The sequence below is a fragment of the Azolla caroliniana genome, unplaced genomic scaffold, assembly GCF_043228905.1.
Source record: "Azolla caroliniana isolate FFs.n. ecotype wild unplaced genomic scaffold, voAzoCaro1.0.p SCAF_1, whole genome shotgun sequence".
NCBI lineage: Eukaryota > Viridiplantae > Streptophyta > Polypodiopsida > Salviniales > Salviniaceae > Azolla > Azolla caroliniana.
Window position 1 is genome coordinate 19,477,630 of NW_028230436.1, and position 72,089 is coordinate 19,549,718.

Here is a 72,089-nt window from a genome sequence, read left to right on the forward strand (position 1 = left end):
CCTCATCATCAGATGTACCAATCAAAGCATTGTCTTCATCTAAAAGTGAATGGTGTGACTCCAAATCGTGTGTAGAAGATCTGTCTGCCTTCGATCTGAGAAGCCTTGTAGACTTGGTAATTTCTCTTTTATTATGTCTATTGTTGACTTCCTTAAACGTCCAACTTTTGTTAGTGTAAAGTCGTACACATTGATATCCACATCTTGCATGTCAAGGGTCGATGTGTTACGAATATTTCTTTTCAGCTTTCTATTTCCTCTTGACGTTGGGCATTCCATCATCTCCAATGTATACTTGCTTGTAAATACATTCTTGCTTTTAGTGTTGTACCAATGCACCTTTGTAGACTTTATCTAATTTTGGTTTTCATGCATCACCATGTCCAATACTTTACCAATCCAGAATTGGTGCCCCATGTCATTGTCATTGGCAGGTGTGGCAATTAACATCACAACCTTTATTTCTTGCGTGTTTCCTTTCCAATGGGCTTTTCCTACTTTTGTCATCCTCGGTCCCACATAGATGTCTCTCTGTTGTAGATGGAGCACGTTGTCAAGATCCACATTAGTTGTACAAGGTGAAGTTTAACACCGGGTCATTTGAAACATGTAATATGTCACATTCTCTTTTTCATAACTTAGTGAGATGTTAAAAAATGCCTTATTTAAGCAGAATTTCAAAAAGGCATGACGCATGCGTATGTGGTTTATGAAAAAATAGCGAAAAATAGAACTAACTAATATCACGTCAACAAAATCATCCGACATATATTCTATCTACCATGTTTTTGTCCAAATCTTAGACAGGGGTATATTTGTCAATGCAACTATAATAGTAACACGAGTCCTTGTGCATATTCTAAAAAGCATACCCCACTGAATAAGTGGCTTCTTCTAAATATGTGTGTATATTTTTATATAATATATCTTAAAGCAAATTGTGAACCTTGCAATTAAGAGATACTACTATGTCAAGAGAAGAAAATTTCCATTGACACGTGATACATGACACCGTCAATGTATAAATAAACTAGTCTACAATAACATTCCAATCATACGAGTAAATAATAGAGTATAATTTTATCTCCCATATACCCCAAACGATAAAGGAGACTTTAGACAACATGCACACATACAAATTATACTTAATCTCTAAGTTCAATGAGTGTTACACGAAAATTATAAATAAGCTCAACTTATATATTACATCAAAATTTAACAATTCATATTGTTCAAATTTTACAATAAGACATATCCATTCAATTGAATAATAAGTCTGGTAAAGCCGTCTTTTTAGGATTAGCTCTTTCATCATGATTGTCCTCATTGGCTTTGTCGGTACGCTAAGTTGAATCGTTAGTATGTTCAGACTCTAACATGTCTTCTAGTTCAACAAGGTTCCATGCTTCTTCATCTATAGGTTCCATAGGTTCTCTAGAAATCATTTAGAACATCTCAGTTTCATTGATATGCTTTGCCCCAACTTCTTGGTCTTGATTAGGACAGTCCCAGATGTCAAGATTCAAACTCTTGACATAACCATGTTGTAATCGAGTGTTATGTGTTAACCACACATCTAACATATAATCATGTATATACTTCCTCATTGTAGGTTTTAGCTAGCATCACATGCATGCGTACCTACTGCCTACATGCTCTATTGTATCACATGCGTGCAACAAGTATGCATGCCACTTAGTATAAATAGTTAGTTCACCTTGAAGGAATTCAAGGTGAACAACGCTAGTCATGGACATATCAATCTAGTATTCTCGTTTCGCCCATCTTCTCTCCTTAATCTTCGTCTCTATCTTTATGTTGTGGTGTCATTACGTCATCGCTCCGTCGTAGCCTCATCATCTATGCTCCGTCTTAGTCCGCGCTTGGTGTGTCCGTGACACCAGATACCTTGGATCCTCATTTTGATGAAAATAACCTGCTCAGGGTCCTTCTATAATGCAACAGAGTTCTTGAACTTCTCTTAAGGTGCATGTTGTAGTAGTACATGACAATTATAAAATTAAATTGCACATGTAACATCAAACTAAAGAATAGACTATAACGTTACTCTAAATTGATGTGACAAGTTTTATATACCTGTGTCGGAAAACAAATCTAAAACCCATTGAAATTTTGAAAAAATAATAAATCCTAGATTTTCAACTAGAATCCAATGCAATGCACTAGATTCCAATTGAAATCCAAGATTTTTTTTTATTTTGTAACTTTTAAAATTTTTCCCATAAAAAAATAAAAAAGGATTTTCAGCTAAAATACGATCCACTACATGTATTTTAGTTTATACAACTAGAATCCAATGCAATGCATTGGATTAAAGTCAAAAATCCATTTTTCTATTTCCTTTTTTCAATGTTATTTATTTATTTATTTATTATATTTTTTTCCCTATAAAAAATAATAATAAATGGCTTTTCAACTAAAATCTAATGCCATTCATCGGATTGTACTTTATACAACTACACATCGATGCCGTGCATCAGATTTTAGGTGGCAATCCTTTTTCTTTTCAATTGTTTTTCATTTTTTCGACAAATGAAAGAAAAATATTGGACTTTCAACGGAAATCCGATGCAGTGCATCGGATTTCCGTTGAAAATGATGGATTTTTCTTTCATTTTTTTCATTTATCATGTATTTTCAACTGAAATCCGATGCAGTGCATCCGATTTCCGTTGAAAATGCATTTTTTTTTCATTGTTTTATGAAAGAACTAAAAGAAATTTGGATTTTCAATTGAAATTCGATGCAATGCATAAGATTTCAGTTGGAAATCCATTTTTTAAAATATTTTTATTTATTTGTCGAAAAAATGAAAATCCATTTTTTCAATTTTTATTTATTTATTTATGGGAAAAATACAAAAATATAAAAAAACATTTAAAAAAAAAGAAAATTCGGAAACAAATAAGAGAAAATGGACTTTCAATGGAAATCTGATGTAGTGCATTGGATTTCTGTTGAAAATCCTTTTTTTCATTATTTATTTATTTATTTATTTATGGGAAAAATAAAAACATTTCAAAAACATACAAACAAAATTCAAAAATTACAAAAATTTGGAAACAAATAAGAAAAAGTGCACTTTCAACTGAAATACGATGCACTGCATCCGATTTCCATTGAAAATCCATTTTTTCAATTTTCATTTATTTATTTATGGAAAAATAAAAAAAAATTTAAAAATTGCGAAAAATAAGAAAATTCGGAAACAACTAAGAAAAAGTAGACTTTCAACTGAAATCCATTGCAGCGCATCAAAATTTGTTTTCAACTAAAATATAATGCAGTGTATCTCATTTTAGTCTATATATCTAGAATTCGATGCAATGCGTAATGTCTCAATTGAAAATGCAAGAGTATTTTTTTAATGGAAAATTTTTTTAAATTGAAAGACTTACAACAGGAATTTGATGCATTACATCCAATTCTAGATGTATAGAGTTAAATTCAATACAGTGCATCAGATCTAGATGGAATGAATCTCGTTTCTATTTGACATCAAAGGCTTACTATGAGAATCTACAAAAAACAAAAAACATCTTTACGACATTTTTTAGATTCTAATGATTTTAGTAGAAGGTTTCTCTCACATAATCAAATATCATAAATAGAAAGTACGTAATTAAATATCATAACCAAAAAGTGAAGAAGAAAGAATGCATCAAGCACATCTACTCATACATTGGAGAATGTTTATATACTAGTGTTGTTGGCATAAAATGCCGACTCCTTCCAAGTTGTATCCATCCTAGTGTGAACTCGTCAATAAGTTAGGGCTTAGTATATAAGCGAATACCTAACATTGTATAGTGTGACAAGTGATAGAGAGACGAACTGTCTGTGCATTGTATCTCAGAGAACGAAGCAATACAGCTTTCCATTAGAGCTTGCATTATGTAAGTCCACTCCGACTTTATTTTCTTCCTGTGTTGTTTGTTGTATAGAACCGACAACAGATCCATACATGTTTCCGCAAATCGCACTTGTTACCGACAGCTAGTATCAGAGTAGAATCTTTGTTGTTCGGCGGCAACAGACAATAGAAGAAGCTAATAGAAAAGACCAGGTCAGAAATCTCAAATTCACAAAAAGAATATGGCTTCAACATCCAGAACAAGAGTTGAAATCAGAAAATTGGACGGCAAAAACTTTGCCTTGTGGAAGGAGATGATGCAGGATGTGTTGATCATTCAAAGACAGGTCGAAGCCATTCGGCACAACGAAAAACCTGCTTCAATGACAAGCGAGGAGTGGAGGTCAACGGACGAAATCGCACGCTCCACCATCCGAATGCATCTGGCCAAAAACGTCTATTTCAGCATGGCGAAAGAGACGATAGCATTCTCATTGTGGGAGAAGCTACAGGTCGTTTATGAAAAGAAGTCGTCATCTTCGAAATTGATTTTGATCAAACAACTGTTCAACATGAAGATGAGAGAGACTGATCCGGCAACCTCCCACATCAACTCCTTCAGCCGAGTGTTGTCTGAGCTCTCGTCAAAAGGGATCAACTTCGAAGAAGAAGTGAAAGCCCTTGCCCTCCTATCGAGCTTGCCGGCGAGTTGGGAGGTATTCTACACAACATACACCAATAGCCGACCGATCCTAAACTTGGACGAAACAATCGGCCAAGTCCTCACAGAGGATATCAAGCGAAAATTGATGGGACTAACCATCGATGAGTCAACAAAAGCCCATCACTCAACCGAGTCGTTCGACCGACAGAGTCGAACCAAAGAACAAGCCGACAAAACCGGTCGACGCTACAACCGATCGAAAACAAGGGGAGACCAACATTGGTCGAAGTCGAAAATGGGTTGATCAAGCGAGTACTGCACATACTACAAAAAAGTTGGCCACAATGTTTCTGACTGTTGGTCATTAAAAATAAAAGAGAGTGGTCCGTGATCCAAGCGGAATCGGGGATGTTTCATCTCGGATCACTCTCCCGTTCTAGAGAAATCCTCTCCCTAGAGGACTCAATGATCGGAGAAGTCCTCTACAGTGCACAAGTTGCACACACTTGGCTACTAGACTCCGGCGCCACATTTCACGTGACCCTCAACATTGAACAGTTCTCAAACTATTCAGCCGACGCCAGCGGCACAGTCCAACTGGGAAACGGGTAGGAGTGCAAGATAGTCGAAACCAGGGAGGTTCCCATCAGATTGCCAAATGGCAACACAATAACCTTGCACTGAGTTCGGCATGTACCCAATCTAAAGAGGAGTCTGGTCTCTATCGACATGTTAGCCGAAGACGGGTATAGAATGACTCTACACGAGTCGACATGGGTGATCAGCCAAGGAAACCTCAAAATCGGTAGTGGGTACAAGTATAATAATCTATACCCATTGATGGTGATCAACCCTGAAGGAGCCGTGAACGTAGCCGAGAAAACCGACCTGAATTTATGGTATGGTCGACTTGGCCACATGTCTCAAGCCGGACTTGATCAGCTAATGTCGGTTGGCTAATCCCGAAACTCCAAGCAAAGACAAACTTCTTCCAGCATTGTCGATATGGGAAACAGACCCAAAGTCCGCACTCTCTCCACTACGAGATAGTACAACAGCCCCTAGAGCTCATGCACACAGACATATGTGGGCCCATGCTGGAGCGATCACTAGGAGGCTCCTGATACTTCATCACATTCCTAGATGACTGTACACGGAAAGTTTGGGCATACTCCATCAAATCCAAAGATGAAGTCCAAACAGTCAACCTACGATAGGCTCCGTATATTCGGATGCGAAGCCTACGCATTCATCCCCAGGGAAAAAAGGACGAAGTTGGCACCCCATGCAACAAAGTGCATATTTCTCAGTTATGGAACCGATGGGGACTTCGGCTACCAGTTATGGCACCCTGAGAACCGGAAATTGATCCGGAGTAGCGACGTATTCTTCAATGAAGAATCCATCTTCTCTCAGCGAAACCAACAGAAAACAGTTGGTAAGAAGGTATCCTTCGAAGATGACAACACTGTCGTAGAAGGACCAACCCATCGGGCCAAATCGGAGACTCGACAAACAGTCAAACTCCAACAAGCTGATAACTTCCCTGCCGACACCGAATCGGCAACAAGTCCTATCGTCGAACTCAAAGATAAAGTCATCAAAGACACAGACGAATCAACAAGGATTGATAAAGGCAAAGTCACCAAGAGACAAGTCAAGAAAGAGTCGACGACAACCACAGGGGAGGATAACCCGACACCGTCAAAATCCCAATCTAGGGACGGGACACCTAACAAGACTCCTAATACAGATGGTTCAACTAATATCGATCGACCAACAAAGCTGATAGAAGGTTCCGAACCAAACATCTCGGCACACAGGAGATCTAGACAAGCTCAAAGGCAAACAGAGTTCTACCAACCGGGCCTCGACTACGTCAACAACATCGATGCAGGTGAACCAAGCACCTATGAAGAAGCTATGGCTGCACTGGATGCCGAAACATGGCTACAAGCCATGAAATCCGAAATGGACTCAATTCATCAGAATCAGACATGGGAGTTGGTCGAACTACCAGCTAAAAGGAAGCCGCTACCCTGCAAATGGGTTTTCCGATACAAGTATGTATCTAACTCAGAGAAACCCAAGTACAAAGCTCAACTTGTCTCGAAAGGATTCAAACAGGAACATGGGGTCGACTACGACGACATATTCTCACCAGTAGTCAAGATGACCACCCTCCGACCCCTACTAGGAGTCAGGGCGACAAAAGATCTAGAGCTCGAGCAGATGGACGTAAAGACGACATTTCTACACAGAGATCTAGAAGAAGACATATACATGTCCCAACCGGTAGGCTTCACGGCGATGGGGGAGGACAATCACCTCGTATGTCGACTAAAGAAAAGTCTATATGGCCTAAAAGAAGCGTCGAGAATGTGGTACCAGAAGTTTGACTCCTACATACGGCAACTTGGATACAACAGATCAGATTCCGACCCATGCATCTATTTTTGGCAACTGGCCAATGGGTCCAAGATCTATTTGATCCTATACGTCGACGCCATGTTGATTGCAGGAAGCAATCAAGCAGAGATCAGTAAGCTGAAGCGAAGCCTTCATGCAAAGTTCGCGATGAAGGAACTGAAGAGAATATGCGGAATAATGCTCGCCCACAACCGAGTCTTCGATTACTTCGTTGAGAATTACAAACACAGAAATGGGAATGTGGAGATAGATGCACGTATACACAAAAAACACTGAAAGAGAGTACATTGTATGTTTACGTGGAAAACCCTAAACAGGAAAAACCATAGGAGCCCACAAGCTCCAAACTATCACTATGTCTAAGAGGAATACAACAGGGGAACACAGAGGCAACAACCGCGTGCTCACAATCTTCACCTAGTGGCGGTTACAACATAGACACACTCTGTCTCTCTCTCTCTCACTCACTCTCTCTCTCTCTCTCTCTCTCTCTCTCTCTCTCTCTCTCTCTCTCTTCGCTCTACTATGCTCTGTACAGCAGTTACACCAATAACTCTATACAAAATAATGACAACACCATGATACTCTCAAGTTTGCCCTAGGTCGTATTTATACTAATATGAATTTCGGGCTATTTACAAATATAGCCCCAGTGGGCTCTCTAGAACATATTTACATATATGTCCCTTCATCCGGTGAGAGGTTCTCACCGGGTCTACAACATCTGGTTCTCACCGGGTCTTCCTTGCCAAGTACTCATCATCCGGTTCTCACCGGGCCTCCATCATCCCATCCAGTTGTACCTCCGCGGGATGTGCTTCGTCCTGGAATGATACGTTGCGTTCTTCGCTAGGTGGATGGCACTTTGACTGTCGCAATAGAGCCAGTATTCCTCTTTCCGAATCACTAGCTCTTCGATGAAGTCCTTCATCCATAGTATTTCCTTGTTGACTTCCACAGCCGCCATGTACTCCGCCTCCGTGGTTGACAACGCAACCGTCTTCCCCCTGCATATGCCATAACATATCCCGATGTTGATCGGCTGGTATCTGCATCAGCCGACATATCTGAATCAATGAAACTGTCAAGTTGGGGTTTACCGGAGCCAAATCAGAGACACATAGTTGAGGTGCCTTTCAAGTACTAGAGTATCCATTTTACCGCATTCCAGTGCTCCTTGCCGGGATTGCTCATAAACCGGCTCACCACTCTGACTGCATATCCGATATCCGGTCGGGTACACACCATTGCGTACATTAAGCTCCTGATGACAGAGGCATATGGTATCTTCATCATATCCACCTTCTTTGCCTTTGTCTTCGGGCTTTGCTTACTAGATAACCTGCAGTTTGCCGGGAGTGTCGATCCGACCGGTTTCGCATCTGACATGTTGAACCGTTGAAGCACCTTGGTCACATACTTCTCCTGTGACAGCCACAATTGCTTCTTTGACCGGTCCCAGATGATATGCATCCCCAATATCTATCTTGTCGGACCCAAGTCTTTCATTGAGAAGGTCCGGTTCAGAGCCTTCTTCAGCGTCCGTATCTTGACTTGGTCTCGTCCGACAATCAACATGTCGTCCACGTACAGGTGGAGTATCAGGAAGTCTCCACCTTCGAATTTCTTCACAAATACGCAGTGATCGGCCTGCGTCTTGTGGTACCCTTGATCGGTCATGAAGGAGTCGAACTTCTGATACCATTGTTGGGTAGCCTGCTTCAAACCGTAGAGGCTCTCCTTCAACCGGCAAACCAGGTGCTCCTTCCCTTTCTTCACAAATCCCTTCGGTTGCTGCATGTAGATCTCCTCTTCGAGGTCGTCGTGGAGGAACGTCGTCTTCACGTCCAACTACTCTACCTCGAGGTCCATGCTTTCCGCTATGCTCAGCATCGTCCAGATGGAAGTCATCTTTACTACCAGGGCAAATATCTCGTCGAAGTCCATGCCCTTCTTCTGCTGGAACCCCTTCACCACGATCCTGGCTTTCCGGAGTGCCCCCACTTATTCCGGAGTGCCCGCTTTCCTTTTGGCAACTCCACCAATTCATATGTGTGGATCTCATGCAGGGAATCCATCTCGTCCTGCATGGCACTCAACCACTTGCGGCTATGGGTGTCATCCTTCGCTTCTTCGAAGCTTTTTGGCTCCCCCTCATCGGTCAGCAACATGCGTTTTGCATGCGGAAATCTCCGGGGGGCACTTCTTTCCCGGAGAGGATATCTCCGTCCTCAGTTTTCGGTAACCGGCTCCTGTGTCTGTTCTTCATCCGAATCCGATTCGAGGTCTTGTCCGGTTCCGGTTTCAGCTTCCTCTCCTTCTTCTGCCGGTTTAGTATCCTCACTGTAACCGGCCGATTCTTCAAGTGTCAACCGGCTCCTAGCCGGGTAGGTCCGAATCTCATCAAACCAATCCTTACCGGTCGACTCTGACTTCATTATCTTCTTCTCCGACTCCCAGTCGGCAAGGGCCTTGTCCTCCATGAAGATAATATCTCGACTACAGAAAACCTTCTTGTCGACTGGATCCCACACTCAGTAGTCAAACTCATCATCGTTGTATCCGAGGAATATGCAAGGCCAGGACTTTGGGTCCAGCTCTCCGGTCCTTTGCCACATGCACGTAAGCGAGACACCTGAACACCTTCAAATGCTGGTAAGACACATCCTTACCGGTTCATACTTTCTGTGGTGAGTCTCCGTCCAAGGGTATTGAGGGTGATCTGTTTATCACATACGTCATTGTCGACAACACCTCAGCCCAAAACGTCTTGAGTAACTTATCATGAGCAAGCATACTTCGGACCCTCTCCATTATGGTCCGATTCATCCTCTCGGCCAGCCCGCTTAGTTCTGGCATCTTTGGCACGGTAAATTCAAGCGGCAATACTCCTCAAATTTCCCCCAGTACTCTCCTCCGTTATCTGCTCGAACCGCCTTCAGTTTCTAGCCGATTTCTCTTTCCACTCTTGCGTAGAACTCCTTGTAGACGGAAAACACATGATCCTTCGTCTTCAGTTGTGTGGCCCACAGCTTCCAGCTGTGATCATCTAGGAACATCACGAAGTACTGCAATTCGGCATGTGACTTCGTGTCCACTTGACACACATCGGTATGCACTAGCTCTAGTGGTGCATTACGCCTCATCGGTGGCCTTGATCGGAAGGAGGTCTGGTTCTGCTTACCGGTCAGGCAGTCAGTGCACTTCTCAAAATGCACATCTTTCACCAGAATGAGGTTGTCATCGGCAAGCCGCTTCATCCCCTTCTCGCTCATGTGACACAGTCTCTTGTGCCACAGCTCACCGGGAGTGTCAGATGCAACGTTCACTTATTCCCAGCATAACCAGGCATTCATTAAGTAGCCCGAGCCACTATTAGGCTCCCTTTGTTGAACTTCATGTCTCCGTTCCGGATGCTACCTGAGTAGCCTTCATCGTCTACCCGACCGGGTGATATTAGGTTCAGTCGAACCTCCGAAATGTCTCAAACATCCTTCAGCAGCAGCTTGCATTCGGTTGATGTCGTCAATAGCACATCTCCTATGCCTATAATTTGGCATGTCCCTTCATTCCCCATCCAGACACACCCGTGCTCACCGGTTGTGTAGGATGAGAAGCATTTCCGGTCCGGGGACAGGTGGAACGACGCTCCGGAATCGACAACCCACGTTGTCTCGTGACCGGCAAGGTTCAACTCACTCTCCTCGGTGATGAGCATCAACTCCTCTTCACTTGTCGCGATTGTCGTCGTTCCCTTCCGGTCCGGTCCCCTCCGGTCTTTATTGTTCCGGTCCGGTGACCACTTCGAATCGGTACTGTCGGTTTCCATCTCTTTCCGGAAATGCCGACAATTCTTCTAGAAGTGCCCCGACTTCCCACAGTAGAAGCAAGTGGCCCTTCCCCTTGACTTTGACCGTGTCCCCGACTTTTCCCGGTTCTGGGGACTCCAGTTCCTTTGTCTTTCACGTTCCGATTCGGTAAGGAGCGCCTTGGAGTCGGAGCTCGTATCCTTGTGTTATTCTCTTAGCCGGACAAGGCCTAACACAAGGTGTCACGGAGACACTTCACCAAAGGGTGATTACGGCATAGGATTAAGATTCAACGATTACACCGACTTACGTAGGTTACACGATTAGATTGCTTTGGTTAATTACACGCGTAAGATATAACAGCGATTACAGAACGGAAATCAAGACAGAAGTATAAACAACATAAGCTCTACTAATTATCCGCTGCTATTACAATGGGGTCCGGGCCTTTAAATAGGTTTCCGGCCCGTAGTACAAAACGGTGCCTCTCGCACCTATTCGGGATCCGTCCGGATCTGGAACGGCATACCGTTTCCAGTCCGTCCGTCCACACTATGCTCATTTACAACCATATCTAATTAATTCCTTCACTCCGTATTTTGGACTCCTTGCCGGCCGGTAACACCTTGTCTTTCCGACACGCCTCCTCATCTAGCAAGTTCGACTTGACTCTTGCTAGGGATAATTGTTTCCCTTCCAGCCTGGCATTGCCCAACGTGACAACTAACGTCTCCCAGCTATCTGGGAGGGAACCAAGCAGGAGCAGTGCTAGTACCTCATCGGCGAGAGGTACTTCCAACAATGTTGCCTGGTGAATCAGTCCCTGGAAGGCATTCATGTGCTCCACCATACTGGAGCCATCTTGATACCGGAGTCTTACTAGCTTCCGAAATACCAAAACCCGATTAACAACATTTTTGTTCTGAAACATAATGCCGATCTTCTCCCAGAGCTCATGAGCCTTGGTCTTTTCATTGAAGTTGTTGTACAGACTCATGTTGATGAAGCACGTATGTATGTCGTCGTCTTCATTTGCATCACCTCCCACACTGTGGCATCGATCTTGTCCAGTTTCTTGTCCCCGAACTGAACCGGCAACCAAAGACCTTTGACCATGAGCATGTCCCTCATCTTCGACTTCCACACTGAGTAGTTGGAGCCGGTGAGCTTGAACATGCCGTCGAACGATTCTTCCATTTTCTGTTTTGTTCGCTCTGATACCAGTTTGAAGAGAATATGTGGAATAATGCTCACCCACAACCGAGTCTTCGATTACTTTGTTGAGAATTACAAATACAGAAATGGGAATGTGGAGATAGATGCACGTATACACAAAAAACACTGAAAGAGAGTACACAGTATGTTTACGTGGAAAACCCTAAACGGGAAAAACCACGGGAGCCCACAAGCTCCAAACTATCACTATGTCTAAGAGGAATACAACAGGGGAACACAAAGGCAACGATCTCGTGTTCATAATCTTTGCCTGGCGGCGGTTACAACAGAGACACACTCTGTCTCTCTCTCTCTCTTTCGCTCTACTACGCTCTGTACAGCATTTACACCAATAACTCTATACAAAATAATGACAACACCATGATATTCTCAAGTTTGCCCTAGGTCATATTTATACTAATATGACTTTCGGGCTATTTACAAATATAGCCCTAGTGGGCTCTTTGGAACATATTTACCTATATGTCCCTTCATCCGGTAAGAGGTTCTCACCGGGCCTGCAACATCCGGTTCTCACCGGGCCTCCATCATCCCATCCGGAGGGACCTAAATCCTAACAGGACCTCAGACAAGCCAGACACATACTCGGCATGAGGATAGACCGAAATCGGACGACCAAAACTCTCCGACTCTCCCAGTCCGAATACATCCGCAAGGTGTTGAAGCGCTTCAACATGGAGAATGCGAAGCCATCACCAACACCGCTTCCGACGTCGATCGGAATATCAGACAGAGACTCTTCTTCGATGGACAAGAAGAAAGAACTTAATGGAAAGATACCCTACGCATCAGCAATAGGAAGTATCATGTACGCAATGGTGGCGACCCGACCTAGCCTATGTCGTAGGGGTGGTCAGTAGGTACATGTCAAACCCAGGAAAGAAGCATTGGGAGGTCGTCAAGCACATCCATAGGTATCTAAAAGGAACCCTGGATGCAAGGTTGACTTTCAGACTGACAACCTCAGCCGAAGTCGAAGGCTACACCGATTCCGAATATGCTAGAAATGCAGATAATCGGAAATCGACATCAGGCTACATCTTCACCTATGGTGGCGGGGAGATATCATGGAGGTCGAAACTTCAAGAGTGCACGGCTCTATCTACCACAGAAGCTGAGTACATAGCAGCATCGGAAGCAGCGAAGGAAGCGATCTGGCTGCACCGACTGACTGCCGACTTCGGAACTGCAAGCCGAAACAACCAACTAGCACCGACCATCTATTGCGACTCACAGAGCGCAATACACCTCATCAACAATACCTTCTATCATGCGAAGACAAAGCACATTGAGGTGCAGTATCATCATATCCGAGAGCTCGTAAACGAAAAGAAACTCGAAGTCGGAAAGATCCACACCGAGGTGAACATCGTTGATTGCCTAACGAAGCCACTCCCAGATCTACGCTTCGGAGCACTAAGGACAAAAATGGGGCTACGATAAGTGACCGAGCAGAAGAAAGCCAAATGAGGAGTAGAAGGTAAGATATGATTGGAACAATAACGACACATCCTATACATCTGCCGACTCGGCTACATGCCAACCGACTTGTAACATATAAACTTAGATCAATTTTGTAATCTAGGCTTACGGGGGAGATAACCCCAAATACTTGTACATGCAAGAAAGAGTAGTCCTTTTACGAGGGAGTTTGTTGGCATAAAAGGCCGACTCCTTCCAAGTTGTATCCGTCTAAGTGTGAACTCATCAATAAGTTAGGGCTTAGTATATAAGTGAATACCTAACATTGTATAGTGTGACAAGTGACAGAGAGATGAACTGTCTGTGCATTGTATCTCAAAGAACGAAGCAATAAAGCTTTCCATTAGAGCTTGCATTGTGTAAGTCCACGCCTACTTTATTTTCTGTCTACGTTGTTTGTTGTACAAAACCAACAACAGATCCATACACGTTTCCTCAAATCGCACTCGTTACCGACAAGTGTATGACTTATCTTTGTCCAAAATAAGTTATCTGCGACAGACCACAATGAAGATACTAAAAGAGGATCTCGAATGTGGCTTCAGACACAACACAAAGACAAACAAGAAGCATGACTCATAACCTCGATGAGATTGGATTGCAATTGGATGAAGACAATGCATTAGTTGACATTGATGATGAGGATGAGACCTCATTAACTCTTACTAGTTCATCTAATGGGTATGAAGATGATGGCATAAACTTGGAAAACGATTGTCCTGATACGTTAACTGTAAATATTGTATTGTACATCAAGATTTGGATTCAGGAATTTCTATAAATATTGGTGTTAGTCATTGTGGACATTCATTTGTAAGTTTGGCATGTCCATTATTTAGGCCTTTTTTTTAACACCTAAATTTTCGTACATGCTAGATATCAATATATTTTTGGGTCATTTTTTAAATCCTTTACGCATGCGGCACCCCTTTTTTTGAATCTCCCTAATTTGTGTCATTTTTTTATGGATAGTTCTCAAAATGCGACATATTACCTGTTTCAAATGTCCCGGTGTTGTTTGAGAATTAGGCGTGTGTTGTACGGACCACGTAAATGGTATTTGCAAGGGCCAAATACCAGTGAAGGAATTATCAATAATTCCTTGTTGATCACTAAACAACATGTCCCACCATGAGGTATCTTGTGGTCCAGCATACTTCTTTGCATTATCAATGTGCTTCCTTTTGTCCTGTAAGGCTTGCATCCAAAAGTTCCTTTGTTCATCTAACAAGTCATTGTACATTTCCTTTTTAGTCTCAATCGGCATTTGTTTTGCACCATGAACAATAGTTATAGATGGCATATGAAGCAAGAATTGGCAACCGCCTTCTGGCTCCCACTGTGGGGAAGATGAATATTGTTTTGCATTCAATAGTGTACAACCACTTATATCACTTTTCTTTATCAAGAACACGTGATTGAAGCTAATATTGTTTAATTGGGCTAACACTTTCACATTCTCCTCCCCACCATCTGCTATGTATCTCTTAAAGTAGTATATCTCCTTTAAGGGGAGCATATTTGGACGTGGCGTATATGCATCACAAATCATATCAAATAACTTTGGTAATGTGAAAGCATCCTATCGAGAAAATGGTCTAGAGAATTATCAAAGAGAGAGAGAGAGAGAAGAGCGTAAGAGTGGCGCCATAGTTGTGTTCGTAACAGCTGACGCCAAGAGCTATGTGAGGCTGATACACTCCATAGTCGAGAGTGTTGTAATCTTCTCCCTTATAAATCCATTGTATAGTGAAGTTGTGTCCTCCCATGGTTTTCTCCCATTTTAGGGTTTCCACGTAAAATTTGTGTACATTGTTGTTGTGTGTGTGTTCCGAGTTGTGTATTTCAACATATCTATTGTGGATTGACGATCTAGTTCACAACACAAACCCTAACACCTGGTAAAGAACAGGAAGGAGAATCTTTCTCCCGACGGAGAAGCTCGACAGATCCAACTATGCATCTTGGTTGTACAAGATGCACTAGTACCTGTGCGGGCATGGCTACTGGAGTTATGTTGACAGAGCTAACGATACAACACTTGATGCGGCACACAGGGACTTTCCGGCTTGGGAACAAGCGGCAAGCAGGGTAATGTGTTGCTTTGCGGCTAGTGTCGGTGATCAACTACTCAGCCATATCTGGGACACCAAGACGCCAAAGGAAGCTTGAGGAAACCTGAAAAAGGTCTTCGCCGCAAACACCACGGCCCGAAAGCTACAACTCTGACAAGAGTTGAGCAATGTCCGACAAAAGGACATGTCGGTGGCCAACTACACGGCCTGGATCAAAGACATATGCAACTCACTTGCCTCCATCAACGTGATCGTCGAGGAAGATGAGATGAGGTTTGTCTCTGGGGCCTCGCATCAAAGTTTGGAGCATTCCAGACAACGGTATGTACAAGGGAGAATACACCCTCCTTTTTCGACTTACACCTCCTTGTGGAGGAGAACCATGCGGGTGCGTCAACGAGTATGCACACCGACAACAAGATGTTGTACACGAAGGTAGAGAGCCCCCAAGGTCATGGCAGTCGAGGCAGATCGGTGCGCAATGCAAGCAGCCAACAAGAGAAGAATCGGAGGCACAAAGATGGTGCCGACAGTAATTCCAAACCCTTCGGAAATAGGGGGAGTCAAAGCGGCACCGGAAACCGGCAAGGAAAAACAGACATGGAATGTTGGTACTGTGGCCGGAAGAGCCACAGAGAAATCAAGTGTTGGAAGAAAAGAGCCGATTCAGACAAAGCTAGATCGAGGCGGAATGACGCCGACATGCGTCACCGATCGCACTACGTCGGAAGCTTGAAGAGAGCCGGGTCGGGACTAGCCCTCGTAATGAAGCATAAGGCCAACAAAAAGGCTACATCTGACTCAAAGTCGGAAGAAGTTTGGTACATGGACTTCAGAGCTTCAAACCACATGACGAACCATAAGGAGTAGTTCTCTTTTCTCGAGCAGCCGGAGAAGCCAGGGGTAGTCGAAACCGGAGACAACACCCCACATCCCATTGAGCACATCGGAGATTTCCCACTAACCCATGTCGGCCAGAAAGGGGTCATGCGGTCCTGCATGTTCCAACGATCACCAAGAACTTGGTGTCGGTCAGCCAAATCGTAGATCAAGGAATGTAGGTCCGATTTACTCACCGCAGTTGCTTCACCGAGCAGGAAGACCGAATCATTACGCAAGGGTGCTAGAATGGAAGAATGTTCATCCTCGAAACCAACGATGTAGGCACCGCTATGTTCGCAAAAGGGCAAAAGGTCAAGTTGGACATCGACCTCTAGCCGATGTTTCGTGGCCGGAAAGGCCAAATATGTGAAGCTTGCCAACTTGGGAAGCCTCATAGGCTTCCATTCCCCAATGAGAAGAATCGGGGCCGGAATCAGCTCGATCTCATCCATTCGGATGTGTGGGGACTAGCTCAAAATGTGAGCATCGAAGGGAGTCGATATTTCATCTCCTTCATTGACGATTTTAGCCGACACACCTAGATCTACTTAATCAGGAAGAAGAGCGAAGTCTTCTCATGCTTCCAGGACTTAAAGAATCATGTTGAACGAGAAACCGGAAGGAAGATCAAGTTTCTGAGATTGGATGGCGAAAAAGAGTACTTTTTCGGCCAGCTCACTACTTACCTGCAGACCAAAGGAATCTGACGAGAGTTCTCCTGCAGATACACGCCAGAGCATAATGGCATGGTCGAACATCAAAATCGGGCGTTGGTAGAAGCGGCAAGGGCAATGCTAGAAGAGAAGTGCATGCCCCAGATTTATTGGGCCGAAGCAATTCGGATTGTCGTCTACATACAGAATTGGATATTTTCCTCAGGGACAAAGGTGTCGCCGTACGAACTGTATTTCGAGCGGAAACCTTTGGGTATTCGGAAGAATTGCCAATGTGCATGTGTCAAATGATAAGCAGAAGAAACTGGATGCAAAATTCGAGAAGTGCTTCCTGGTTGGCTACTTCGACAAACAGAAGGGGTACTAGTGCTACAACCCTCATTCATAGAAATTCCTTGTTAGCCGTGATGTCGTCTTCGACGAATCCACATCTTAGTACTTCTCATCACACGAACCTAAACAGATTGATGTGGACGATGCAACTGATTCCGGATTAGAAGGAAGCATAGAGGAATCCGAACCGGATTGTCCGACCTCTCTCTAGATCAATGGACTGAATCTAGACTGGTTGAGCGGGAGCAGTCAACCGGATGACGAGCTGGAGAGTAGCGAAGGCTCGGTCGTGCTCTCCCCGCACAAGGAACCGAGGAGACGGTTCACACACAAAGAGAAAGGGAAGGAGAAGATGTCGGAGTACGGCACGAATAGGGAAGAGAAGGATCGGAGCGAATCCAATTCCGGAAAGAACAAAGATAGATCTTCAGAAGAGAAGTCTGCGTCGGCCAAGAGGGCCACGAAATCGGCAAACCAGAAGTTGCACTGATCCACCCACCAAAAGCACCCCGTAGTTCGGTATGGATATAATGAGTATATGGTTCATCATTATGCGTACATGGTGAAGGTGGTTGTGCATGAGCCGGAGAGCTATGCAGAAGCTGCTAAGGATCCGAATTGACAAAAGATCATGGAGGAAGAGATGCACGCGCTCATGGAAAATGAGACATGGGACTTAGTGGACGTACTGAAAAGAGTGAAGTCGATCAGTTGTCGGTGGGTGTATAAAGTCAAACACAATGTTGACGGCTTCGTCAACCGCTACAAGGCCCAATTAGTGGCGAAGGGTTACGCGTAGTGGCACGGAATCGATTATGACGAGACCTTCGCGCCGGTTGCGAAGATGACAACATTCTATGTCTTGCTTGCAATGGTAGCGGCGAAGGGGTGGCATCTACATCAAATGGATGTGAAAAAAACGTTCCTGCAAGGCGACCTTGAGGAGCATGTATATATGATTCAGCCCCCCGTATATCAGTCCGGAATGAACACGTCGGTTGTTTGCCGACTGAAGAAGTCTCTTTACGGACTAAAGCAAGTGCCACGTGCCTGGAACGCGAAGATCACGCAGCAATTGCGTCGGCTGGGGTTTGCCACATCCAAGTCAGATTCTTCACTCTTCATCCAGCAAGGTTGGAATAGACCGGTTAGTATTCTACTTTATGTTGATGATTTAGTCATCATCGGTGCCGACCTAGCAGAAATCGACCCTGTCAAGTCAGAACTCACCGCATCGTTCAAAATGAAGGATCTTGGGGACCTTCATTACTTCCTCAGGATCGAAGTGATCCGCACCCCAAAAGGCATAATGATCAGTCAACACCAATATGTGTTGAGTATGCTCTTCAAATTTGGTCTGACGGAATGCAAGTTCATCTCAACTCCTCTAGATAGGAATGTGAAGCTCCGCCCCGACTCCGGAACGGCATGTGACCTGAAATGGTTCCGACAGATAGTCGGAAGCCTTATATACCTGACCATCACCGGCCGGATCTCAGCTATCCGGTCGGCTTGATAAGTCAATTCATGGCAAATTTGACCGTGGAGCACCTTCAATGTGCACACTGAATACTCAAGTATGTTAGCGGAACTAAGGACAGGGGGTTGCTATATCGGGCCAGGCCGGTCAGCTTGTTGGTCATACAGATGCCGATTGGGCCGGAAATGCCGGCGATTGAAGGTCAACTTCCGGATTCACGTTTTCACTTGGGAGTTTCACGGTCGCCTAGAGTAACAAGAAGAAGCCGACAATCGCATTGTCGAGCACTGAGGCCAAGTATCGAGGACCAGTTGTCGCAATGTGCGAAGCCATTTGGCTCAAATGGTTATTGAAGCATCTGCAAGTGGAGGTGTCCAATCCCACGACGATCTACTACGACAACCTCATCAGCATCCGACTGGCGAAGAACCCCATCTTCCATGTGTTGTTCGTCGGAATAGTAACCGACAGACAAGAGCGCAAGAATACGGAATAGTATAATATTGTAACACATGTAACGGTTCACGCGGGAAGCGTGAACGGCTAAAAGACCCTGCCCTACGTATATAAAGGGCAGAAAACCTCTGTTAGAAGCAGCATGTAATTTTGAATGTAAGAGGCGTATTGTAATAGAGTTCTATCTTCTCTGATATCTATGTATAGCTACGGCTAATCTATTGTGTGTCTGTAACACTTGAGAGCATAGGAGTAAGTAACGGTGTGTGCGCTAGCCCACTGTCAAAGGAGTTCGGTTGTAGTCGTCTCCCTTATACGCTGCTAGGTTACGGGGAATATCCCACTAAGTATTACGCACAGACTCTACCCTTTGTTGTCATACAGTCACTTGGGGGTCTAGGTCGAAGGACTGACCGTAGACCGTGTCCTTAGTCGGTAACACTTTTGGCACGCTTGGTGATCTGTGTCTTCTCACAGACGAACAACGACAAATGGATGTTTAGCCGCAGACGCCCCAGAGAACCAACACGACCAGACCAGCCAATCACAAGGTCCATCACACGCCAGGCAAAGGAACGTGCACGGCAAAAGCCTCGCCTTAGCGACCTTAGCACTACATGTCAGTACCACAAAGGTGATTTCCCGCTCTCCAAATACCTCGATGATACGCGGGAAGCACGCTCACCACACCAGCACTGTGGTCTTTCCCTGCCCATCGTAGCCCCCAGCATGGTCTTTGCCTATCCCCGCTTTAACGGCGAAACCGACGCCGCAACCCACATTCGCCTATTCCTCAATGTTTGGAATGCAAACCACATGGCACAGAGCCTTTCTTAGGCAGTAGCGCACCAGTCCAAAATGACGGAGTTTGGGTTAACATTGGATGGGTGAGCGGTGTTTTGGCATTCACAGATGGATCTGCCAGCAATCACGACCTTCGACTAGCTGCAGTGCGCCTTTTTGCGGTTCTTCCATCGGAGGGTTCTACAATGCGAAATCCTTGGACAGTTCTACAAAATTAAGCAGCTGCCGACCGAGATGATCGCGGATTTCAGGTTACGTTTCCAAAATTTACGGCGGAAACTAGAACGAGGCCCCGCGAAGGACGAGGCTCGCGAGACATTTCTGGCGGCATTACGCCGACCTATACGGACAACGCTCAACAACAATAGCGTGAAAGGGGAAACAGCCGATATGGTCATCGAACAAGCGTTACAACTCGAGTTGGACGACAAAGAGGAAAGGTTTTCTATGTCCGCATTACGACAAGCGTTACCTCAGGATGAGGAACGACATTTTTGTCAAGCAATCTAGTGCACGATTTCCTTGAATTCGGGGCATTCCGCAGTGGAGTGCAACATGCGAATCCACTACCCAATCTGTCACTAGAAGGCTCACATAGTCGAGCAATGCGAATACAATATGTTGAATAGAGCCGCTCCCACAGTACGCAGCATGGACACACAACATCCCCCACGTCGTACTGAACAAAGGAGGCAAGAAGACCGACCACGGTATATGGATCGTAACCCACGTGATGACCGGCACTACCGGAATCACCGGAATCACAACGATTCCGAGGAAGACAAGCCAGAGGATGAGGACTACCGTGGGCCACCCAGATATGCTAAAGGGGGCCGGCGCTATGAGAATCACCGGCCTCCAAACAAACGTGGTAGCTTCAATGGACCTCGTGGAAAGCAGCGGCAATATCGGGACCACTGGCAATATGATGAAAGCTCGAACGATGACCAGCACCAAGAACCACGCCGGGACCAACAGCAATCACCGCGTACGCTCCAACAAACGAAGTTGGACTGTGAGGAGCAAGTCGCACCGGGGGGTCGGCACACACCACCAGGGGCCGAGAAGGGTGAATCTAGCATCCATTGTTTTGTTTGTCAACAGCCCGGACATTATGCCACACAATGCCCAATACGCAAGGGCAAAGGGCCCACCGTCAATACGATTACGGCAGAAGTGCAGTAAGTCACGACACGTTAGCAAACAAAAACGGTTGATTGGGCCGCGCAAGATGAGTTACGACGAATAGCCCAGGCATGGGTTGAAAAAGCAAACGCGACAAATACGGAATGAATGCGGAAGGAATCCGCAAAAACGATGGAGCTAGTGGAGGACGAAGGACTGGCCCCGGACCCCATTTGGCAAGCACTAGCAGGATGCGAGATAATGTTAACCATGGAGAAGCTACTGCAACTAGTCCCATGCTTCCGCCAGACCGTGGAAGAGCGGGTGACGAGCATACCCGGGGTGAGCATCGCTACGAATTTCACTGACATTAGCGACGGACCGTCTGTAGTGGATCACCACAACCCAGCTATTACGTTGATATTACACGGTCAGGAAATCCCAAGATGCGTAATCGATGGCGGCTCGGGCGTTAATGTAATTAGCGCGAAAACATGCGAGTGGTTAGGAATTTCAGAATGGGAGGCTTGCCCGTTTTGGCTCCGTATGGCAGATACCCGCTCAGTACGACCATTGGGGTTGATACGCAAGGTAGGCATTATCGTTGGAGGACATCGCTTCGACATCTCGGCGGTAGTCCTCACCCTGGACGCCCCAGGGGCGTACCCTGTGCTGCTAGGCAGACCGTGGCTTCGTGCAGTGAATATCAACCAGAGCTGGCAACACAAGTGTATCAGTTTTCGACACGGACGCACCAAGGTTCGCGTACCAATGGAGGAAAGGACAACACAATACAAGGGTATAACACCATTATACGCAGAAGATATAAATATGTTGGCTGGGGTGGATGATACAGAATTAGAGGCATACCTAGACGAGCACCCTCGGATTATTCCGTTGTTCGAAATCGACTTTATCGCAACCGCAGCAGAATATGCCACGGCCACTACTCTCCACGACGAGGCATACGAACCAAACCCAGAGTCAATATTAGAACTAAGCAGAGCATCTAATAAGCAGAACACGGGCAGCGTTCGAGAGGGAAATGGAAATTTCACAACGAGTCACCACCTCAGCCCTGGAAGAAGTAAACGTGGGTACGACGTCAGAACCCCGTTTCCTCTCCATCGCAAAAGAATTAAGGGCGGACCAGAGAGACGCGATGATCGTCATGATGTTCGAGCTAAAGACGGCGTCGGCGACATTTCAACGGACAATCACAGAGATCTTTGGGGAATATATTCCGGCATTCATGCAAGTTTTTTTAGACGATTTTGCAGTATATGGGAAAACAACCGACCATTTTACGCATCTGCAACTATGCCTGGAACGTTGCCGCACCGCAAGCTTAAGATTGAATCCCGTGAAATGTGCCTTTGGCATTACCAGTGGGGCTCTCCTAGGCCATATAGTCAGCAAGGAAGGGATAGCGGTCTATCTAAACAAAATCTCCGCGATTACTCAAGCTAAAACTCCGACAAACGCGAAATCACTCAGCCGGTTTTTAGGACAAATACGATGGCATTATCGGATGATACGATACTTGGCGGACTTCGCCACGCCGTTACATGGACTGCAATGGAAGACAAGGCCTATGATGCGTTCAAGATAATGCTCACGCAGGCACCCGTCGTACAGCCACTAGTTTGGGCGAAGCCATTCCACGTGTTCGTAGATGCCTCGGACATAGCAATAGGAAGTGTGCTAATGCAGCTCACCGAACCGAATTGGCACCGGCCAATGTACTACGCTAGTCGCAAATTATCAACAACAGAGCGTAACTATTCCACAACGGAACGTGAATTTCCTCCCTAGCAGATAATGCCGGAATTTATTGATGATATAGATCATCCCCAATGCACTAACGGGGAAATTGGCACGATGGATGTTGCTACTCCAAGAATTCGATTTTGTAATTCAGCACCGCCCAAGTACGCAACACGCAGTGGCAGATTTTTTGAGTAGACTCGATAATGGAGAAACGGCGCAGAAGGACGACGACGACTTTCCGGACGCAGACATTCTGCGGGTAGTAGCACTAGCTAGAAGAACGGAAACGGCCTTTCCAGACCGATGGCTCATAGAAATTACATACTTTTTGACTATGGGACTGCCTCCACCACAATTACGCACGGACGAGAAGAAACGATTAGCCATCCAGAGCCGTAACTTCTTCCTGGTAGAAGGAATCTTATATCACAAAGGTAGTGATGGCATTTGGCGACGCAATGTACGCCAGGATGAGAAAGAAGCGGTCTTACGGGAGGCTCATTGCAGCACGGCAGGCGGACACTACGCGGGCGATGTTACGGCCGGGAAAATATGGCAAGCAGGCCTATGGTGGCCGACTACACAGAAAGTGCGATTTGTGTCAACGGATGGGCCAGCCCACGGAGGGCGCAAGAATGTCACACCAGCCCGTATTACCGTTAGATCCCTTCCAAAAGTGGGGATTGGATTTTGTGGGCCCCTTCACACCGGCGGCGGCCCGAACGGGCAATAAATACATATTGGTAGCCACGGATTATTGCACCAAGTGGGTAGAAGCAAAGGCACTACGAGAGAATACGGCGGCCATCACAACAAGATTCCTTTACGAACACATCTGGTGTCGGTTCGGTTGTCCGATTGAGTTTATCAGTGATCAGGGGAGCCACTTTCTCAATACGGTCATTCAGGAACTGACACATCATTACGCCGTAGTCCACAAGAAAAGTACGCCATATTATCCACAGGCAAATGGGTTGGCGGAATCCACCAACAAGACGTTGCAGACCATATTAAAGAAAATCATCAATGAAAATAGAACGGACTGGGATACCAATTTACATAGTGCGTTATGGGCGTACAAAACCAGCTACAAAACAAGCATACAATCAACACCGTTTCGACTAGAGTTTGGGCTGGAGGTCGTTATGCCGGTAGAGTTTCAGATACCCAGTTTACGGATTCAGGTACGGGACCGACTATCAGAAGCAAAGTCGGAGGAAGTATGACTCCTACCAGCTACTCGAACTCGGCGAAACGCGCATACACAACATGGTTGTGTTGGAGCAGGAACAACGACGGCGTAAAGCGTTTGTGGATCGACATCAGAACGCATGGGAAAAGGATTTCGCTGTCCGTAGAGTGGTACTGGTTTTCCAAACCCGCATGGGCCATATGCCAGGAAAGTTACGATTCTGGTGGACAGGCCTGTACTGGATAATAGGAGTGGAACAAGGCACGTTCCAACTGGGCACGCTGGCCGGGGAAGTCTTACGACAAAAGGTGAATGGGTTTCGCCTTAAACCTTATTTGGGACCTACGCCACCTAACCCATTCCCCGCCGGACAGGACAAAGCCGAAGAACCCGCGGCGTAAGAGGATGGCCCTACTTGTATCATAGTGTAAAAATTGGCTTGTATGTAACCATTACGGAAAAAAAAAAAAAAAGGAGAGAAGATAGCGACATTATTAAAAAAGGATTGAATGCATGCACAGACTTCTAGACCAAGAACACGCGGCACCACGATGGCTCACCGCCCAATAAACCCTAGGCCACAAAAAGAAGGAAATCGAAGGTCTTCTGCACAATACAGAAATCCACCTCCTAACTCTCAGCGCTCTCATCGCTCCCCTCCCCCACCTTCTCCTCCATCCTATCATAGAGCTCCAAGCCCACCGCAACCAACAATCTTCCCCCCACGAGCCTACTCTGACTATGTCGATATTTATCTCTACCGCCTTACGTCGATGGCTCGTGGAGAAACGCCTGGATGGGTACATCAGGGTCGCAAAGGCACCTCCACACCCGGATGCATTGGACATTGCCAGAAAGCTCAACATTGACACTGTCACCAACTCATCCATCCGGAAAAAGTTGGACATGTCATCACTAGGGGAAAGGCATTTCGAAATCCCTCCTGCGGAGTCACTGTAGAGATATTTCGGTCCATATTCGTCCTCCGCCAAGGCATATAGAACGAAGGAGATCCTGGATCCCTTTTTCCGTGAAGTGGCCAAATTCCTAATAGAGGTCGGATGCATACATGTAAACGCATATGGGATGCCCAAGCAGAAGGCAGGTATCATTATTGATACCTTTGAAGGGCGTACGGTCGATTGGGGGGTCATCACGGGGCCGACATTAAGGGAAGGCCTGCACGTGTATCAAGGAGGCAAGAAGCTCAGGCCTATCATACAACAGTACCTGATGGTACTATTCCCACCCCAAAGCCTACCGGCACCGCAGCCCAGCAGGCCCACGCCGTTGCCTCGATCCGTGAAGCGCAGGTTAACGGAGTTAGCCACCACAGAGTGGGAGGATGAACCCCAACCCACCCAGCCGGACACACGGACAACACCGGAAGAGCAGGCGGCGCGCTCCAAGGAAGTGGCACCAAAGCCAAACACCGAACCACAACAGGAAAGCCCCAAGCCGAAACGGCGGAGGCTGGACAGGAAAGATGGGCGAGGATTAGTTAAAGACGTACTCGTGGCAACGAAGACAACGGCCGTAGGCAACAACTCCGTAGCTACGAAGCCCAACACCACCTTCGAAATAATCCGGGAGCCACGGCCGATCATTACGGCCCAGTCACAACGAGGGAAAGCCGTATTGACAGCGGAAAGTGAGGTCTTGGCATATCCAGATATCCCGAACACGGCCCATGAGTTCAGTACACTATTACAGTTCGGAACCTCTTTTGAGCTCATGCAATTCTTGGCAACGCAACAGATAAAGGTCTCACAACGAATGGTCGAGGAGCAAGCGCAACGCCAGATGATCGAGCGAGCCTTAACACAAACGACGGAGAGCGACGATGAGGACCAGTTAGCCAGAGTCAGCAGACAGAGGAACGTCGGTATACGGCGAATGGGGATGGAACTACCCCCATTAAATGCGGCCCTAGTCGAACTTCATAGGGAACTGGCAAAGGTCAGCATGGGCGCCAAGGAGATGGCCATTAAAAATAAGAATGTCTGGAAGAAGGTTAAACTAACCCAAGCCGAGCTGCAAAAAGCCAACGAACGCATCGCGGAGTTGGAAAATAACGTGACTACGGTGCAACAGGCAGCTACACCACAAAACAACGCCATCGAAGCCTTGAAGGAAGAGATTGAGGCTCAGACCGCCATTGCCTCAAAAGCAAAACGGGCCATACAACTAGCGAAATCAGAAATTGACCACCTCCGCGCTAAACTTCACCAGTCCTCAGACAGGGAAAAGGACATCCGGGCCAATGGCCGAAAGGCAGTAAAAACCCTTGAAGAGAAACTCATTGCGGAGACAGCACAACACACCCGGACAAAAGAAGAAACCGCCCAATTACAGGAGGAAGCGAAAAAATCGGAGGCGGCAATCGTGGGATTCCGGGCCTTATTGGAGAAAAAGAAAACATTGTTCAACGAGCAGCTGGTGGGCGAACAGTTGAAGAGAAACTCGTTGCGGAGACAACACAACACACCCGGACAAAAGAAGAAACCACCCAATTACAGGAGGAAGCGAAAAAATCGGAGGCGGCAATCGCGGGATTCCGGGCCTTATTGGAGAAAAAGAAAACATGGTTCAACGAGCAGCTGGTGGGCGAACAGGAAAGAAGGCATCAGCTCGAAATCCGCCTGAACAATGAAATGGGAAAACTAGAAGAACTACATGCAAAGGAATCCCAGTTGTGGGCAGGTATGAAGAGCACGTATGAAGAAGTGACGGTAGTTAGTTAGCAAGAAATTGCAAACCTCAAGAAGTCTGTGGAAGAAGCACGCAACCGTTGTCAGGCCATCACAGACAACGTGTGTATCCTTCTACAAACGAATTGGGAGAGGTTTACGGCGCTAGACAAAGGATGGATGGTGTGGGCGGCACAAGCGGCGGAATTGCACGCGTATCGAGCGGACTGGGAGAACTGGAGAAAAGACGGCCCAGGCTTCTATAAACTCAATGAGGAAAGCATTGTGGCAGTACGCGAGGACCTAGCGCAGGACTATCACATGCTAGCGGATCAACATTCCGAAGAACTCACGCAGCTATTAGATGATTTTGGTGAAAGTCAAGACGATCTGTTTCACCAGATCACGCAAGCCGGTAGCACGCAAACAAACGAGGAATCCATCGCAACACCAATTCCGGATACTGCCGAAGAAGAGGAACCTCAGGCCAAGTCACCAAAAATTACAACTACGGTGAACAGCGCGGAACGGCGAGCGGAGTCCCCCACAACACCGGACAGCGAAACCACTGCCCAAGAGGAACCCCATCTACCGGAGCATACGCTATCAACCAACCGCACGGAGAACATTGCGGACCAAGAGGAACCGCAACCCCACTCCCCAGAGCATACAACGACGACCGACATCACGGAGGAAGTGACGGACGAAACGGAGCCGCGACCGACCGCAAGCCCGCCGACAGTTGAGCCAACCCCCCCTAGCCCAAGAAAAGCCCACAGAACCCAGACCGCCCACACAGGACGATCGCAACACTATGAGAAGCCCTCCCGACCAAACAGGGGAACCACACCACGATGCACCTACGGGTCCTACGTCGTCCCCAGACACAGACACCATAGCAGAGCCAAACATCAGGGCCATTTTGGAAGAAGATTAAAGGGATGGGTCCGACGTGCCATGGCACTATCCCACTGGCATGCCAAGTGTTTTCCGCCGGAATAGTAACCGATAGACAAGAGCACAGGAATACGGAATAGTATAATATTGTAACGCATGTAACGGTTCACGCGGGAAGCGTGAACGGCTAAAAGGCCCTCCGTATATAAAGGGCAGAAAACCTTTGTTAGAAGCGGCGTGTAATTTTGAATTTAAGAGGCGTATCATACTGTGTGTAGCTACAGCTAATCTACTGTGTGTCTGTAACACTTGAGAGCGTAGAAGTAAGTAACGGTGTGTGCGCTAGCCAACTGTCAAAGGAGTTCGGTTGTAGCCGTCTCCCTTATACGCTGCTAGGTTACGAGGAATATCCCACTAAGTATTACGTACAGACTTTACCCTTCCTTGTCATACAATCACTTGGAGGTCTAGGTCGAAGGATTGACCGTAGATCGTGTTCCTAGTCGGTAACACCATGCCCGGACAAAGCACATTGAGGTGTATTACCATTTTGTCCGAGAGCAAGTCCTCTCTAGTGAAGTTGAACTAGTGTATGTTCTGATGGATCGGCAAATTGCCGACATCTTCACCAAACCTCTCGGCCTGGACAAGTTGCGGCACTTTTCAGGTCTACTTGGTCTCCAACACCTCGATATGCCGAATTTGAGGGAGATAGGTGAAGTCGAAAACAATGAGGAGAGAGATGATGATGTCCGAAAAACCGAATCGGATACCGAACTCAATTTCGATTCGACTGAAGGAGTCAGAGCGTTCAGGTCGGCTAAAGAGGGCGAGAATGGATGGACATGTGCAGATAGAACGGACAAGTGGAGACTTTTCACACGTAGGGGGCGCGACATCAAAGGGAAGCCAAAACCAACCGAAAATGGGGAAGGTAAAGCCGACAAGTCCAAGAAAACCAAGACACAAACGTGGTCTGATGTCGTGAAGGGTTTGAAGATCGGAAATGAATCAAAGACAGCCGATTCGGCCAAGAGTCGGAGCGAATCGGAAGCATCTGATTCAATCGAAATGTTCGATTCAAATAGACCGAATCGATTGGCCACACAGTCAAAAGGGCAGCAAAAGTCGACTATGACACAGAGGAGCCGGTGGGTCGAGAAACACCAGGCGCTAGGACCACAACAGCGAGGCAGCTGACAATGGACAAGGGAGCAGACAAACCGACCAAGAAGGTCGAAGTGAGCATAATCGAACGGGTCATGCGAAGAGGAACCAGACCGAGCGAGGAGCGTGAGCCAAGCGGGAAGACGCCAGGAGGAGCCGGAGGAAAGGACCGGCGAACACACACAACAATCCGACCTCAAGTTGAGCTTGAGGGGGAGTGTTGAGCGGGCAAGCTCAACCGGATGCAGATCGGTTGAAAAAGACAAAGCCAGAGCGGAGAACTGGATCGGTATCTGGATAGATCAAAGTCGAACCAGAGAACCAGATCGTACTCCGAAATAGTGAGAACCGGTAGGTCATTAGAGGCCTACGGTCTGAGCCTAGTACGAAGACATATTCCTTGGAGTTAGTGTCAATCGCTCGTATGAGGATTAAAGTACATGTCAATACTTCTGTTAGTCTTTTTAAGGACTTGTATAAAAAGTGTTTTGTAGGATATTTGTATGTACATAGTGTTATTTTTTTAATTGAGTTTACGTTGTTCTGCTCTCTTTCTCTCCCATGTATTCCAGCTTTCCATTAAACCTATGTTCTGTGTTATGTTGTACCTCTTTCACTCCCGTGTATCCGGTTTTTTCTTAGCTTTCGCACAATATCTTTTACAGCCCACCAAATATCTAAACACATGCTTAACTACATTCCAATGCGATCGATCGGGATTGTGCATAAATCTGTTGACGACTCCTACGGCATGAGCAATGTCAAGCCGTGTTGCAGTTATGCCGATTGCTTCGTCCGACTGGAGTTTCGGTGTTTGCTTGGCCTATTCTTGTTGCATATTAGCGATATTTCATTGATTAGCCTTTTCCACCCATTCCATGGCCACCTTCCGGACCGCTTCTTATGCCCCCCATTCTATGGTTTTCCCCTTCAACCGGGTCGTGACTTGTTGTACGTCCATGACTTCGGCTATCACCATATTTACCACCAACTATTTTTCCTTAACCTTGACTGGGCACTAGCTACTATAGTGCCCTTCTTGTTGGCAATAATAGTAATATAATTTCCAGCCCCCGCTCGATTTGCCTTTATCTCCGCCTGTCAAGTGTATATCGGGAGCCATCCGATTGATTTCTTCTGTTCTTCATTGCTCTAGCTGTGCTACTGCTTTACTTGTGTCTGGCCCATGTCGGTACTCTTGTTCCATGTCTCAGCGCTCATTTCTGCAATTGTAATTACCACGTCGGTGGTTTTGATTGCGGCACTGGTTATGGTACCACTACTTGTCCTGATACCTCTGTTCTACTCCTCTCATCCAGTTTTATTCTGGAGAGTAATCTCTATCGTATCAGTTCCATGGGTACTCTTCCCTTCTCCGGACGTCGTCGTACCGGAATCTGTCTTCCGGTCCGTATCGGTCCCCTCCTTGGATATGAACTTCTTCTAGTCGTCGTTCTTCGCGGGGCTCTATTTGTCTTACCGGTGTTGCTTGCCTATTCAGCAAGTTATATTCGCATCGCTCGATGGTATGTGCCCGTGAGTGGCACGGTGCACATTGCATTCGCATTGTACATTCTAAACTTGAATGTCCCGGATTGAGGCATGTTGTACATTGTATTGCTTACCGGAACTAGAGGTCCTCCTCCTTGGGCAGTTTTCGTTGTAAGGCTCCCATCACCATGTGATTACCATTTTGGACCCGATCCATGTCGAGCACCCGGTCAATTACTTGATCGATTGTACTTGTCCAGAAATCCAAAACCGTCAAAGTGGTCCAAAGTGCTTCTCGTAGAGCCGCCAGAAATATTTCTTTGTACTTCTTCTTCTGGAGGTGCCCGCATCAATTTGTTGTGAAGGTTCTAAAACCTGATAATAAACTGTGGTATTGTTTCATGCGCCTCTAGGTAGGTGGCATAAAACCGTCCGACTAGTTCACTTTGCACCACCTGCCGATGGAACAACCGCAGGTCTTGGAATGTAGCAAAACTCCCTGGGTTATGCTATGCATACCATCTTGTGGCTTGTCCTTCTAGCAATAACCCAAACTCAGCAATTCTTGATCTCTCTGCTTTTGGTTCTGAAAGTCGTTGGGAGACGTGGTTGGCCTCTTACGTCGTCAAGGATGCGCAACGTCTTCTTTTGCGTCCAACTCCTCCTAGTCCTTAGGATAAGCATATGGCATTGTATCTTCTTCTTCGGCACGTACTGGTTCCGATATGATTTCTTGTGCCGGTGGCGTTGGCACTGGATTGGCTTCCTCTATCGGTGGTTGTAGCGGGATAACTTCTTCCACCTCGGTGTTGGAACTAGAATTACTTGTTCTGTCGGGGGTGTCAGTGTCATAGTGTTCGACTCTAGTGTTGGTGTTTGCTCGAACTCATCTTCCTCCAGCTCGTTCGGAGTATTGTGACTGGATCTATAATTGGAATGGGTGCTTCGCTCATCGCTCATGTCGTTGTCCAATCCCAACTCAACGTCGTTCGAATGGCATTGGTTCCATCTATGAATTGTTTCTTCGGCCAGCCTCCACAACTCTCTAGGAAATGACCGATCCTGCCGGATTTCCTCTGCTGCCTGCTGGTATGCCTCCTGCCTCCGCAAGTGTTCGGCTAATCTCCTCGTTCGCTCGGTGACCAATTCTTTCGTCTGTCTAGACACATCCATCCTCCGGTGTTCCTGCTCCATGCAACAATCATGGTCGCCAAAATTGTGTTTATCCTAGGCTGGACTTAGCCGCAAACACAAGGTATCCATTTCCGGAATACTTATCCAAAGGGGTGGTCAAAGATATGGATTATTATTCCCCACTCATACACTTATAACTATCTAGTTCCTGTCCAGAATACATACACCATATCCGGCAATCAATTCCACGCATAAGATAACAAGATATAGCACAGACGGCAAATACACAAGATAGACAAAAAGATAGACAGTCAATCACTTAACCTACATTACTTCCGCACTAATACAATCAATCTGAATCCTTTATATAGGCATCCGGTAAGGTCACAAAATGGTACTTCGTCCGGCTACCCGATTACAAAACAGTGCAGATCTGGATCCGTACATCCATCCGGACCCGTCATTTCCTTAATACAAATTATCTATAATATCTATTATTCTCTAGCCTCTGGTTCACACCTCCGCCTCCGAATCATACTCTTTCTTCGGCCAACAGAGAGCCAAATCACATGAAGGCCAAGCAAACGAGAGGGCAGTCGAAGCCGACACCGAAACGAAGGAGCAAACAAGTCGAGGGGCGCCAATAGCGAGGGAGCTGAGAAGGGCCTGTTGAGCAGACAACCCGATCATAGGGGTCGAGGAGCGCGAAACCAGATGAGTCGAGGGGCATCGGACCAGAGGGGTCGTGGGACACAGAACTGGGGGCTGGACATGGAGCTTGTGCGAGCGTGTTCTCTCTAGTGAAGTGGAACTGCAATATGTTCCATCTAATCAACAATTGGTCGGCATCTTCACCAAACCCCTTGGCTTGGACCAAGAATATCACGTACAGTCCATGCAAGATGACAAGGAAATTTGCATGAGCTACAAGTTGGGATGTTGGTTGTAACATTAGCAGGGGATAACGAGTTTGATCATCCATTTTGGGTTGCTAAGATTCTTTAGATAATGAAGAATGAAAAAAGCAATCAACTTAAGTCAATTGTGGTCCATTAGTATCATACATCACACATCTTCCCCTTGGCTTGGACCAAGAATATCACGTACAGTCCATGCAAGATGACAAGGAAATTTGCATGAGCTACAAGTTGGGATGTTGGTTGTAACATTAGCGGGGGATAATGAGTTTGATCATCCATTTTGGGTTGTTAAGATTCTTGAGATAATGAAGAATGAAAAAAGCAATCAACTTAAGTCAATTGTGGTCCATTAGTATCATACATCACACATATTCCCCTTGGCTTGGACCAAGAATATCACGTACAGTCCATGCAAGATGACAAGGAAATTTGCATGAGCTACAAGTTGGGATGTTGGTTGTAACATTAGCGGGGGATAACGAGTTTGATCATCCATTTTGGGTTGCTAAGATTCTTGAGATAATGAAGAATGAAAAAAGCAATCAACTTAAGTCAATTGTGGTCCATTAGTATCATACATCACACATCTTCCCCTGATATATTTACTGGAAAGTATTCTTTAGAGATGGTCAAGGACGTTAAAAGCACAAGCAAAAATTGAAGAAGAAAAAATGTACCTAGCATATCAACTCTCACACTTGATTTTGTTGATATACTTGTGTATGACTTCTCTTTAACAAAAACAGGCCATCTGAGACAAACTACAATCAAAATATTAAAAGAGAAGCTCCCTAATGTAGCGCAAGAAACAACACAAAGACAAACAAGAAGCATGTCTCATAACCACATTTCAGTTGGCTAGCAATTGGATGAAGACGATGAATTAGTCGCCAATAAGGAAGAGGACGAAACTTCACAATGTGCTACAAGTTCATCAGATGGATCTGAAAACGATGGAATAGACTTGGAAAGCGACATTTTTCACTCATAAACTGTAAATATTGTATTCTAGTTTAAATTGTTAAATACCGACTATATATAGATTTAGATGTTAGTCATTTTGTATATTATTTTGTAAGTTTGGCTTGCCGCCACCAATTTTCAACATATTAAAAATCAATATATTTATGGAGCATTTTTAAATCTCCTTTATGCATACACATGCCCTTCTTGTGAATCAACCTATTTTTGGTCTTTTTTTGTCCTCTTTTACGGGGCATTCTCAAATTGCAACATATTACCTATTTCAAATGTCCTCATGTTTCAAGTAATAACATGCAACTATTAAGCATTTGGGTGATGCAAAAACTCTAGAGGTAGTGTTATAAAACTTATTGTTACGAGCATAATTGTAATTGTAGTTGTGGGCTAATTCATAAGGAATGAAGGGTACCATGGGAGATCATGTTAAGTATTTCATCAATTGGCTACTTTATATAAAAAAAGCAACCAAGTCTGAAACACACAAGGGCGTAGGGTTTGACCCTATATAGCAAGTCTCCTTTTTTCTTCAAACTCAAGCATGATCCATGTCCATACACAACAATATGGCACACCAACAAGGGACTTGGATCCGTCTCACCTTTACTAAGGGACAATAGGGTTGATTAGCACCCTTTTTTCCTAATGTTCCTCTTTAATTTTGCTCAATGTTAATTAAGTTTCTAACACATTCCCTCTCAAAACACCCCACCATTGACCACCACATTATTTTCTTCAGCCTCCTACAAATTCAATCAATGTTTTTTCTTGGTATAGACAATCATTATTCCACTTACTACAATTCAATCATTTCATCATTCCTTGTATGCTCTTATCTCAAGTTCTTTTATTATCATAATTTGTAATTAACTCCAACAGCTAGGTTTGAGATTTTTTTGGTTCAAATGGTTCAAGTGCTAGAAACGTTTCATGGCTCTATTTGGTTCAATCTTAACTTTCAAAAAATTTAACAATCAAAGTTTAAGACTCCAGAACCGACAAAAACTGACTTGTTAACTATTACTAACTAAAACAAATGACAAACCAAACCACACAAATGACAGAAAATAAGCAGTGATACAATTCATTTTTGTTAGACTTATGTTTTTCGGAAGAGTTTTATAAACATAAAACACTAAGAAAATCAAAGATAAACCAAAAAACAGTTAGCTTCCCCAAGTTTACTTCGTAACTGCTAGAATATGAATTTTTGCCAACTAAGTTATATTCATGAGACAGAAAGTTTTCAGTGAATGTACTCTACTGGCCTACTTATTTACTTAGCCTACATGTGGGCAATTTCCCTTTTACAGTTGATATTCAGGGCAAAAAATCAAAACCATATCAGCCCCCAGCAGAATCAAAGAAAAAAAGGACAAATATACATCTTTGTTACATCTTGTGTTGTGAGAGCTCAACGATTTCCAAACTTCGAAATGGTTCATCTATTGCTGTCATTAAAATACTATCACTTTGGTGCCTTGTTCTTGTGAATCAATGTTCTATTATAAGGTCTCAAAACATAACAGTTGATAACCACAAGGTTACATATCAAAACCATTGGGAGTCATAACACTTTCAAAACATAACCATTTCTTTGGTGATTGAAATATCATGAAGACATAATATAATGCTGAAGAAACGAACCCTCAGTACCACACATAAGATTTACATTTAATACAAAAAATCTACATTACCCAGAGAGAATTACGAAGGTTTTCGATGTCGCCCATACTAGTGCGTGAAACAAAAATTCCTTCTTAAAGATAACCAACAGACCCACTTACAGAAATTGTTGAAGCCATGTATTCCCAATAGCATCTTGATCAAGACCACTTTTTAACCTTTTAATATTGGAAATAGCATCTTCATAGTTCATTTGTTCTAATGGAAGTGATGCAAAGTCTTTAAGAAACTTTCTTGCACGCGTTGCACCCCATACCACATCATCTGGACAACATACACGTTTGCACTTTGTTCCAACCTATTATATTAATTTCCACACGCAAAAAACCCAAAATCTCAACATTTAGAATCATTAAATATAAAACAACAAATGCCTAAGCAACAAACATGAAGAGAAATTTATTTATATAGAACTAAGTTTTAGTAGGTTTTACTTCTTCCTTGCAACACTCTTCCTTTTGGGACGCATTAGAAAAATCCTCCAATTCGTTAGCTTTTTCACGTGCAAGTTTAATAACACTTTCAGGGAAATGAGCAAACTCGGCCACATGAATCCCAAAGCTCTGATCACATGCTCCTTGCTCGACCTTTCATATTATAAACAGTTACAAATTCTAAGAAATATGCATTAAATGTGAGCACATATCACCTCTATTCACTCTCTCTTTTCCTGACTGTCTCGCTCTCAGAAATAGTGAGCGCTCCCTCTCTCTCTCCAATGACCCTGCTAGAGAACTGTTGAAGACAAATTTCAATCCATCTGACATGCACTCACACCCACGGACATCTCAGAATAGTCTCATGACTCACAATTATGACATACAATACCCCTTGAAGGACCAATCACTGTTGTTGATGACAAAGTCCACAAAGACCTTACAAAAAACTCAGATTCAACAAAGGAAGACCATTTCAAGACACCAAAATTTGATGATAAGTACAATTCTTCATCTTCTTCTCTTGAATGCATAGGATATGATCTTACCAAGTCAACTATCAAAGGACTCTACAGTTCCATAGGATATGATCTTACAAAGTCAACTACTAACGAACTCTACAGTTCCATACAATATGATCTTACCGACTCAACTACAGAAGGAATCTACAGTTTCACATTACCATCCATCATACTATCTTCATCTAGTAGACAGTTCTCCAGTCTATTAACATGAAACGCTGGCTGGATACAACTAAACAGCCTCTAGGAGTAATCAAAAGTATATGTTCTTCTACCTCAAAGGAGCTTGGAGTATATCTCTTTTGTTGGCAGTATATGTTGCTCTATCCATTGTGGAACAGACTTTTCTCTTTGCAATACCCAACACATCTTCCATACCTTCCAAATACTCCAAGATACATGGATTACAACTACTTAATCTTATGAAATATGGACAACCTAGCTGAAACCCAGCTTGAACGAGGAAAACAGTCATCAAATGATTGCATGAGTTATTGGCAAAATGACGGAACGACAAATAACTTTCTCTGCCCTAAATATATATTCCAACATGTGGTTAACCCATTTCTTGTGATCACTGGTTCCTCGTCATTCCAACCCTTAAATTTAGTGCATGGCTTCACAAACAAACTAATCCAAAACTGTCCTATCAAGTATCTTAGTCTGAGATTAATAGTTTTGGGCAACCCATGAACACATGCATGTTGAATGAATATATCGGCTGCCTACATAGCAGTTGCTTCATTTGTAGTGAGAACAAAATGTGTCAATTTAGTCAACTGACTAACAGTAACAAACACTGTTTTGAGTTTATGTTGAGTATGAGGCAAACCGAAAACAAAATCCATGGAGACATTTTGTCATTTCCTATCCATAATGGCCAAAGTTTGCAAAATTCCAAGATAGCTGACTCTCAAAAACTTAGGTCTCAGAAGAAATGCATCAAGAACAGCCACACACATCCTTGTTCGAGAATCATAGACCAATAGTAGAGCATAACCAATTCTAAAGTTTTCTCTGTCCCAAATATCCAGCAAACATGGACTATAGGTACAATTCCTGCTTGTACCCCTTCACAACCAATCTTGCTTTGTGCTTCGGCCAGGAATCAGAAGTGATCTTCATCTTGTAAACCCATTTGCATGTGTTTTCTGCCCTTTGGGCAACTGCAAGTCTCAAGTGCCATTTTTTCCAAGAGATTCCATCTCTGACAACATGGCTTTATACGATTTCTTGCTGTCCTGTCTGACCATTGCTTCCTTGAAGCAAGAAGGTTCACTACATTCTGCCACCATGAGATAAATCTACCACATTATTTGAGCTAGGAACAAATCTGTCAGGCTGTCTAGGAGCCCTAGAGGATCTCCTGACCCAATAAGCATTGTTTGCTGGCTGTTGAGCCTGCAAATTATCATATTTAACCTGCTGTCATGGCTGTTCCTGCACATTTGATGGCTCAACATAATGTGCAATGGTTGGCTGATATTTCCAGCATCATTTTCTGCATTTGCAGCAGGAATTTTCTCCTGTACAGTGGAAACAATTTGCTCTCCAAAAGCTATTGCTTCTCAGAATACAACCCACCCAGCTTCAACCAATGTGGCTAGAGGAAGAACAAAAAAGAAAAGTGAAAAAGTACAGAGGAACAGGAGCAAAAGCAAAGGCAAGGCTGAAGTGACTTGTTATCAATGTGGTAAGAAAGGTCATAAGAAGCCTGATTACAGATACTACAAAGCTGAATTAGAAAGAACGAAGAACACAGGTAACAAGAAAAAGGACAGAGAATGAAGCACTTAAAAACTTAAAGGACAAGCACAAAGAGAAGGACAATATGGCCTCTAGTGTCATCATTAAAGAGCCATCAGATTTTACTACTATTGCAGCAGATCATTATGTGGCTCGATGATGGCATTCTACATCTTTACCATGTGGCTCATCATTATTGGCAAAGGCTGGCTGATCATTTCCAGCCTCATTTTCTGCATTTGCAGGTAAGTTTGCAGCAGGTGTTTGCTGCTGTACAGCGGCACATTTTTCTGTCTAAAAGGTATTTCTTCTTGGAATATAACCCTACGTACTTCCTCGGTCTTTTCGGGTTGTTTACGCATGCGATTTTCCCAGAAGATAACATCATTGCTGCGTACTATTTTTCTTTTCTCGGGATCCCACAATCTATACCCCATTTCACCCTCGTCACCGTATCCTAGGAAAATACATTTGCAGGACTTTGGCTCAAGTTTGTTGTGTTCTTCTTTACGAATGTGCACAAAGGACTTGTGCACAGTTTGAAGGGGCAGCACAAGGATTAGGGTTTAGGTCAACCAGAGAGGGAGAGAGTCTGAGTGAGAGACAAAGGGAGAGAGAGAGAGAGATATGTACGCTGTCTTGGGTACAAAGAGTGTACCACTTTTTTGGTTTTTCGATATTATGTATATACAAGTCAAAAATGTGCTACGAGTGCATTCACACTCCTGCACTAATAAAAGGCATGATGGCCCTTTATTCCCAACAACCTCCCACCTAAAGGCAATGTGCCGTGAGAAAAAAAAAAAGGTCAGCTAAGTCCAAGTATGTACAAAGCTTAACTACATACATCTATCCAACTCCCATCATCTATCAGCAATGAGCAAATTGCTCAGCTGGAAGACCCTTCGTGAGAAGATCTGCAGGATTATTATTTGTATGTACTTTGACAAGCTCAATGTTCTTGCTGTCAAGTACATCTCTGATGAACTGATACTTCACCTGTATGTGCTTCGTCTTTGCATGGAAGACGGGATTCCGAGCTAGCATGATAGCACTCTGACTGTCACAATGAAGAATAGGTAACTCTGGAATGCCAAGATCTCTCACTAGAAATGAAAGCCATAAAGACTCCTTGCATGCCTCAGTGGCAGCAACATACTCTGCCTCTGTAGTAGACAATGCAACACACTTTTGTAGTCTGGAGATCCAAGAGACCGCTCCTGTTAAAGTAAACCACATACCCAGAAGTAAACTTTCTGCAGTCCGCATCCGTAAAACCGACGGCAGATGCCTTTTGCTTTCCAAAGCAAATGCACAAGTCCTTTGTGCCTTTGACGTATCTCATAATACCTTTCACCCCTTCCCAATGCTTTTTGCCGGGATTTTCCATGTACCTACTAACCACTCCCACTGCAAAAGCAATGTCAGGGCGTGTAGTAACTATTGCATATATCAAACTGCCAACGGCTGAAGCATATGGAACCTTAGCCATTTCAGCCTTCTCATCGTCAGATGTAGGGCTGTCTTCTACACTGAGTTTCAAATATGGAGGCAATGGAACCCCAATTGTTTTCCCCCCTTCCATATTGAAACGCTGCAAAACCTTATAGATATACTCCTGCTGAGATAGAAAGAGTACCCCTTTCAACCGGTTTCGGAGTATTCATCACCAAGATCCTTCATATCAAAGCTGCCATGAAGGCTTTGCTTCAATGAATCCAATGCATGAACATCCTTGCCAGCAATCAACATATCATCAACATACAAAACCAAGATAATCAGGCTGCCATCTCCTGCCTTCTTGGTGTACAAGCAGTGGTCCACGTGACTTCTACAAAAACCTTGAGACTGCATAAATGTATCAAATTTATGATACCATTCTTTTGGTGCTTGTTTCAACCCAGACAAACTCTTTTTGAGCTTACAAACCAACTTCTCTTTGCCTTTAGCCACAAAACCTTCAGGCTGCTGCATATATATGTCTTCATGCAGATCACCGTGTAAAAAGGCAGTCTTCAGATCCATCTGTATGAGCTCCATATCTTCAACTGCAACTAGGCCCAAAATGGTTCTTAATGTAGTCATCTTAACTACAAGAGAGAAGATCTCATCAAAATCAACTCCATATTCCTGCTTGTATCCTTTTGCAACCAATCTTGCTTTGTACTTTGGCGAGAAATCAGAAATGATCTTCATTTTATAAACCCATTTGCATGGAAGTGTTTTCTGCCCTTTAGGCAACTGCACCAAATCCCAAGTGTCATTTTTCTCAAGAGATTCCATCTCTGACAACATGGCTTTATACCATTTCTTATTGTCCTGTCTGTCCATTGCTTCCTTGAAGCAAGACAGTTCGCCACAATCAGTCACCATAACATAATCAGCCACACTGTTTGCATCAGGAACAAATCTGCCAAGCTGTCTAGTAATTCTAGACAATCTCCTAACCCAATGCTTATTGTTTGGTAGCTGTTGAGCTTGCAAATCATCATTTTCAACTTGCTGTCCAGGTATTTCAGGCTGCAAATCAGCATTAACAGCTTGCTGTTCTAGCTGTTCACATACATATGTTACGTATGCGTATTAGGTCAATACCTGAATTTCTATGTAATTTGATATATGATCTGTGTCGTATGCGTAAGAGGTAAATGCCTCGATTGCGTATTATGTTCACCCTTATTTTGGATGTTTCGTGTGCGTAGAGGCTATATGCCTTGATTACATATCTCGATTACATCATTCGTAGGCTATGTTATATTAACGATTCATTAATATATGCATATATAATCACTTGTATACATATTTGATCATATACATGTGATAAAAATATGTGTGTGTGTATTAGTATTTATTACGTGATATTGGTATATCAAAGGTTGTCCATTTTGGGGAAAGGAACATGGTGGCCATCCTCACATTTTTTGTGCGAAAGGGGGAGTCACGACTCACCATCCTTTAAACAAATTTCTTTTTGTTATTCCCCTTGGTCACCTCGATTTCGCTACATGTTAGAATGAAACGAGCATAGCCACAATGATGTTGTGAGCGTAAGGGCTTGACCCACTTCATGTGAGGTCGTCCATATGACACACGCATCCAACATGCCTCACTCGTTACATGATTGCGATGCCACCATGAGATCATCATTACAAAAGGCATAAGTAATGACGTAACCATGTGATGGGCCACATGGGCCTACTACGAAAAAGAGGGCTAGTGTGGCTTGACCATTAGGTTGCACTTTGGGGTATGTCATCGTAATGATGAGACTTAAAGTTGGGTAACGTACCAACATAGTTGTCTAGTTAATGAGGGGGAAATAAGGTTTCTCGACACATATGTTTTCATTTAAAAAACATATATGGGCAAATGCCTTCGCATATCTCTCATATGCATAAACATTAAACATTCAAAAGGGGCAAACCATTTGGTTAGATCAAGTTCTTAATGTATTTTTTTTCAAGGTCTCGAGTTCAAATATGACCAAGACCATACAACATTATTGATAAATATGACTATAAAACATGTTTAGACTTTAGGTCTACGTGCACTTCGAGGTCCTCGTAGTAAGACTTAAAAAGCCGAAACCACATGGATGGGCACAAAGACATAGTTTATTGTTAATATTTTTTCGTGTATAAACTATTTGTGACGCGAGCATACATGGTTGAGCCTCAGGGAGCCGCCATGAAAAAATCGATATAGAGATCAAGGAAAGACATTCATTTGTCACCCCCATGGTTTTTAAAACACCTTTGTGTTACCATAGTTACCTGATCTCATACGTCTAGAGGGGTAATGACATGAGATCATGATATAGATCAACGTTTGCCCATGGTATGTTTACATCACGAAATTATGTTTTGACTATTTGTCTGACCCTATCCTATTTCTTTGCCAGACATTATATTCTAATGGCTCATAATAACGACCCGATGACATCCACTCAAGGAATTCCTCCTGGGGCAATCCCCATTGAGTCGTATTTTTTACAAATACAAAATTCCATTAATTCCACCTTGAACGAGATTTCCGAACTTCGGCAATCTCATAATGTTAGGCACATGTCATTAGTATACGTGATACTAATAGACCCGATGAGTGTCAAGGTGAACCATCATTTGTCGTAAAGCCATTTACGAGAGAAAAAAATGAAAGAACCGAAGAAGCAAACTTTGTCAAGGTTTTCAAGGGTCAATTTCTACAACCTCCATCTTGAACCAAGGCAGGACAAGTTTTAATGAACTTCTCTAGCCGAAAGTTTTCCTCGCTAGAAGACAAGGTTCACTATGCTAGAACCCAAATGCAAAAGTCGGGTCTAGAAGGGGACAATTGGTTGATAGCTTGTTTTATCAATGGCATCCCCAATTCCCATTATCACTAGATAGTGCAAGATAAGGATCCATAATCCTTCGAAGAGGCCGTTGAAATAGTTCTTCGTTATCAACGCACTTTGAGGAAGGACCATAACAAAACCAAAGAGCCCGAGACTAAGCAGTCGCAATTCGCTGGGAAACGCAAGACACCCAACGAATTCATGGATTGCGATTGTAAGTGACAAAATCCTTTTTGCGTGTTCTACAAAAAGAAGGGTCATACAAAAGAACAATGTCGAAAGCTCCAACGAAAAGAGCACAACAAAACCAAAGTTGTTGACCACAAAGGTCAGATTCTTGATGTCCTTGAGGTTTATACACATCATTAAGTAGTTGTAAATGTTCTTTCTCTCACTATGTATTTGGAACCAATGATTTACTATGTACAAACGGGTATATCAATGGATATCCCGTACCGTTCTTATTTGATTTGGGAAGCTCACATAACGTTGTGAATGATCGTTTGGTTCAGATACCAACAATGAGTGTCTCCATTTTCAGCCAGTTGTCTTGATGACATAAGTGCCAACCTTGGGTACCTTCGGAACAATGCCGTGGTTATTATAGGTGTTGCTCCCATCTTTGCCCGGATTATATCGTGGAGCACCGATTCTTTGCTCCTTATCATGCGAGCAATCATTGATACCAAAGGTCTCTCTAAATCTTTCCAATGATTTGCCTTGTTAAGACTCGGTCCCCATGTTTCTATTCCATAGAGAAGAGTTGGTGTGACTAGTGTATCAAATAAACATAACTTTGTCTGTGGCTCTTGGAACTGCAAATGTGCACATTGTCTCTCCAAAGCACCAGGGGCTGCATATCCACGAGAAAGTCAGGCAAAGAAAGAGATAGATCAGCTTCTCCAGGTTGACAGCTAGTGAAGAAACAAACCTGGCTTAGTCTGATTGTAGTAGTCTCCAACAAGAATAGGAGCTTCAAAATGCAGTTTTCTATCGCTCTTCGGGTGACATGCCCACTTAATTATAGCTGTTGAACCCATTGAGGAAGATTTAAGTTTAATGGCCAGCCACATATACAAGATGGAGTTAGTGAAAGGGAGGGGGTGGAGCTAGTTATTGTGGGGGATTGAGGATTTGGTAGTCTTGTTCCCTCAATAATTCTTACATTATACATATAATGTTAGGTTACAAATACTATCCTCTCATGCTCTTACTTTGCAACCAGAAGCTATCATTGGTCTCGAGAAGGTTTATACTGTGTGCCAAGGTCAACAAAACAGTGCAAGAATATGTGCATACCCGTATATGAATGCATATGCATATAAGCATACAATGTGTATGTGCGCATATCTAGATGCATATTTAAGTTTCTGCATACACATGCATATGATACATTACCATATGTGATGCAACATATTTGTGTCCAGAATTATCACCACAGGATATACAGTCTTTGAGGACAGTTGATTACCTTGTAAAGCATGGTTAGCTTCTGAGATGCCTTGTCAAGGTGAGCTTTCACATGATAATTTGCAATGCCAACTATCGGGGAACCATTTCCAGACTCTTGATTTTTCTCCAATGCAGTGAGTTCATGAAAATGGGTAGCAAAAAGAGTAGGTGCCCTTGTCACTTCAGTCAAATGTTCACATATGGCCCAAGCCAAACCTGTATAAACCAAAAAGGAAAAAGTACCACTCATTGCCAAAAACATTAAAAAAAAATAAACACTCTATTTGTCATTCTCTTGGACGTCCTTTTTCATAATTCTTCACTTCCTGGCATGAGAGATATTGCACCACTATTACAACACTGCATTCAGTTTTTTCAAACAAGATTGTAATAAAATTTTCAGACCTATCTATTTCCTCCAGTCTATTTTTGCTTTACGTTGTAAGATCATGCAGCAACCAATCAAAACTACTAGAATAAAGGTCATATCCAGGACTGAATTTACAAAATGGTGCTCCATGCATGTCTTTTGGGGATGATATTTTCTGCATGCAAATTATCGCATAGATAAACTAATTATTCATGTCTAAATGTACTCGACTCAATGCATTAAGGACTCAAAATTCATTGATTTCGAAGTTTAGAAGGTAACCACAAAGACTTAACAAACATTTGCATCAGAATACATACATACATACATACATACATCAATGTGCATTTATTTACATACATTTATATTGGAAGTCTTTATAAACAGATTGCCATTGACTTACCAAATCCATCATAGGTTGATGTACCTCGCCCCAATTCATCAATAATTATCAATGATCTATCACTTGATGCTTTCAGAATTGCTGCAGTCTCAAGCATTTCAGCCATAAAAGTTGATATCCCCCGCAGCTGTATAAATAAAGTAAAATGTCCAGGATAATTTGATCACCATCTTTAGTACACATTCTACGAAGCAAAATGCATGTTCAAAAGTACAATAATAAATTTTGGTCAAGCATGCACTAGCCACACCCAAAAAACTGTGAGATATTCAATGTCATGCCAAAACGGAAAACACCAAATGAACAAAAAACATTATGTCACAAACATTATTTACCTGGCAATCCCCTGCACCAACCCTTGCAAAAATCGAATCCCGCACACTTATAGTTGCATATTCACATGGGACATAGCATCCTACTTGGGCCATGAGAACATTAACTCCAACCTAGTAAAAGAGATAATCTCAACAATCACGACAATTGCTAGCAAACTAAAACGTCACTGCAATTTTCAGATTTACATAACCAATAAGTAGATTAAAACCTGGCGTATAAAAGTAGATTTTCCACCCATGTTAGGGCCTGTTATGATTTGAAACCAGCTTTTGCCTCGAACCTTGATAGAAAAAAGCTAATCATTTAGGATAATCCAAATCATAACAAAGAGAATGCTGGTATGCCTAATTAAGAAGTACCAGAAGACAATCATTTGGAATGAAGCTAACAGTGTCTTGGGCTTCTACACATGGATGTCTGCTTTCTGTCAGTATGATATCCCCTTCATCCTGGATACATATTAAAACTGAGTCAATTATAGTGCAAATGAGCATTTAATGTAGCTAGTTTGAAGAGATTTCCTAGTTAACTCGGTATTGACTGACATAAATTTTTCCTTGTTTCAATTCCTTTTTGACATCTCTGATGGACTGGCCAAGGTAGCTAGTAAATAATAAAAAAAGATACATGATACGTGGAAATTGCTTGAAGCAAAAGTCCAGTCAGTACATGATGACCTGTAGAAGTTACTTAAAAGACCAAGATACACTGCAATAAAAAGATGAGTACATGGTGATCTGTAGAAATTAATAAAAAGATCAAGTTCATGACAAATCACAATTTTCATGTATGGTTTTTTTTTACTAGGAGACACTGGATATATCAGGTCAAACATTCTAGAATGACTTACAAATTTCTTCTATGTTACAAGGGAAGGCTTCTCCTCAAATCAGCCTCTCTACTACCAAGATATGCCTTATAAGATGCAGAGAAAATGTGATGCAAATATGGCAAGATAAACGAGGTCTCACTTTTCGCATACCCAACTTTTACAACTCCTCAATGTGACCCATTGATAAAAACAACCAGCATTGACCTAAACTTGATAATATAGAAACCTACTACATTATTACACATGACCTACCCAATATATGCATGAAAATTGAGATTCAAATATAAATGCTAACAATCCACATATGTAGCTGAAAAGGCATTCTTGGAAGAAGGATAACCAGCATTGATCTAATCTTGATAATATAAAAACCTATAGCATTACTTACTACTCACAAGTACCTGCTCACTACATGAATATGGAGGTTTGAATATAAATGTTAACAATCCATGTAAAGGAAAAGGCATCATTTGAAATCCTACCGAAGAAGTGATGAGTGGCCTGACATACGGTGCTGGACTGCTAGAAGAGAGATCAGCAAAACTTGAGAGGACATCTAATTCAGCCATCAGATTTCCAACCCCTTCAAAGACCTGAACAGAGGGGAAAAAACAAATTTATACAACAAAAATATTTCAAAAAACAATATATCGATAAATTAACAGTTTGAGTATAGAAACTCTACGCATCTGCCAGATAATAACTTTTTTACCTCCAAAAATGTTGAAGTGACCTCCACCACCTTTGCCACAAGTTCACGTTGGGTGGCTGCATAGTCTTCTGTAAGTTTCATATACTGCTCACTTGCCCTTTTTAGTTTGGCATTAGTAAATTTTATTCCATCTTTGCGTGTCTCAAGAGAGATATAGTTTGCATTGAGTTGTCTCCTAACTTTAGGTTCTTCTTTCTTAGTGATCCGGAAAACGTGGCCCCATTGAGAAGTCTTATCAATCTTGAGTACTTTATCAATGGCTAAATCCAGCTCAACAGCTGCTGTCTGATGTATCTTTTTTATTCTTTCTTCTACGTCATCCCTCTCAGTCTTTATGTTTTGCAAGTTAGAATCATATCCGGCTGAAATAATATATTCACCCATTTGTATTTGTTCAAGATCAACAGCTGCCTCAACAAGACCTTCGAACTTTCCAAGATGATCTGCACTTGTCCAAGTTCTTAAGGAATTCAAGAAGCGTTCCTTAATCAAGGTATCGCATTCTCCTTCATAATGCTCAAGTATGTCCCTAATGAAAGGAAGCCTAACAGCAGCCTGCATTGCAGAAATGAAATATTACAGTATCCAACTGTATTAAAGAAACTCACAACCCAATCCAAAAAAAGGTAATGATGGTAAAAGTTTGAAACTCATATTTTTGACACTAAGAGCTATTCACTGCGTATAGCCATTTATTGAATACTTCCTCCTCCCCATCCTATGGATACCTGATAAAGTTTCACAATATCTTGTAGGGAGGCTTTTCTCTTGTCGACTTTCCTTATCAGCCTATCAACATCTGGAATTCTTTTCAAATGTTGGCGCATATCTTGCCGAAGAGCTGCATCCTCCACAAAAGCTTGGACAAGATCGAGTCGATGATTTATCTCGGTGACATCAAGCAATGGCTGTTTGAGCCACTTATTCAACAGTCTCTTGCCCATGCCAGCAGTACATGTCCTGTTCATGAGCCCAAATAAACTAAAATTTTTATTTCCATCAGCTTTACTCTCAAGAACATTCAGTGCCCGCAGGGCCGCTGCGTCGAGTCTCATGAAAGTGTTTACACTATAAGGCTCTAATACAAACTTTCCGTAATTTGAATCATCCGCTAATAATTCTGTGTAAGACAATATAGCACCGAGTGCCCCAGCGGCGATTTCAGATGCAAAAACTTGGTCTTTGAGTTGTTCAACCGAACCCTTCACTAATCGGCCCATGTCTTGATCGACATCTTTTATTTTAAATATCATTTTCTTTCTCTTGGTCAAGAGAACATTGCACCTTGAAAATACATCATTGAGCCTCTCAGTATCTGTAACACTACCACTTTCCTGAGGGGCAACACATTCTTTACAACCAAGTGCAATAATAGCCGATTCCAGATTCGTATAATGATCATCATCCAAGAACTCCGTTAATCCCATGCTTCTTTTGGTAAGATTCACAAAAGCTAAGCCTACTAATCTTTCCCTGTCACAAATAGAAACCTGAACCGCAATAGTAGCAGGGGCATCGTGCATATCATTGCTTGCAAACAGAATATCTTCAAAACTCCCTAACTGTCCTGGTGTTCCCGTCTTTGTCACTTGCCAATTGGACCCACCTCCTTCATATAGTTCTATAATGTGATCGGTTCTCGTAAGTAATAAATCCCTTATAATTGATTCAAACATGCTTTTGCTTATAGAAATACTTGAAAGAGAATCTGAATCATTGTTGCCAAGCTGACGCAATGCTGTCATGGTACGATAATATGTTTTCGCAAGAAAAGTCGCGTTATCACCATGTGCAGTGTAATAGTCCTAAAGACCAACAAAACCTTCAAATGTTATGAATGAATATATAATGCAAGCATTGCTACAATGATCAGATTACAAGATCTGTATTAAAATTATTGACATTTCAATACCAGACAAAACTGAACAAAATAGTAGATACAAAACTGGCGTGCAAGTCGCAACTTGTTTACAACATGCAGTGAGCTTATAAAACCTTTGAAATCACATTAAAGCAGTAAATCACAATTTTCTTTACTTCAGTATATGTATGGATTTTAGGCTCTTCGCAAAAGAAAGATAAGAGAGAATGCCACAATCTTTTAAACATTTCAGAAATTTTTAAGTGTAGTTCTACCCGGTTTATTCCAGAAGAATGCTCTAAGAAATTAATTAGTTGTAGATCTACCCTGTCAATTCCCAAGTAATGTTCTTTTAAGAACATATTGGATCAGAGATGGTAATACTTATTTTCTAAATGTGCCATATTTAGGCTCAAAGATATGATTCAGAAAAATGAGCAAATAAATAAATATTCATGGATTTGGATCAATTTTAAATGAATTGGAGCTGATTTTTTTCACCCATTAGGCAATGAACCAGTGCATAAGTTTTCAAGTATCGGGCCAGTACATAAATTTTTCATCCATTGGATTACTATGAACAATTCGATAGAAAGATCAGGAGACATTCAATAAGAGAAAGATAAACTAAAAATCATTCACCTTCCGGTCAAAGAATCGAACAATCTGTTCATCCTGCATTTTTAACAAGAAAAATAGTATGAGCTATGAAAAATGCAGGAAAAGGCGCCCAAAAATGCATATTGAAAGTTATGTATGCATGCATGCATGTATACACATAAATATATATACTGAAACAACAAATTCAAGATCTTTTTACCTCTGTAAGCTTACGGAAAAAACTAATGAATCCTCTTACTTGTTTAGCATCTGCAAATAAGCAAAAAAATCATGCATTTTGCAGATATCAGACTAGCAAGAAAGACGAACTAGCTCTACACAACTATCTAGATATAAATGCATGCAATATATAAATTATTATGAAAACGAGAATTATTTATGTTTTATGCACATACATCGTGTATACATATACAAGCATATAATGTAACCCTAAAACTTATATATATAGTGCTGTATTTAGAATACATACATACATGTGTGTGTGTGTGTGTGTGTACACAATACCTAGCTTGAGGTCAGGGAGCTTGGAAGATTCGTCGATTTGATCAGTGGGTTCGTCTGCTGGAGGCGCCATGGCTGGATAGAATCAAAGACGGAGAAGACACGAAAGGCGAGGAGAAAAAGAAGGAAGTGCATGCATGTTTGTTTGTTTGTTTGTTTGTTGGCGGGAGCAGAGAGTAGAGAGTAGAGTATGAATGTATGTATGTATGTAAAAGAAGTGCGAGAGAGAGAGAGAGAGAGAGAGAGAGAGAGAAGAAGCGCAGTGTGGTTGGTAACTTACTTGGTGGTGTCCCAACCCAAAAAAGAGTGAAAGTCCCGAATGGAACGCCAGAACGGACTGAAGAAGAAGTCCCAAAACGAAAGGAGTTGGGAGAAGGAGGAGTCCGTCCCCATGGAGCATATATATTGATATAATTAAGAAGGAGTTTGGAAGAAGGAGTTTGGGACGGTTCCACGAAGAGAGAACCAGTCCCAATCCCAATCCCAATTAGTTTGGCCCAAAGAAGAAGAAGAAGAAGAAGAAGAAGAAGGGGTTAGATCCACCCACCCTTGGGTTGGGGTTACCCATCCCAACCTAAGTTGGAACTAACTCAGGAAATACCCAAAACCAGACCCTGCTACAGAAATACCAACGTTCAGCCACACGAGGGGGGCCCAATAGCCACATCGTTGCCTAACGCTAAGGGAGCCCAACATCCACCCCTTGGCCTATAGATGGAGGAGTTTCTCCTCATTTTTTATCATTCCCTGATTTACAAATGCTCTCCTGCCACTCTCATTAATTATAGTAGCTCTAAGGAGCTTGTAACTAATCATCTTGTTAATCATGCTTCCTCCACACCAGGTTTCGGGTTTGTTTCAAGACCCCCCATGTTTTAGGCACATTATGCGCATAGTGTTATATGTATGTATGTATGTATGTGTTGAGTGACAAGCTCAACATGAGTCGAATCGACTAGAGGCTGAAAGGCCGAGTTGGCTGAAGAAATCGAACATCGGATCAGTTGTAGGAGCCGAATGCCAAATCGGCTGCCGACAAGCTGTGTACGGCGAATGGGTTTGTTTCAAGACCCCCCATGTTTTAGGCACATCATGCGCATAGTGTTATATGTATGTATGTATGTATGTATGTATGTACGTATGTATGTATGTATGTGTTGAGTGACAAGCTCAACATGAGTCGAATCGACTAGAGGCTGAAAGGCCAAGTTGGTTAAAGAAGCCGAACGTCGGATTAGCTGTAGGAGCCAAAAGCCAGATCGGCTGCCGACGGGCTGTGTACGGCGGATGGGTTGGGAGCCGACAGGCTGTTAGGGCCTACATTCCTATTTTAGTAATAGGAATATAATAGGCTATTTAGTGTCAGAGCTCATAAGTGAGCATTAAAGTACTAGTTAGTACTTGTGTCATCCCACTATCAGGGGCTAGTATATAAAGTGCTCTGTGTTGATAATAAAATGTAGAAGAAGATGTGAGGACCTGCAAGGTAAGATGTGTACATTAAACAACACAAATATGTAACAACAAAAAGGAGAAAGGTAGACGATAGACACGTATTTAGCTTCAATGGAAGTTCTTTCTTATTCTCTTCTTTGTAACTCTTTTTACTCCAAGATATCATTTACAATGTTAGGTTTGAGCTCATATACTCAAGCCCTAACTAGAGAATGTGTTCACACTAAGGATACAAAGTGGAAGGAGTCCGAAGCCAGCCTTTTATGCCAACAAACTACCTCGTAAAAGGGGCTACTCTTTCCTATGTATACAAGTAATTGGGGTTATCTCCCCTGTGAAGCTAGATTACAAATCTAATATATAGTTACAAGTATACATTCAAGATTGTTGGCATTTGGCCAAACTTGCAAAGGTAAAGTCGGGCTCTAGCCTAATTCGGCTATTTATCCGGGTCGGCTTGTTTGAGTCAGTCGGATCGACTGGTTTGGATCAAATTTCGTCCGAATTGGCTCATTTGTTCGGATCGGCTCGTGTCCGATTCCAACTCTCGGCCTCTAGTCGATCATTTGCTTCCTGCTCACACTTGTTCCTGTGCTCCTCACTGGATCCTCGATATGTCTTCCGGTTCGTTCACCCCTCGATCGTCTCTTCTCCAGTCGGTATCCTCGCTTAGTGTCGTGTCTTCAGCATTTCGGTATTTTGATTCTTTGGATTTTGCCTTTTCAGCTCGTCCGATCGGAATGGTCTTTGACTTTCCTTCTACTAATGTTCGTCCGACAAAAACATTTGCGTGGGACCAAGGATGACAAAATGAGCAAAACTCTGGTGGATATCATTGTGTATGACTATACACTAACAAAAGTTTGACATTTAAGGAAGTCAACGATAGACATAATAAAAGAGAAATTACCAAGTCTAGAAGGTGTCTTAGATTGAAGGCGAACTTGATTTAGTGCACATAATTTGGAGACTCCATTTGGTTTTAGATAATGACAATGCTCTGATCGGTACATTTGAAAATGAGGAGGAAGAGTCACGATTGTATATTAGCTATAGTTGTGACTCTTATGAAAGTAGTGATCACAATGATGCAAATAACTCCTAAATGTATATTTTGTGCAACGATATGTAACAGATTTACACAACATTTTATCGAATGATATAAAATGGTTGATTGTTTTGAAATTGTAAAGAATCAATGGCGATTCTTGTGCAACGGAATAGGTTAGAGATGTGTGTTATGTGTGTGAGAGAGAGAGAGAGAGGGGAGAGGAGAGGAAAGAAACACAAGATAGATAGAATGGACAATAGACAATACTCAAGAAGATTGTATATTACAAAGGAGATTAACCAACATGTTACAAAGTAGGAGGAGAGTGCTTTATATAGTATCTCTCTCTCTTCATTAACTACCAAAGCTCATGAGTCATGGGGAATGTGGAAACTCATTAGTTATGTCATAGAATATGATTCTATGATACATAGTTAATGTGTAGAGAGTAGTGGTGTGACTTTTGACCTTTGAGTGTTCATACACTCTCAAGGGTGTGTTCACACATTAGACTAGGTTGAGCTTGATTCTCAACAAGCCCCATCAAGCTCAACTTTGGTCGGCTTATCCACTTCGGCTGGTACCCGGTTTAGACGGTATTCGGTTCTCTCTTGTTTGGTGTTTGTTTCGGCTGATACCCGGTTCAGCGTACTCCCCCTCAAGCTTGGCAAGTTAGGGATCGTCAATCCAATGTTTGACATGAATTGTCGAAGCTTGTCAACTCTTAGGGCTTTTGTGAAGATGTCGGTTGTCTAAAGATTCGTGCTGACGTGTTGAAGGTCGACATCTCCAACCTAAATGCGCTCTCGAATGAAGTGATAGTCCACTTCGATATGCTTCGTGCGTGCGTGGAACATGGGGTTCTGAGCCAAATGAATATTGCTCATGTTGTCGCAGTAAAGGGGAATCAGATCTTTGATGGGAACACCCAGATCCTTCAATATCCTCTTGAGCCATATGGCTTCACATGCAACCACCACCACACCCCTGTATTCGGCCTCTGTGCTCGAAAGAGAGAGGGTTGGTTGCTTCTGGCTACTCCAGGAGATGGCTCCACTTTCGAGGGAGAAGACAAAACCAGAGGTTGATCGTCAATCGGCTTCGTCGCTGCCTAGTCGGCATCTGTGTACCCTTCGAGTTGAATTGGCGTGGCCAACTTATAGAGTCATGCAGTTTGCATAATTTGGCTAAGGAGGCCGACTGCATAACTGAGGTCGGGTCGAGTGATCGTGAGATAGATGAGGCTCTCGATTAGTTGTCAGTACTGAGTCGACTCACATTCTTTTGTGCCAGAGTTGGCATCCAATTTGAGGTTTCAATCGAGAGGGGTTGCCACATATTTACACTCAGTCATTCCGAACTTGTATAACAAGTTGAGGATGTAGTGCCGTTGGGAGATCATAATACCGACTGGAGTCCGAATTACCTCGATGCCAAGGAAGTAATGGAGCTCCTTCATGTCCGTCATCTCGAATTTGTTGGAGAGAAGGGACTTCACCTTGTTGATGTCGACTAGACTTTCACCTCCAATGACCAGATCATCCACATATAGGATGATTGCAAAAACGAAGGTGCGGAAGCGTCAGACAAACCGACTCCGCCAGGTAGCAATAGACAGAGATAGAGAGAAACACAGAGTGTACGCGGAAGAGACAAAGAATGAGCAGAACAAAATAATCTATTCCAAAACAATAATAGTTCTCCCTCTCTTTACAACATGCTTCAACAACACTATTTATACAAGTCCTAAGAGGACTGACAGAAGTACGGTGTACTTCAATGCTCACACGAGCGTCTGACACTAACTACAAGTCATTAACTACCTAGTAGTCTAGGCTGCTACAAGGCTTCTGGTTACTGCTAGATCCGGCTAACCGGCTCCCCAACTCACCGGCTTACTTGCTCACCAACTCACCGATCCGGCTCATCCTTCCGGATACCGATCCGGATCCGGTTGAGCTTGCCGCTCAACACTCCCCCTCAAGCTCAACTTGAGGTCGGATCGTAGTGTCAGTTTCCATGGCAGTCGGTCCTTCCACCCGGCTCCTTCTGGCGTCACTCCACCTCGCTCGCGCTCCTCGTCCGGTCCGGTTCTGTTTGCCACGACCCTTCTGATTCTACGCACATCGACCTCCTCGGTCGGCTTGTCTGCTCAACAGGCCCAATTCAGCTCCCTCGCAGCTGTGACTTCGGTGCTTGTCGACCCGCCGGTTCCTTCGTGTTGGCGTCGACTTCCGCTGCCTTCTCGTCCGCTTGATCTTCAGTTGATCCGGTTCTTCTGAATCCGTCTGTTGAACCGAATCGGCTGTCTCCGATTCGTTCCAGCTCTTGTCCGAATTGGTCGCTCTTGATTCATCTTCCGGTTTCAAGCCCTTCACCACATTGGACCATGTCCGGGTCTTGGCCTTCTTCTTCCGGTTGGCTCTATCCTTCTTGACTCTGCCACCACTGCCGCTTGTTCTGACTTGTTCGAATGTGTCAATTTTCTTTGTCGACTCGGCTCCTTTCTTCTTCATTTCTCACCCTTTGTCGGTTCTTCCCTCACTGACGCAATCGACAGTATCTTTGCATTTGCCCATTCCGATGTCTTTGCCCGTTCTCCCCCTCAAGTGTGGCATGTCGAGATGTTGAACACCAAGCATTTTGATGAAGTGCTACAACTTGTCCGATTCGAGCGGTTTGGTGAAGATGTCGGCAACTTGCTGATCCGTATGAACATACCGAAGTTCGACTTCACCGCTCAGGACACACTCACGCACGAAGTGGTAGTGCACTTCTATGTGCTTTGTGTGAGCATGGAATACGGGGTTCTTGGCGAGCTACATGCTGCTTATGTTGTCGTAGTAGATTAGGATCGAGGTCGGCACCTCGATACGCAGGTCTTGCAGCAGGCGCCGAAGCCAAATGGCTTCACAGGTGGCAACGATAGGGCCCCGGTATTCAGCCTCAATGCTCGAAAGGGCCACTGTTGGCTGCTTTTTGCTACTCCATGCAATAGCTGCGCTACCAAGGGAAAACATATAGCCGGAGGTGGATCAACGATCTGATGCATCGACGGCCTAGTTAGAATCGGTGTAGCCGACTAGCTCTTCGGTTATACCATGCCGGTATAACTGTCCTCGGTCCTTCGTGCCGCTCACATATCGCAAAATTCGATGCGTGCACAGAAGGTGCTCCACGGTCGGCTTCTGCATATATTGGCTGATCACGCCGACCGGATAATTGATGTTGGGTCGGGTGATTGTCAAATATATAAGGCTTCCAACGATTTGTTGGAACCGCTTCTCATTGTAGGCCAGTCCGAAGTCGGGACGGAGCTTCAGGTTCCGGTCTAGGGGTGTGGAGATCAGTCGGCATTCTGCCATGCCGAACTTGTACAACACATTCAACACATAGTGTCTTTGTGAGAGCAATATGCTGTAGAGGGTTTGGATCACCTCGATCCCAAGGAAATAGTGAAGGTCCCCTAGGTCCTTCATCTCAAATGCTTCCGATAGCTGGGACTTGACTCGGCTGATTCCATCAAGTTCAGGTTCGGTGATGACTAGATCATCAACATACAGTAAGATGCAAACCGGACCATCCGAACCTTGCCGGATGAACAACGAAGAGTCGGACTTGGAGGCTGCAAACCCCATCTTACGCAACCGGTGCGTGATCTTCACATTCCAAGCTCGGGGGCTTGCTTCAGGCCATAAAGTGACTTCTTCAGCCGGCATACCGCTGACTTGTTCATCTTCGACTGGAAACCGGGGGGTTGGGTCATAAAGACCTCTTCTTCAAGTTCACCTTGAAGAAATGCATTCTTCACGTCCATCTGGTGAAGATACCACCCCCTTGCCGCAACAACTGCCAACACCACACGAACCATCGTCATCTTCGCTACCGGAGCGAAGGTCTCGTCGTAGTCGATTTCGTGGGTCTGCGCGTATCCCTTCACCACTAACCGGGCCTTGTACCGGTTAACCGAACCGTCATCATTATACTTTACCTTGTACACCCACTTACATCCGATCGGTTTACAGTATCGGGGAGGGTCAACTAGGTCCCATGTGTCGTTGGCATCAAGTGCCCGCATTTCTTCCTCCATAGCGGCACGCCAATTGGCGTCCTTTGCTGCTTCTGCATAGCTCTCCGGCTCATGCACTTCCGCCACCTTAGTCATGTACGCATAATGATGCGCCATGTACTCATTGTACCCGTACCGCTTCACGGGGTTCTTCTGGCAGGAAGATCGGCGTATCTTATCGTTACCCGGTTTGAGGCCCTTCTTGGCCGGTTCGAACTTTGTTCTTGAAAATCTGCCTTCATCCTTTCCGAAGTCGGATTCGCTCCGATCCGACTCAACGTTGCCGGTTTTGTATTCTGGCATTTGCTTCTTCCCCTTCTCTTTGCGCGTGAACCGTCTCCTCGGTTCCTTGCGCGGGGAGAGCACGACTGAGTCTCCACTACTCGCTGGTTCCTCATCCGACTGGTCATCCCGACTCAGCCACTCATTCAGTCCACTCAACCGAAATGATTCCGGACTCACATCTAGAGTCTCGAACCCTTCGTCTTCTAACTGGACCGGTTTAGGCTCACTAGCCTCATCCTCTAGTATCGGGTCGGGGTCGGAAGTCGGAGCCGGTAAGGCATACCATGATGCCGTCTCATCAAACTCAACATCCCGGCTAACTTGGGCCTACTTCGTCCAAGGGTTATAACACTTATACCCCTTTTGCTCATGCGAGTAACCGACCAGGATGCATTTGTTCGACTTTGCATCCAACTTCCTCCGCTTCTCATTCGACACATTCACATACGCAATGCTACCGAATATCTGAAGGTGTCTCAGATTCGGCTTGCGCCCAAAATACAGTTCATGCGCGAACACCTTGTCAGCGATCCGGTTTTGGATGTAGAGAGCCATCCAGGCTGCCTCAACCCAGTAGAAATGGGGCATGCTCTTCTCCTCTAGCATTGCCCTTGCTGCGTCGACAATCGACCGGTTCTTCCTTTCGGCCACACCGTTTTCCTCTGGTGTGTACCTGTAGCTGAATTCTCTCTGAATTCCATTCTACTGCAGATAACTGTTGAATTGGCCGGATAAGTATTCTTTCCTGCCATTCGACCGCAGGCACTTGATATTCCTCTTTGTTTCTCGTTCAACCAGTCTTTGCAGGGTCCGAAAACACTCGAAGACTTCGCTCTTCCACTCAATGAGGTAGATCCACGTATGCCGACTGTAGTCGTCGATGAAGGATACGAAATACCGACTCCTGCCAAGACTAACATTTTGTGTCGGTCCCCATACATCTGAATGAATAAGGTCGAGGTTGTTATGGCTACGGTTTCATTCGGTGGGGAATGGAAGCCGGTGTTGCTACCTGAGTTGGTAAGCTTCACAAATTTCGGCCTTCCGGCTGCAAAGTTTCACCAAACCGAAAATGACTTGTTTCGATTGTAGGTCTTGAAGCCTTCGATAATTGACGTGGCTGATCCGCTTGTGTGAGAGATTGATATCCGATTCAATCTTCTGTCCTTTTGCGTACAAAGCGGTTCTGACGTCATTGGTGTCGAGGATAAACATCCTCCCATCTCTGCGCCCTTGCGCGATGATTTGGCCCTCTTCCTCGATGAAGCACCCAAGGTGCGTAAACCTCACCTGCATCCCTTGGTCGACAATCTGTCCAACCGACACCAGGTTCTTCGTGAAAGTCGGAACGTGTAATACGTTCATCAGCTTCCCTGTTTGTCCGACGTGGCTCAAAGGGACTTCTCCGACATGCATGATTGGGTGAGGAGTGTCGTCTCCGATTTCGACAACTCCCTGTTGTTCCGGTTTCTCCAGGAAAGAGAACCACTCCTTGTGGCTGGTCATGTGATTCGACGCACCGGAGTTAACGTACCACACTTCCTCCGATTTGAAAGTGGTCTTCTTCATTGAGTTAGCCTCGTGTTTCATCACCAAGGTTGGCCCTTTACCGGCTTTTCCGGTTTTGGATCCTCCCGATCCTTCTGCGAAGTGCGAGTATTGTCAGTTCTCTCTACCGGCCTTGCCGGATCCGGATCTGTCTGAATCGGCACGCTTCTTCCAGCACTTGCTTTCTCTATGGCCCTTTTTACCAAAATACCAGCATTCCGTGTCGGCCTTGGCTTGTCAGCCTCCGGCGTCGCCTTGACTCCCCCTGCTTGTGGAGGGTCCAGAACTGCTATCGGCACGTTCTCTGTGCCTTTGGTCCTGCACTTGCCGGCCGCTACCGTTGCGAGCCGACCTGCCTCGTCCACCATGCCCATGGGGCCGATCCGCCTCCGTGTACAACATCCGACTGTCGGTGGGTGCACTTGTTGACGCACCAACGTGGTTCTCCTCTACAAGGAGCATCGACTATAAGTCGAAAAATGACAGCGTATTCTCCCTTGTACATACCGCCGTTCGGAACGCTCTGAACTTAGACGCTAGGCCCCCAAGACAGATCTACACCATCTCATCTTCCTCTATAGTGACATTGATAGAGGCAAGTGAGACACATATCTCTTTGATTCGGACCATGTAATTGGCTACCGATATGTCCTTCTATCGGACATTGCTCAACTCCTGTCGGGGTTGCAGCTTCTGGGCCGTAGTGCTTGCCGCGAAAACCTTCTTCAGGTTTCCCCAAGATTCTTTTGGCGTCTTGGCATCTCGGACATGGCTCAACAGCTGGTCTCCGACACTAAACGCAAAGCAGTACATAACTCTGCTTGCCGCTTGTTCCCACACTGGGAAGTTCTTGTGTGCTGCATCAAGTGTTGTGTCATTAGCTATGTCGACATAGCTCCAGTAACCATGCCCAAGTAGGTACTGGTGCATCTTGTATGACCAAAATGCATAGTTGGATCTGTCGAGCTTCTCCACCGGGAGCGAGCTAGCCATTCCTCTGTCCATCACTTCTCTTTTTCTTTTTACCGGGTCTTAGGGTTTGTCTTCAGATGCTGATGTCGGCTGTAGAGGTTCTCAACCCTCACGCTCTGATACCATGCAAAAACGAAGGTGAGGAAGCGTCAAACAAACCGGCTCCGCCGGGTAGTAACAAATAGAGAGAGAGAAACACAGAGTGTACGCGGGAGAGAAAGAGAATGAGCAGAACAAAATAATCTATTCCAAAACAATAATAGTTCTCCCTCTCTTTACAACATGCTTCAACAACACTATTTATACAAGTGCTAAGAGGATTGACAAAAGTACAGTGTACTTCAATTCTCACACGAGCATCTGACACTAACTACGAGTCATTAACTACCTAGCCATCTAGGCTACTACTAGGCTTCCGATTACTGCTGGATCCGGCTAACCGGCTCCCTAGCTCACTGGCTTACTTGCTCACCGGCTCACCGATCCGGCTCAGGCTTATTTAGCCGATCCGGATCGGGTTGAGCTTGCCGCTCAACAATGATGACAATCGGGCTTTCAGAGTCATTTCGTACGTAGAGGGAGTTGTCGGATTTCGACATTCGAAAGCCGATTTGATGAAGATATTGCGTTATCTTTGAATGCCCAACACACAACGCTTGCTTAAGGCCATAGAGAGGCTTCTTGAATTAGCAGACGACTTTCGGATGAATGTTGGATTCGAAGCCGGGTGGTTGTACCTGTTAGGATTTCGGTCCCTCCGGATGGGATATGAGTACCCGGCAATGGAAGACCCGGTGAGAACCGGATGATGAGTACCCAGCAAGGAAGACCTGGTGAGAACCAGATGATGGTTACCCGGCAAGGAAGACCTGGTGAGAACCGGATGATGGGTACCCAGCAAGGAAGACCTGGTGAGAACCGAATGACGTAGGCTTGGTGAGAACCTCTCATCAGATGAAGGGACATATATGTAAATATGTTCCTGTTTGCCCATTGTGGCTTTATTTGTAAATAGCCTGAAGGTCATATTAGTATAAATATGACCTAGGGCAAACAAAGACATATACATATATTTTTTGGTGTTGATTGTATATTGTTGTAACTGTTGTACAGAGAGAGAGAGAGAGAGTCTTTGTTGTAACCGCCGCCAGGTGAAGATTGTGAGCACGAGGTCATTGCCTCTGTGTTCCCCTATTGTATTCCTCTTAGACATAGTGATAGTTTGGAGCTTGTGGGCTCCCATGGTTTTTCCCGTTTAGGGTTTTCCACATAAACATCCTGTGCACTCTCTCTTGTTTCTTGTTGTCTGTGTGTACGCGTATTTCTCCTCCGATCCCATTCTTGCCGTCGACGAGACAATGTGGGTTGTCGACTCTGGAGTGTCGTTCAGCCTCACCCCGGACCGGAAATGCTTCTCATCCTACACGGCGGGTGAGCACGACTGTGTCCGCATGGGGAATGAAGGGACATGCAAAATTATCGGCATAGGAGATGTGCTGTTGACGACGTCAACCAGATGCAAGTTGCTGCTCAAGGATGTCCAACATGTTCCGGAGGTTCGACTGAACTTGATATCAGCCGATTGGCTAGATGATGAAGGCTACACAAGTAGCGTCCGGAATGGTGTCATGAAGTTCTGCAAAGGGAGCTTAATAGTGGCTCGATCATGGAAGGTCAACACATTGTACTTGATGAATGTCCGGATATGCCGGGAAGAAGTGAACGTAGCATCCGACACTGCCGGTGAGCTGTAGCACAAAAGACTGTGTCACATGAGTGAGAAGGGGATGAAGAGGCTTGCCGAAGACAACCTCATTCCGGTGAAGGACGTGCAACTTGAGAAGTGCACCGATTGCTTGGCTGACAAGAAAAACCGAACCTCCTTCCGATCAAGACCACCGATGAGACGAAATGCACCACTAGAGCTGATGCATACCGATGTGTGTCAAGTGGACACGAAGTCACATGCCGGATCATAGTACTTCGTGATGTTCATAGATGACCACAACCGGAAGTTGTGGGTCTCGCCGCTGAAGATGAAGGACCAGGTGTTATCCGTCTTCAAGGAGCTCCATGCGAGAGTGGAAAGAGAAACCGACTGGAAGCTTAAAGTGGTTCGAGCAGATAACGGAGGAGAATACCGGGGGTAGTTTGAGGAGTACTGCCGCTTGAAGGGAATCCGGCTCGAATTTACCATGCCGAAGACGCCAGAACTCAATGGGCTGGCTGAGAGGATGAACCGGACCATAATGGAGAGAGTCTGGAGTATGCTAGCACATGCCAAGTTACCTAAGACGTTTTGGGCTGAGGCGCTGACGACAACGACATACGTGATAAACATATCACCCTTAGTACCCTTGGATGGAGACACGCCGCAGAGAGTGTGGACCGGTAAGGAAGTGTCTTACTGTCATCTGAAGGTGTTCGGGTGTCTCGCTTACGTGCATGTGGCAAAGGACCGGAGAGTAAAGTTGGATCCAACGTCCCGGCCTTGCATATTCCTCGGATATGGCGATGATGAGTTCGGCTACAGAGTGTGGGGCCCCGTCAACAAGAAGATGTTCTGGAGTCGAGATATTACCTTCATGGAGGACAAGACCCTTGCCGACTAGGACTCGGAGAAGAAGATAATGAACTCTGAGTCGACCGGTAAGGATCGGTTCGATGAGATTCGGACCTACCCGGCTAAGAGTCGGCCGACACTCGAAGAATCAGCCGGTTACGTTGAGGATACCGAACCGGCAGAAGAAGAAGAAGAGGAAGTTGGAACCAGAATTGGCCATGATCCCGAACCAGATTCGGATGAAGAACAGACGCAAGAGCCGGTTACCGAAAACCGAAGTCGGAGATATCCTCTTCGGGAGAGAAGAGCCCCCCAAAGATTTCCGGATGCAGAGCCTGTGTTGTTAACCGATGAGGGGGAGCCGGAAAGCTTTGAAGAAGCAAGGGGAGACACCCACATCCGCAAGTGGTTGAGTGCCATGCAGGACGAGATGGATTCCCTACATGAGAACCACACATACGAATTGGTGGAGTTGCCGAAAGGAAAGAGGGAACTCCGGAACAAGTGGGTGTACAAGCTAAAACCGGGAGACGCCGGAAATCCACCAAGGTATAAGGCCTGAATTGTGGTGAAGGGCTTCCAGCAGAAGAAAGGAGTGGACTTCGATGAGATCTTTGCCCTGGTAGTAAAGATGACTTCCATCCGGACGGTATTTAGCATAACGGCAAGCATGGACCTCGAGGTAGAGCAGTTAGACGTGAAGACGACATTCCTCCATGGCGACGTCGAAGAGGGGATCTACATGCAGCAACTAGAGGGATTTGTGAAGATAGGGAAGGAGCACCTGGTTTGTCGGTTGAAGAAGAGCCTCTATGGTTTGAAGCAGGCTCCCCAGCAATGGTACCAGAAGTTCGACTCCTTCATGACCGATCAAGGGTACCACAAGACGTAGACCAATCACTGCGTATTTGTGAAGAAGTTCGAAGGTGGAGACTTTTTGATACTCCTCCTGTACGTGGACGACATGTTGATCGTCGGATGAGACCAAGTCAAGATACGGACGTTGAAGAAGGCTTTGAACTGGACCTTCTCAATGAAAGACTTGGGTCCGGCAAGATAGATATTGGGGATGCATATCATCCAGGACCGGTCGAAGAAGCAATTGTGGCTATCACAGGAAAAGTATGTGACAAATGTGCTTCAGCGGTTTAACATGTCAAAAGCAAAACCGGTCAAATCGACACTCCCAGAAAACTGCAGATTATCCAGTAAGCAAAGCCCGAAGACAAAGGCAGAGAAGGCGGATATGATGAAGATTCCATATGTCTCTGCAGTCGGGAGCTTGATGTACGCAATGGTGTGTACCCGACCAGATATTGGATACGCAGTAGGAGTGGTGAGCCGGTTCATGAGAAATCCCGGCAAGGAGCACTGGAATGCAGTAAAATGGATACTTTGGTATCTGAAGGGCACTTTGAGTATGTGCCTCCGATTCAGCTAAGGTAAACCCCAACTTGACGGATTCACGGATTCGGACATTTCGGCTAATGTGGACACCAACCGGTCAACTTTCGGATATGTCATGAGCTACGCCGGGGGAGTCGTTTCGTGGCAGTCGAGTTTGTAGAAGACGGTTGCGTTGTCAACCACGGAGGCAGAGTACATGGCAACCGTGGAAGCTGGCAAGGAAATATTATGGATGAAGGACTTCATCGGAGAGCTAGGGATCCGGCAAGAGGAATACCGACTCTACTGCGACAGTCAAAATGCCATTCACCTTGCAAAGAACGCGGCATACCATTCCAGAACGAAGCACATCTAGCGTAGGTACCATTGGATCCGGGAGCGAGTTGAAGATCGAGAGTTCGTGCTAATGAAGATCCACACAGAGGAGAACGGGTCGGATATGCTGACCAAAGTGCTGACACTCGACAAGCTAGATGCATGTAGGAAGAGGATCGGATTGACGAGGCATCCCATGCCGGAGTGAAGGGGGAGTTTGTTAGAATTTAGGTCCCTCCGGATGGGATATGAGTACCCGACAATGGAAGACCCGGTGAGAACCGGATGACGAGTACCCGGCAAGGAAGACCCGGTTAGAACCGGATGATGGGTACTCGGCAAGGAAGACCTGGTGAGAACCAGATGATGCAAGCCTGGTGAGAACCTCTCACCGAATGAAGGGACATATATGTAAATATGTTCCTGTTGAGAACCCAGTGAGAACCTCTGCAGTCGAATTCAGCTTGAAACAGCAACAACAAAAAACTTAATCTTGGTGAAGAACAGAAAGAAAAAAAATGGATAGAGGTATGGCCAGTTCACTTCCAACTGAGTAGCTCGACAGAAGTAACTATGCATCTTGGTCGTACAAGATGCACTAGTACTTGCTCGGACATGGATACTGGAGCTATGTCGATGGAGCGAATGATGCAACACCCAAATAAACACATAGAGACTTCCCGACCTGGGAACAGTCGGCGAGTAGAGTTCTCTACTGCTTTGCGTCTTGTGTGAACGAACAGCTCCTGAGCTAAATTCGGGATGCAAGAATGCCGAAGGATGCTTGGGGAAATCTGAAAAAGATTTTCGCCACAAGCACCACAACGAGGAAACTCCAACTCCGACAGGAGTTGAGCAATGTGTGTCAACGCGACATGACGGTGGCTGACTACACCTCCAAGATAAAGGATATATGCGACTCCCTCGCCTCCATCGGTGTGAACATTGAGGTGGGCGAAATGGTGCAGATCTGCCTTGGAGGATTGGTGTCAAAGTTTAGAGCATTCTTAACTGCTATTTGTACAAGGGAGAATACACCGTCGTTTTTCGAGTTGCAGTCGATGCTCCTTGTAGAGGAGAAACACGTTGGTGCGTCAACGAGTATGCACGTCGACAAAAAGATGTTGTACACGAAGGGAGATAGGCCACGTGGTCGTGGTGAACGAGGTGAGTCGGCCAACGGGAGCAAGGAAGAAGGCATTGGGGTGATGCCGACAACAACTCCAGACCCTCCAGAAGTAGGGGGAGTCAAGGAGGTGACGAGAACCGGCAAGGGAAACATGCCGTGAAATGTTGGTATTATGGCAAGAAAGGCCACAAGGAGAGCGAGTGTTGAAAGAAGCGCACCGATTCGGAGAAAACCGGATTTGGATCCGGACCGACTGAACAAGGAAATCAGCAACGGATGCACTACGTCGAAGGATTCGAAAAAGTCGGAAAGGGGGCAACCTTCATGACAAGACATGAAGCGAACTCGATGAAGAAGACCACCCCGAAATCGGATGAAGTGTGGCACGTTGACTCTAGAGCGTCAAACCATATGACGAACCATAAAGAGTGGTTCTCATATCTGGAAAAACTGGAACAACTGGGAGTAGTCGCAACGGGAGACGACACTCTACATCCGATTGTACATGTTAGGGAAGTTCCCCTCAGCCACATTGGGAAAAAAGGGAAGCTAATGAACATGTTACACGTCCCGACAATTACGAAGAATCTGGTGTCGGTTGGACAAGTCATCGACCAGGGGATGCAAGTCCGGTTCACGCATCTCGGGTACTTCATCGAGGAAGAAGGCCAAGTTATTGCGCAAGGGTGCAGAGATGGGAGGATGTTCATCGTCGACACCAATGACATAGGCACCGCCATGTTCGCGAAAGGACAAAAAATCGAGTCGTATATCGACTTGTGGCATAAGCGGATAGGCCACGTCAACTACCAAAGGCTTTAGGACCTACAATCGAAACAAGTTGTGTTCGGATTGCCGAAATTCAGTGGTCGAAAGGCCCAAACTTGTGAAGCTTGCCAACTAGGGAAGCAACACTGACTTCCTTTCCCACCGAGTGTAATCGAAGCCGAAATAAGCTCGACTTGATACATTTAGATGTATGGGGACCATCACAGAACGTGAGTCTTGGCGGGAGTTGATATTTCGTCTCCTTCATCGACGACTACACTCGACACACATGGATCTATCTCATCGAAAAGAAGAGTGAAGTCTTTGAATGTTTTCGGAACCTCAAAAATCTTGTCCAAAGGGAGACAGGGAGGAAGATCAAGCGCCTGCGGTCAGATGGTAGAAAAGAGTACTTTTCCAGCCAATTCAACAGTTATCTGCAACAAATGGGAATTCGGCATGAATTCAGTTGCAGGTATACGCCGGAGCAAAACGGCGTAGCCGAAAGGAAGAATCGGTTGGTTGTGGAAGCGGCGCGGTCAATGCTGGAAGAAAAGAGAATGCCCAAGTTCTATTGGGCCGAAGTGGTTTGAACCGCGGTCTACATCTAGAATCGGATGGGAGAAAAAGTGTCGGCACATGAGCTGTATTTCGGAAGGAAGCCGAATCCACGACACTTGAGGGTTTTCGGTAGCATCACGTATGTGCATGTGCCGAAGGAGAAGTGGAGGAAGTTGGACGCAAAAGCCGAGACGTGTATCTTGGTCGGTTACTCAGACAAACAGAAGCGTTATAAGTGTTATAACCCCCGAACAAAACAAGCTCGCATAAGTCGCGATGTTGTGCTCGATGAGTCCGCGTCTTGGTATTTGCCTCCGACTCCGAACCTCAACTCCAATCCGAGTTCTGAAGATGAGGTCAACGAGGATGAGATGCCCCCTAATGAGCGTGAACTCGAAACTCTTGAAGAGAGTCTGATCTCATTTCGGCTAAGTGGACCGAATGAGCGAATGAGTCGGGTTGACCAGTCAGATGAAGAGCCAGCGAGTAGTGGAGACTCGCCTGTGCATTCCCCGCACAGGAAGCATAAGAGACGGCTTACACACAAAGAAAAGGGAAAGAAGAAGATGCCGGAGTACGGCACGGATAGGGACGAGTCGGATCGACATGAATCCGACTCCGAGAAGAGGGATGACGGGCCTTCAAGAGCGAAGCCCTTGTCGGCCAGAATGGCCTCAACATCGGCTAATGAGCAATTATGCCGATCTACCCGCTAGAAGAACCTTGTTGTGCGGTTCGGATACAACGAGTACATGGCGCATCACTATGCGTACATGACACATGTAGCAGAAGTGTGTGAGACGAAGAGCTACGCAGAAGCGACAAAGGACCCAAATTGGCGTGCTGCCATGGAGGAAGAGATGACCGCACTTGCAAAGAATGAAACATGGGACCTGGTTGATGCTCCCAAGGGTGTAAAGCCGATTGGATGTAGGTGGGTGTACAAGGTCAAGTACAACACCGATGACTCGGTCAACCGATACAAGGCCCGATTAGTGGCAAAAGGCTACGCGCAGCAACACGACATTGATTACGATGAGACATTTGCGTCGTCCATGTTTTGCTTGTGGTAGCTGTGGCGAAGGGGTGGCACTTACATTAGATGGATGTAAAGAATGTGTTCCTACAAGGCGAGCTTGAGCAACAAGTGTACATGGTACAACCCCCCAGATTTCACTTTGGAACGAACACTTCGGCGGTATGCTTTACGGACTAAAGCAAGCCCCACGTGCCTGGAACGAGAAGATCACGCAATGATTGCATCAGATGGGATTTGCGACTTCTAAATCAGACTCTTCATTGTTCGTCCGGCAAGGTCGACTTGGGCTGGTTAGTATTTTACTTTATGTTGATGACTTGGTCATCGCCGGCATCAACCTAGGTGAAATTGACCGCGTAAAGCTCCAGCTTGTGGCATCATTTGATATGAAGGACCTAGGGGACCTTCATTACTTTCTCAGTATCGAAGTGATCCGAACCCCCAAATGCATACTGATCAGGCAACGACATTACGTGCTGAGTATGCTCTTCAAGTTCGGGATGCCAGACTGTAAGTCCGTCTCAACTCCTCTGGACAAAACTGTGAAGCTTCGCTCCAACTCCGGAAAGGTCTGCGACCTGAAAAGGTTTTGATAGATTGTCGGAAGGCTCATATATTTGACTATCACCCAACCGGACCTCAGTTACCCGGTTGGCTTGATTAGTCAGTTCATGGCGTGGCCAACCGAGGAGCACCTTTAGTGCGCACAATGCGTACTCAGGTACATCAGTGGGACTAAGGACTGAGGGCTACTATATTGGACTGGTACTACCGCGCAACTAGTCGGCTATACAGATGTTGACTGGGCCGGAAACGCTGGTGATCGCCGATCCACATCTGGATTCGTGTTCTCCCTTGGGAGCGCCGCGATCGCGTGGAGTAGCAAGAAGCAGCCGACGGTTGCACTATCGAGCACAGAGGCCGAGTATCGAGGAGTAGCTGTCGCAACGTGCGAAACCATATGGCTGAAGCGACTACTTAAGGATCTGTAGGTGGAGGTGTCCGATCCGACGACGATCTACTGCAACAACCTCAGCAACATCCAACTTGCAAAGAACCCTGTCTTCCATGCCCGGACTAAGCACATTGAGGTGCACTACCACTTTGTCCGCGAGCGTGTCCTCTCTGGTGAAGTTGAACTTCAGTATGTTTCGACGTATTGGCAGAGCGCCGACATCTTCACCAAGCCCCTTGGTCTGGACAAGTTGCGACAATTCTCGAGTGCGCTTGGGTTGCAACACCTCGACATGCCAAACTTGAGGGGGAGAAAAGTTCCGCAAGTCCATGGAAAGGAGCGGAAGTGACCGCGACACCAAATTGGATGACGAATTCGATTTAGTATCGCCTGAAGAAGCCGAAGGTGGATCCGCGGAAGAGTTCAGAAGTGGACGAGAGGGCAGCAGCCGAAAGAAAGAGCCGGAGCCAGCCAAGCATGGGGGAGATGAAGCCAACAAGGGAGAGAAGGCCAAGATCGAGGACGAATTGGAGACAACCATTTCAGACAAAAGCAGAGACAAGAGGCCATATCGGTGCGGAAACTAGGAGGCCGTGGAACAGATATTCCGCGAGGGAATATATTTGGGAGTTAGTGTAGGAGCTCAGTTATGAGCATTGAAGTATGTGTCAGTACTTTTGTCAGTCCGTATGGACTTGTATAAAAGTGCTCTCTGAGCACATCCTATGTACAGAGTTTACACATTATTTGAATTTTGTTTTTTCCTATGTGTTTTCCCTCTCTGTCTCTCCTGCGTATATTGTGTCTTAAGCTCTCCATTAAACTTGTTTTTTTCTTCGTCGGTATTCTGTGTTTCGTATAGCGCTTCCGCACGTAACATTTCACACCACCTTCATCATAAAGGCATAATGGTATGCCATATAGTCGTTGTAGCCGAATCGGCTAACCAGATTCTTCTCTCGGATGGAGTGATGGAGTTTCTCATTTGCCGATGTGAGTGCTTTCTTAACTCCGGGTGACCTCATAAGAGGCACATCAAAGCCATCGAACTCACTATCAAGTGAGGGAGTCAATTCCTTGCCGTCAAAGTGATGTCTACACATTCCCACATTTTGGCCTTCCCTTTGTCCATCTTTGGACTTGGTCGAGATATGCTTTGGTTGCTTGGGGGCTCTTGTGGCTCACTGAGCCTTGTCGTGATCGGACTTTCTTCGAACATATGTCGTAGTTGATCTTTATCTTCTATCTCTTGGTTGGCCAAGTTCAGGTCGACTGGAAGTGGTTCAAGAGGAGTCGGCTCCGGTTCGTACCATGATGCCGATTCGTTGATGACGACGTCTCGACTTGCACGAACCTTCCGAGTAGAGGGGTTGAAGCACTTGTACCCATTTTGCTCCAATGAGTATCCTACGATGATACATTTCTCTAACTTGGGATCTAGCTTTTGCCGCTTCTTGTCAACGATGTGTACGTATGCAAGTGAACCAAATATCCTAACATAGGATAGATCCGGCTTCTTTCCATAATATTTCTCGTGAGGAGTGACCTCGTGTACTCCGGATGTTGTGCACCGGTTCATGAGGTAGATGGAGGTATTTGAAGCTTCTGCCCAATAGGAGTTGGTGGCGTAATTTGTGAGTTGTCGGCTTGTGGAAGCCAATTCGTGCTTCTTCTTTCGGCACTCGTCTTTATGGTGGCCGATTTTTCCGCAATATCCGCATTCAATCGAGGTTTGTTGGCTCGGATCTGAGTGGAAACTCCCCCTTCTTCTGAAGGTTCCTCGATGCCTTCCGTCTTGTTGCCGAAATTGGGGTTGTTGTCATAAGTCGGACCTCGTTCGCCTCGTCCTTGGCCGAATTGGCCTCTTGCTCGGTCGCGTCCTCTTCCTCCATTATTCGAACATGGTTTTCTTCAACCAACAATATGGATTGAAGATCAAAGAAAGAGGGAGGATTCTCCCTTTTTAGGGCGACGGTTCTCATTGCGCCGAACTGTGGTGCAAGGCCGCTGAGGCATATTTGCACCATCTCATCATTATCCACATTGACGCTTATTGAGATGAGCGAGTGACAAAGCTCCTTGATCTTCAAGGTGTAGCTTGTGATGGACATGTCCCGTTGTTGGATGTTGTTCAACTCTTGGCGGAGTTGAAGCTTCCGTGCCGTCGTATTGGCGGCAAATATCTTCCTTAGATTCTCCCATGCTTTCTTTGGTGTCGTGGCTTCTCGAATGTAGCCGAGCATGTGGTCAAGAACACATGTCGCCGAGCAATACATTACTCGACTCGCCGCTTGCTCCCATGTTGAGTAGTCGGTGTCCTTTGGGTCGGGTCGATTTTCCTGTGCTCCTTTGATGATAGCTCTAATAACCTTGACTGACAAGGTATTGGTGCATCTTGTACTCCCAAGATGTGAAGTTGTTTCAGTCAAACTTCTCACTTGGGAGAGCGCTCCCCATTTGAGTATTCATGGTGTTCGATGTAGATTTCTTCCTTCTTCTTCTCTCTTGAATACGAGCTATGTAGCGGCACTATGATAGCGATGAGCTGGATTTCTTTGAATCGTCGGCATAGACACAACACACGGTCACGATGAGGCGAGTGGGTTAGATCAAGCTACCAAATCGCTCTGATACCATGTAAAGAATCAATGGTGATTCTTGTGCAACGGAATAGGTTAGAGATGTGTGTTATGTGTGTGTGTGTGTGTGTGTGTGTGGGAGAGAGTGAGAGAGAGAGGTGAGAAGAGAAACACAAGATAGATAGAATAGATAATAGAAAATACTCAAGAATATTGTATATTACAAAGGAGATTAACCGACATGTTACAAAGTAGGAGGAGAGTGCTTTATATAGTCACTCTCTCTCTTCATTAACTACCAAAGCTCATGAGTCATGGGGAATGTGGAAACTCATTAGTTGTGTGTCATAGAATATGATTCTATGACACATAGTTAATGTGTAGAGAGTAGTGGTGTGACTTTTGACCTTTGAGTGTTCATACACTCTCAAGGGTGTGTTCACACATTAGACTAGGTTGAGCTTGATTCTCAACAAAAATCGTTCGCGTATGATTTCTTTAAGATCTAAAACATTACAACTTGTAATTTCTCCTTAAAAATACACAAAGTTACTTTTCGTATTTGGCCAAATTTTGGTATTTTTTGAATTTACCAAATGGTGAAAATTTCAGCTTTTTCATCAAGTTTTCGAGAACATGTGATATTGGTATCAAGGTGTTTTGTGAAATAGCCAAAAAAGCCCCAAAATCAAACGGAATATTCCTTATCTTTCCATTTGTGCGCAATCCTTCCACTTGTGAACGTGAATCATGAATTGAGGAACCGTCTCCTGGGGCTCCCTAAAGTTGGCGTAGAATTGACTTAGTAGTTCTCACTTAGGGATCTGCCTATGAAAGAGGCGAATAAATTTGTCCCGGAGTGCTTGGAATGATGAAAACTTCCCCAAGTCGTGTTGGGAGTACCAATTCGCTGCTTTCCCATCGAGAGACAAGATGAACTTCGTGATCTTTGATGTCTCTGCATCAGCCGCAGCCAAACACTGGGACACATGGTTAGCCTACCATGTGGTAAGGAAAGCGCGAACATGCACTTCTGCGTTGGTTCCCTCGTTGTATCTGGGGTAGGGTAAGGGCATTGTGGCAATGTTGGAATCCTCTCGTACCGCCGGAAAGGGGTTCTCGTCGAGTTGTCAACCTCTGTGGTATTGCCACTAGTCGAGATTGGGTCACGAGCCGCAATTGATTGGGCACTCGAGTTCGGGGACGGTTGCATCGTGAGAGCAGAGTTGGTAACGATTTCTTCCTATTCAACACGTCGTCCAAGTGCGTATTCCCTTGGGACTTGCCGTTACGGCGACCAGATCTTTCTCCTATGCGTGTTCGTTGTGGACTCACAATGTGAACCAGGCATGCCAAATTGTGTTACTCCCTCCTAGAGAAAACGCCTTCGATAACCTCTCCTTAGTAATCGGGTCAAGGTATTGTGGTGCGACAAAGAGTTGAGGTCACGACGCCCTGCCGAGACCGTTAGCCGAGGCATTACAATGTATATGACTTCCCATTGCTTGGGATTGTTATTCGGATTGTCCTACTTGGGTGGGACAACTACCGATCCTCAGTAACGTTGGCTACATAAACCGAACTTGTATATGTATATATATATAGATGAATCCAAACGAGACAAAACACCAAAGTTACCCTTGTATTTATATTGGATATTAGTGCTTCCTTGTTTGGTTGATTTGAAACGGGTCTTCCACCTTTTCAACTTTGGCTTCCTTGTTCGGTTGCTAGTGCTCGGCTCCTTTTGCTTCGTTTCACACTTGTCACACTTGTCCCATTGGGTAACATGAAGCATGAGCCTCCACATTTTTCCCATGTCATGATACATGGTGTTGCAAAAAGGCCTCATTTATAGAGGAATCTAGGGATGCATCATGAAGCAAATGTGTTGCCCATGTACCGAATCACTTTTTCATATATTGTATCCAATTGGAACACAAAATTTTGCTTTTATGCGTCTTTTGGATCTTTTTGCTTGCTTCCCATGTGATTCTAGGAAGTCAATGTGAG

The 72,089-nt window shown here is 44.8% G+C and overlaps 1 protein-coding gene across 2 annotated transcripts; it reads right to left on the reverse strand.

The window, feature by feature from the left end:
- Positions 1-35,304: 35,304 nt before the first annotated feature.
- Positions 35,305-49,530, reverse strand: MSH2 (MUTS homolog 2). Of its 2 annotated transcripts, none has more exons than XM_087326658.1 (13): positions 49,384-49,530; positions 49,079-49,128; positions 48,901-48,933; positions 47,126-48,202; positions 46,398-46,952; positions 46,168-46,278; positions 45,213-45,302; positions 45,062-45,133; positions 44,853-44,963; positions 44,518-44,644; positions 43,764-43,960; positions 35,687-35,839; positions 35,305-35,550 (listed from the first exon to the last, which is right to left on the reverse strand). In XM_087326658.1, the coding sequence occupies exons 1-13, from the start codon at positions 49,451-49,453 to the stop codon at positions 35,350-35,352; spliced, it is 2,847 nt and encodes a 948-aa protein (XP_087182784.1). In that variant the 5' UTR covers positions 49,454-49,530; the 3' UTR covers positions 35,305-35,349. The 2 variants fall into 2 exon arrangements, 1 of the variants encoding a protein (XP_087182784.1); XR_015530417.1 differs by lacking the exon at positions 35,305-35,550 and adding an exon at positions 43,224-43,319 and having other exon boundaries at positions 35,708-35,839.
- Between the last annotated feature and the right edge of the window lie 22,559 nt (positions 49,531-72,089).

Excerpts from the sequence above, each read along its gene's own strand:
- MSH2 (XM_087326658.1), bottom strand. The coding sequence starts at position 49,453 with ATGGCGCCTCCAGCAGACGAACCCACTGATCAAATCGACGAATCTTCC. Across the intron at positions 48,934-49,078 it reads TTTTCCGTAAGCTTACAGAG|GATGAACAGATTGTTCGATT; the intron begins GTAAAAAGATCT and ends TTAAAAATGCAG. Across the intron at positions 48,203-48,900 it reads TTCGATTCTTTGACCGGAAG|GACTATTACACTGCACATGG; the intron begins GTGAATGATTTT and ends GTTGGTCTTTAG.